The 72,089-nt window shown below is 34.9% G+C and overlaps 3 protein-coding genes and 1 pseudogene across 6 annotated transcripts; 1 reads left to right on the forward strand and 3 right to left on the reverse strand.

Annotated features, from left to right (window-relative positions):
• Positions 1 to 11,040: 11,040 nt before the first annotated feature.
• On the reverse strand, positions 11,041 to 12,285 carry LOC120178926 (S-adenosylmethionine decarboxylase proenzyme-like). Its single transcript, XM_039184687.1, has one exon. The coding sequence runs from the start codon at positions 12,188 to 12,190 to the stop codon at positions 11,129 to 11,131; it is 1,062 nt and encodes a 353-aa protein (XP_039040618.1). The 5' UTR covers positions 12,191 to 12,285; the 3' UTR covers positions 11,041 to 11,128.
• A 16,340-nt stretch (positions 12,286 to 28,625) lies between these two features.
• On the reverse strand, positions 28,626 to 35,235 carry LOC120178965 (annotated as a pseudogene).
• Positions 35,236 to 59,934: 24,699 nt separating this feature from the next.
• Positions 59,935 to 61,706, forward strand: LOC120178814. The gene is made up of 2 exons (XM_039184599.1): positions 59,935 to 60,131; positions 60,240 to 61,706. Exon 2 carries the CDS (start codon positions 60,260 to 60,262, stop codon positions 61,481 to 61,483), a length of 1,224 nt encoding a protein of 407 aa, XP_039040530.1. The 5' UTR covers positions 59,935 to 60,131; positions 60,240 to 60,259; the 3' UTR covers positions 61,484 to 61,706.
• Positions 61,691 to 66,024, reverse strand: LOC120178812 (probable beta-1,3-galactosyltransferase 2). 4 transcript variants are annotated; one of them, XM_039184595.1, is made up of 11 exons: positions 65,565 to 66,024; positions 64,620 to 64,722; positions 64,462 to 64,526; positions 64,163 to 64,374; positions 63,964 to 64,027; positions 63,575 to 63,647; positions 63,314 to 63,437; positions 62,979 to 63,066; positions 62,776 to 62,901; positions 62,542 to 62,651; positions 61,691 to 62,123 (listed from the first exon to the last, which is right to left on the reverse strand). In XM_039184595.1, exons 1-11 carry the CDS (start codon positions 65,672 to 65,674, stop codon positions 61,975 to 61,977), a joined length of 1,224 nt encoding a protein of 407 aa, XP_039040526.1. In that variant the 5' UTR covers positions 65,675 to 66,024; the 3' UTR covers positions 61,691 to 61,974. The 4 variants fall into 4 exon arrangements, with proteins under 4 accessions (XP_039040526.1, XP_039040527.1, XP_039040528.1 ...); XM_039184596.1 differs by having other exon boundaries at positions 61,692 to 62,123; positions 63,314 to 63,434; positions 65,565 to 66,022; XM_039184597.1 differs by having other exon boundaries at positions 61,692 to 62,123; positions 64,620 to 64,716; positions 65,565 to 66,021.
• Between the last annotated feature and the right edge of the window lie 6,065 nt (positions 66,025 to 72,089).

Raw genomic sequence — 72,089 nt, forward strand, 5'->3', positions numbered from 1 at the left:
CCCACCCAAAGAAGCCTTTGTTCTACCGGAATGACACCGTAAGTGATAAGATGTACAAACTACCAAAGCTTCCATCCGACAATCTTGGAAAGGAAAAAGCTTCTAACAAAACTGGTAATAGTAATGAGACAGTGAACCCTGCAGAGTAAAACCAACAAGGCCAGATCTGAACATTCGGGTACGATCGAACTCGAAGAGAGATTTCCCTTCAAAGCATTGCGCAGTCCAATCCCCAAGACAATAGATGACTCTGCTAATAACCATTTTTGGTAAAACATGATTTGTCTTCAAAGCTTCTTCATAAGCACTCCAGTTGTGTTGAGGTGCATATCTTAATATCTCATAAATAGTTCATCCTTGAGTCACTAGGTCTTTCCCCAGTGATTCTCTCTCGACCTGGCTCATCGCGACTCCTTCTTGCATGTCGGTAACGTCCTCGCTTTTAATTGGGATCACGTCGAGCTCCTCGGCTAATGAGTTCATCACCACCGAGTTGGCCATTTTGTTGCAGTTCCTTTTCTGTTTGGTTCCGAAGAAAATGAAACCATCGCACAGCTTTAAAGTGGTTAATGAGAAATATGAGACCTGCCTCGTGATGGGTTTTCGAGGTTTTAATAAAGAAAGGAGGCTTTGAGAAGATATCGCGGTGTGCAGCGACGCCATGGATAAGTTTCTAGGACGATTGAGTTGAGCTGAGCGGACCGAGGTATGTCCCGGTCACTTACAAAGACCTCCTCTTCTTCAATACCCCAGAACTCCATTTTAAATGGAAAAAAATGGGAACCGCTCTCCACTTTTTCAGCGTTTGTTTTTCATGGCTTTGCTGGTCGTACGTAGGTGGAATTGAGCCGTTTGGAACCTGGAAAACAAACCTACAAGGTGATGTGGCTGGATAGTTGGGGGTTGAATCATGGGGCCTACAAAGATAAAAAAATATATAATAATAATAATAATAATAAATAAATAAACAATAATATATTTTTTAAAACCCGGATAAAAACGGGTGTCTACAACTGCCCCTCTTTGCACATTTTTGTGTTAACAAGAATAGGGCAAAGATGAAAAAGACAACAAGTTTTTGTCCGGTTTTCTTTAATTTGATAGTGTTTGTTGTGACACTAAGCCGATCCATTGAGCACGATATCCTTCTTCGTGAATTTGAAATCGTAGGTGACTCATTTGTTGTGAAGTTGAGCTTGCGTTGTCTTGAGTCCAATATCCTTCGCTGTGAAGTTGAAATTGGCTCTGAAATTGAGAAGTTGTTTGTTGACAACCAGCGGTCCCTTCGTCGTGAAGTTGAACTTGCGTTGTCTAGAGTCCAATATCCTTCGCTGTGAAGTTGAAATTGGCTATGAAATTAGGAAATTGTTTGTTGACAACCAGCGGTCCCTTCGTCGTGAAGTTGAACTTGCGTTGTCGGGAGTCCAATATCCTTCGCTGTGAAGTTGAAATTGGCTCTGAAATTGGGAAGTTATTTTTTGACAACCAGCGGTCCCTTCGTCGTGAAGTTGAACTTGCGTTGTCTTGAGTCCAATATCCTTCGCTGTGAAGTTGAAATTGGCTCTAAAATTGAGAAGTTGTTTGTTGACAACCAGCGGTCCCTTCGTCGTGAAGTTGAACTTGCGTTGTCTAGAGTCCAATATCCTTCGCTGTGAAGTTGAAATTGGCTCTGAAATTGGGAAGTTATTTTTTTGACAACCAGCGGTCCCTTCGTCGTGAAGTTGAACTTGCGTTGTCTTGAGTCCAATATCTTTCGCTGTGAAGTTGAAATTGGCTCTGAAATTGAGAAGTTGTTTGTTGACAACCAGCGGTCCCTTCGTCGTGAAGTTGAACTTGCGTTGTCTGGAGTCCAATATCCTTCGCTGTGAAGTTGAAATTGGCTCTGAAATTGGGAAGTTATTTTTTGACAACCAGCGGTCCCTTCGTCGTGAAGTTGAACTTGCGTTGTCTTGAGTCCAATATCCTTCGCTGTGAAGTTAAAATTGGCTCTGAAATTGGGAAATTGTTAATTGACAACCAACGGTCCCTTCGTCGTGAAGTTGAACTTGCGTTGTCTGGAGTCCAATATCCTTCGTTGTGAAGTTGAAATTGGCTCTGAAATTGGGAAATTGTTTGTTGACAACCAGCGATCCCTTCTTCGTGAAGTTGAACTTGCGTTGTCTGGAGTCCAATAACCTTCGCTGTGAAGTTGAAATTGGCTCTAAAATTGGGAAGTTGTTTTTTGACAACCAACGGTCCCTTCGTCGTGAAGTTGAACTTGCGTTGTCTTGAGTCCAATATCCTTTGCTGTGAAGTTGAAATTGGCTCTGAAATTGGGAAATTGTTAATTGACAACCAGCGGTCCCTTCGTCGTGAAGTTGAACTTGCGTTGTCTGGAGTCCAATATCCTTCGTTGTGAAGTTGAAATTGGCTCTGAAATTGGGAAATTGTTTGTTGACAACCAGCGGTCCCTTCTTCGTGAAGTTGAACTTGCGTTGTCTGGAGTCCAATATCCTTCGTTGTGAAGTTAAAATTGGCTCCCGAGCAAAATGTGTTGTTTCGAGAGAAACTTTCAATCTGTCGAGTTGGTCGAAGTGTAGCTTCTTACTGCCGAGTTAATCAACCACCATCTTTCTTTAAAGGCGTTTGAGAATCGAGTATCCTTCATCCTGAAGTCAAAACTTGACTTTAAAAGCTGTAAAAACGTGTATGCTAAAATGATGAATGTGATGCACCTAAGATGCATGCAATATGAATGAATTATGTGTTATCTTCTGGATGGAGTCTCGTGCTTTGTCTGTCAATCAGGTCCTTGGAATGGATCGTGCCCCATTTGCTTCCCGAGCTTTGGCTTTACAGACCTTTCATATCTGAGACTGTTCTGCTTGAAAATGTTTTTCTCCTTTTTCTTGTTTTAGGAGAGAGACATGATAAAAATGTTGTAAAATATTGTTCGCAATTAAATCAAATTGTAAATGTGAGTTCAAAAAATATCAAAGGAATCAAGAGCTCTTTTAATGCTTTCAGAGTTACAAATCTTTGACAAATGTTCAAATGGATGAGTTGGCTTTAGGTTAGCCTCATTTCTAAGGTTTTGGTAACCCAAAATGTCATTTTTTTAAATATCAAAATATGCTTTGGCATTTCATTTGGGTGTGGACATAATGACGCAACTAGAATGACCAATTACTAGACATTTTATTTTGGTCTTCTGAAATCTTCTATTTGTTCAAGCTTTGTAGGTTCCTCCAACAAAGGCAATGCAAAAATATCAGTCTAAGAATGAAATTTTTGAGTGCTCGTGTGTAGTCGACTATAACAGGTGTTCCTTAACTCCCTTAGTCCATTTTACCGAAAATTTCTTACTTAGATAAATTTGATTTAACTTGTCATTATCTGGCTAGCTAAATCCATAAAGACGGGGCATTTAACCAATTGCTTTAGAGGGACAGGTTAATATTATAATCACTCTTATCAAGTTAACTGAAGGGTTCATCTCATCACAGAGTCTTCGGTCTGACAAGAGCAGTGGAGCAAACACCGAATCGCCAAGTGTCCGAGCAATGTCACGGTTTGAACGTAATCTACTCATAAGGCCAGGGCTTTCAAGTTTCATCTATAACCAATTGCCTTAGTGGAATAGCTCAGCTTTACAGATTTAATTTCTTAAGATTATCAAGAAGAACCTGTTATAGCCTAGGTGTTTGTTGAAAGTCAAAAATTTCATCTTTAGAGTTTAATTTTCAAGCAACTGACCTAAACTGGATTCACCTACTCGACTCTTTCATTTGTAAAGATCATCATCGTCATTGAACGTCTTAAATAAAAAAACATAGTAATTGTCATATGCAAATGATGCCCCGTGTTGTCCGCACCTTATGAAAAGAAAAGGTTGTATTGGTTAATTGTAAGAGCAGGGTACGGTGTTTGAGGGTATATTCTGGGTAAGGTCAAAGTCCTTGTTTTAAATCATGTTACTTTGTCAAAAGATCTGTAACTTTAAATCATTTACAGAGTTTCTTAATTCAAATGATATTCAAAGAACTGCAAGTTTGCAAATGTGATTCATTCAAAATTCCTTACAAAAATTTGAGAAGTAATGAAAAAACAGATTCAAACAGAATGCCTCAAATGATGAAATGATCTTCCTCACTTGAATGCCCCCAAGTTGTTGAAGTCAATCCGATTCTTGTTACGTATTTTCTGTATGATTCTCTTGATTGTGGAGTAATTCTCGATAGTGCGCCTTGGGACTCCGCTATGATTTTCGCAATGAGCGTTCTCATCATACTACCTGGGGTACGGGGCTTCATGGATTTCTCTGGATATTGTGACATCACGTGTGCATCAAACAATTGTTGGTAAAGCTCCTTATATGTCATAGGATCGAAATGTTCTCATCTTTTATGAGACATGTGAATGTAATGAAAAGGGAAAAATAATACGAATGTAAAGAAAAATAACAAAATGCACAATATGTCTGAATGCATGATGCATGAAATGTTCGAGGCATTGATCCAAAAAATGTACCTGTTATTATAAATAATCCTTATTGGGACAAAAGTGTTATGTCTTAAGAGACAAAAATATTTTAAAGGCATAGACCCCAAACAACTTCTGATAGGTTGATCAGTCTTCTACCTTCGTCTGTCACCGGTTGAATACCCTGTCAAACCGTTCCGGCTCCTTTGGCTAAAATGTGCAAATAATGAGATGTTTTCCCCAAAAAAGGTCTCGAAGGACTGCATCTCCGACTTTCACTCTCTACCGAGCTTGTTTCTAACGAAAGTGTCATTGGAGCCCTCCATCGAGAGAAACTATCCGAAGCTTGCTTCTTGAATTCGTCAGCAATGGCATCCAGCTCAGCTAGGGTTTCACCATCTTGTTCTTGTAGTTTTCGAAATGAGCGACCGGGTCAGTGACCTTTTCCTCGTATTGCCCCTGCAACTTTGCCTTTGAGTATTCTTTGACCACGGTTGGACTTCTGAGTTTTTTTATCTCTTTGTATTATAACCCCTTTGTCCGTTAATGCAGATTATTTACGTTTAACAAACACATTTTTGGTGGATCAACACCTCGTTTTAATGATGCGAATGATAAAAAAAATGCCAAAGGATAAAAATGAAAGGGAGCAAAAAAAGTTAGTGAGATAAGGATAATAATAAAAAAATGATAAAAATAAAAAGTCCTACCCCATATGATATCTACCCCACATGCTTATTATTCATACCCGGACATGATCTCTATCCCGCATGCTAATTTCAAACAAATCCTAACCGCATATTTGTCTAGTTCGCATCTTTTGAACAGAAAGTAAAGTAGGAAATAAAAACAGCCTAGGGTATGGAATGAGGTTTTGGGGTGGGCTCTAATTCTCTGTACTCTCCCTGTTTAGGTTCTATAAATGTACTCGAGTTCTCCTTGCCGGTGCCCCCTTGGGCTTGCCAGACCCTTAGTCCTAAGCCCATTACAAGCTTGTGTGGACTAAGTTAAACTCGAGAGGAAACATTCCCTTATGCCCGCACGGTGAATAAATTCACACGAAGACATAAGGTATATGAATCCCGAAGGCTACTTGCTAGGCCCGCACGGTGAATAAATTCACACGAAGGTGTCGCTTTCACCCCCACTTAAAAGGGTTCAGAGCTCGGGTATAGAGCCAGAGATGAAAACTTTTCAAAAATCTGAAATCATTGAAAAAAATGTTAGTACAACTATTTATTTCAAAAATAATCAAAGGTAAATAATTGGAATCGAATAAATAAATTTAAATTTAAATTTACTATTTTTGCATAAAAAGACAACTGAAAATTAATTCTGGTCTGACTCACTTACCTGTCCCCAGCGGAGTCGCCAAGCTGTCGTAACCGTCTTTCGATTGGGCCCCGTAATTAGGCTTCGACTTGGATTAAATGAATTGGAGTCGCCACCGACCATTTTAAAACGAATTTAGGTGGGTCGGACACCATCTTACTTGATCTGCGTTTTACCAGAAATGTGTCGGGTTCGGGAGTCGGTTACGGTCAAGGAAGGATTAGCACCCTTGAACCGCCCTTTCGGTACCAATTAATTTACCGGTTGTCTTAATTGCGAAAATTAAAATTTAAATTAAAACTTAAAATTCAATTTGAATTAATTACCTTTGATCGATTGAAAATATCCCTAAAAAGTCAAAAATATTAGATAAAGAATAATAAATATTAAATAAATAAAAGGAAGGAAAAATAATAATAAGAAGAAAATAAGAAAATAAAGAAAATAAAAAGCATTAAATAAATCAAAAGGGAACAAAATAAAATAACATAAAAAAAGTAATAAAATAAATGAAAAAAGGAACCTATAGATGAATTTACCCAATGTTCAAAACCATGGGGTTTATTTGATTTTCACGGCAGAAGCTTCCTGTAGTGAGTTCAGATGGCTCCTCTAGCAAAGAGATATCACTGTATTAGATGGAAATCCTCTTCTCTTTTGCAAACAGATGGTCGTGCTCCATTGGAAAACCAATGAGCCAAAACGGAGTGATCGTGCCGCCTCGGAGATCCTTGCTTCCGATCTTTCGTTTGAATAAGTTGAGAGAATCGTGACCCAAATAAGTTCTACGTAGCCCACCCAAAGAAGCCTTTGTTCTACCGGAATGACATCGTAAGTGATAAGATGTGCAAACGACCAAAGCTTCCATCCGACAATCTTGGAAAGGAAAAAGCTTCTCACAAAACTGGTAATAGTAATGAGACAGTGAACCCTGCAGAGTAAAACCAACAAGGCCAGATCTGAACATTCGGGTACGATCGAACTCGAAGAGAGATTTCCCTTCAAAGCATTGCGCAGTCCAATCCCCAAGAGAATAGATGACTCTACTAATAACCATTTTTGGTAAAACATGATTTGTCTTCAAAGCTTCTTCATAAGCACTCCAGTTGTGTTGAGGTGCATATCTTAATATCTCATAAATAGTTCATCCTTGAGTCACTAGGTCTTTCCCTAGTGATTCTCTCTCGACATGGCTCATCGCGACTCCTTCTTGCATGTCGGTAACATCCTCGCTTTGAATTGGGATCACGTCGAGCTCCTCGGCTAATGAGTTCATCACCACCGAGTTGGCCATTTTGTTGCAGTTCCTTTTCTGTTTGGTTCCGAAGAAAACGAAATCATCGGACAGCTTTGAAGTGGTTAATGAGGAAGATGAGAACTGCCTCGTGATGGGTTTTCGAGGTTTTAATAAAGAAAGGAGGCTTTGAGAAGATATCGCGGTGTGCAGCGACGCCATGGATAAGTTTCTAGGACGATTGAGTTGAGCTGAGCGGACCGAGGTATGTCCCGGTCACTCACAAAGACCTCCTCCTCTTCAATACCCCAGAACTCTATTTTAAATGGAAAAAAATGGGAACCGCTCTCCACTTTTTCAGCGTTTGTTTTTCATGGCTTTGCTGGTCGTACGTGGGTGGAGTTGAGCCGTTTGGAACGTGGAAAACAAACCTACAAGGTGATGTGGCTGGATAGTTGGGGGTTGAATCATGGGGCCTACAAAGATAAAAAATATATAATAATAATAATAATAATAAATAAATAAATAAACAATAATATATTTTTTTTAAACCCGGATAAAAACGGGTGTCTACACTTGACATGTGATTTCAGCTGAAGGAATCAAAGTAGATCCAAAGAAAGTACAAGCAAATGTAGAGTGGAAAACTTCAAAGAATGTTTTTGAGGTTCGAAGTTTCTTGGGATTAGCATGCTATTATCGGAGATTCGTGAAGAATTTCTTGATGATTGCTTCTCCACTTACCAAGTTGCTCAGAAAAGATGTACCATTTGTTTGGATTGAAAAGTGCCAAGAAAGCTTCGATACGCTTACGAAGATTCTGACAGAAGCTCCAATTTTAGTACAACCAGAATCAGACAAAGATTATGCGATTTACAGTGATGCGTCCCATAATGGTTTGGGATGTGTTTTGATGCAAGAAGATAAAGTAGTGGCTTATTCTTCGAGACAGTTAAAGACGCACGAACGAAATTATCCGACTCATGATTTGGAGTTAGCATCTGATGTGTTTGCTTTAAAGATTTGGTACTACTACTTATATGGTGAATGATGCTATATTTATACTGATTTGGTGTCGAACACCGTGGTTGGATGGAATATCTTTGTTCAGTTGTGCTAGACATTGTGGGTTGTCGTTTCTTGGCCATGGTTGTTGCTCGGTGGCTATCTCTTACAGTCATTGATCGCAGTAAATCGGCAGCCCATTAAACGAACGAAAACCCCACTGCGTGGTTCCGCGTTTCGAATCAGAAATTAATATAAATGTTGTTTAAGTTGTTCATTATTTGGAATTGATGAATTGGAGATTAATACAAATGATCGTCTTCTTGCAGGAGACTTTGACTTGGAAACAGAATTATCGTCCCTACAGCATTACCGGCTAATTTTTAACAGACTCAAATTGCGAGAATCAATTATGAGTATTAGTTAATAGTTTAGGTTTAGATTTGGTTTTATTGTTAAATTAGAATAGTAAATTATTGGGTAAATATTCTATAGGAGCTAATTCGGTTAGATCCATTGTTCGGACTGGCCGTGGAAAAAAGTATTATCGTCTTTAGCTAATGTCGAGGTGTGTCTCTGCACAGTGCTAAATTCTCCGTGATATTTTGATTGTTTGACTTAATTGTTTTTAACATGAGAGTATGACTGATTTGTATGGTTATTGATAATCGTTGATCTGTAAAATAATGTTTGTTTGGTATTTATTCAGAAATTGCTATGTGAAATATGTGGATATGTTGGACTCGAAATTTATGAGATGCATTCGAATTATTTGTATATGTGTAGTTATGACATTAAGAACATATCAGAATTTGGTTATGCGTTATTTGGATATATGCTATTCAGATCTATGTTATTCGGATATGTATTTCATTCTGCATTTCATTTTGGGACGAATTTTGATAAGGGAAATTCAGTGCATTCACTTGACGGGGTGAATGTCACTTCATATGACGTGGTTTGATTGTAGATATTATGGTTCTGGGAAACCCGCTCTTCAAATGGTGTGACAGGAGTACGGGTGGATACATGAACATTTACATAACATTTAAATATTTGATTATTACTGTTTGATTCGGAATATGATTAATATTATTTGATTCGAGTTGTGCTATGACTTGAGTTTATTTGCAATTTAGAGACACAATAAGCTTTATAGCTTATTCCCCCTTGGTTTATCTCTCTTTCAGATTTTTTGTCACTAGGAAAATCGTATTAGGATATTCTCAATCGACTTTTAGAATAAAACTTTATTCAATGTGAATTTTTATTGACATTTCTATATCGACTTTTAATTATAATATTTTGTGGAATTATTTTTCTTATTACTTGTATTTTGGGACATTGGACATAAATTCTATTTTGGGTTTTGAGGATTTAAACTCAGATTTTTTTTATAAGCATTTGATTTACGTTTTAATTATTGTTTTTGGTTTATTTGAGTGTTTTAATTCAACAAATTTGAAGGTAAATTTTAATGTATTTAAAATAACTTTTGGGTAAGTTTTTGGGATTTAGTTAATGGACCTTCTGGATCTTGTATGTTCCCTCTAGGTCAGTAAAGGGGTTTACAAGAAAGAAAAATAAGAAAGAAAATAAAGAAGAAATAGGAAGCGGCCGCGAGGAAAAAGAAGAGTTAGAATAGGATTTAGAGAATTTTTGGTATAATTTTAAGTTGATCCCTAAGCTTTGTAGGACTTTCGAATTTGACAACAAGTTTGTAGTATTTTCAAATTGGTCACCAAAATTAATTTAGGGATTTGAAAAAAAAAGCAAATGTTAGGATTTTTTAATTAGGGTGTTACACCAATTTTCTATGAAATATCGATTTTATTTATGATTTTTTACATCTATTTATAATTTTAAATTTTTTGTATATGTCGTACTCTTACCATTCTCGTATCCTATAATTTTAGAAATGGTTGTTTTCTATCCCAATTCCCGTCCCCGTATCTATAGCAGTGCAATATTAGACCTTTAATAAATATTTAAAAATTGAGCTCCTAATAATAATTATTGAAAATAAATAGACCTTTAATAAAAAGTTTAGAAAAAAATATTGGCAAAAAATTAGACACTTATACAAATATTAGAAAATAAATAAATTATAAGAGTTGACCCCTAATAATAAATATTAGAAAAAAATGAACTAATAATAATATATATTGAAGAAAATTAAACTTTTAATGACAAGTATTAAAAAAATAATTGGACCATGTAACTAATATAAAACCATTTTTCCCGCAAGTATAATATATATAACAACTGCCCAGGCCAGATACGCCCTGCTTAAGGATGCCATGTGAACAATTAGGCATTGCTGAGAGTGAGATCGTCCTATTTTTTGGGTGGGATATCAATTCCAATAATCTGGATGCAACTTATTGCTTCAGCAAAGAACTAGATCCTGGATAACGAATAACAATAATCTCCCAGTAAATGGCATTAAATGGTTGGTTCGAGTTTTACCACCTTTATTCCTTATGCACAGGTAGCAGTATACAGCCAAACCAAGTGAAATTGGGAGAAAGTATGCCCACTTGCTTCTTGCTGATCATATCTGGCCGACCCTGGAATACTATATAAGAACTTTGTTCTTTTCTTCTTGGTGGAACAAGAACTTAATGGTTAGTGCTCTAAAGAAAATGGCTAACCCACAGCTGCTGGCTCTTCTAACAATCATATTCGTTTAATCTTCAAATATGATTTTAGGATTATCCAATATAAATTATAAGCTACAAGAACTTGTTTAATTAATCCCGTCCGTTCATTTCGTTTCATATCCCACACGCGTCCGCATTGATATATTAATTCAAGCTCATAACCGGCCATTCTAAGAAACTTGACAGTAATGGTATTCCATTCAAGTCTGCAACGAAAATCACACTGCATAAAATCATGTTCCATGTCCAGTAATTGATTTTATAACGACACGAATCAAAAGATGCCATGCTCTCGAACCAGGCAATACCAGATTCATGAGCAATTAATTTGAAATACAAAAGAAATTACTGACTACGTGCCCTCACAAAGACAACGCAAGCGTGAGGAGCTATTTATTTAACTAGAAAACAACACGAGACATAATAAAAAGAACTAATCTTCCTCCTCTTCTTCATCTTTCCAGCAGCACTTCAGAGTTGATCTTGGGGATCCACAGCTCCCAGCACTGAACTTCTGATACAGAATGGATCCACCGGTTCCAAGCCATTCAATATTCATCTCTCCACAACGGTACCCTTCAACATCAAGGAGACAAATCTGCTCAAGTGACTGACCCGCAACATCAACGTGCACAGCAACAGAAAAATCCCTCGGCTTGAAACATGCCAACACACGTTCAACAAGCTGATTCAGATCCAGCTCTTTCAAGTCATATCCCATCGCTTCAAAGCTTGCATAACTAAAACCATCTTCAGGGGTAACATGAATAGTAGAGATTGCAGCACCTTCAATAGCATTCATAGAATAACCACATGGATCAAACTCAAAATCACATATGTCAGACTTAGGAAGTATCTTTCTTATGCCAGAATCAACAGTCATCATAGCTGCAGAGGATGTTATATCTCTGTAAAAAACAGAAGCTCTTTCGCTATCTAAGCCAGTCATACACATTTCCAAAGTGTAAACAGGATCGTTGATGAAAACTGATTCAGCAGTTGCAGAATAAACATGCCATTTCTGTTCATCCAATACGCCCATTACAACAGCTTTGCTACCACCACCAAGCTTTCCAAAGTGTTCATCAAGAATAGCAACTTCTTCAGAAAAGCTTCTATGAGGATATGACTGAGCACCAGGGAAGATAAAACTCCCACGGGTGTACCTAACAGATTTTACAGAAAGTGAAAGACTGTCGGCAAGCTTCAAAATAGCACGGATAGCAAGAAGCAACTTTGTGGTCCCACAGGTTTTGATAATGATCTTGTATGGATAGACAAAGAGACTAGACTCAGAAAGAACATAGGAATCCAAAAGCTTGTTTGACAAAGAAGAAACTATGGTGCACTCAGCTGGACCCAGAAACTCATCCAACTGGTCTTTGGAAAGTGCCCGAAGACCCTTCCCTTCAGGGTCAGTAAAGATGCCAGGCTCAAAAAAAACAATTTCAAGCCTCTTTTCATAACCCTCAAATCCTATCGCAGATAGGGCCATTATGATGTCAACAAAGATCACCAAGCTTTATCAGGTACACAGAAAGTATGCAGTTACCGAATGAGAACACAAATGCAACGAAACCAATTGCGGAGAGAAAGAGAAAGGAGGTGGAGGAGGAAGTCTGTAGAAGTAGTCTAAAACTAAACTAATAAAGAAAATAAAAGTTGATAACCACTACTAGTGGTCAGACGGAACACTTGTGAGTATATCAGGATGGCTTGCGAGCGCACTGCAAAACAAGAAAGAACAATTATTAGTATTGATACAAATAAAGGCAACAGCCTTCATGATCCGCAATATTCAGAAGAAGGCCACCACTTACGTTGGAGTAAGCAGCAGATCTGAACTTCTTGATTCCACCGTTTGGTCGAACGTCTTCAATGCTGTAACCGAGAGGAGCTTCGTAGAACAAAGATTTACTACTACTAGACTTCTTTTTCCCACCTTTAGACTCCATTAAAACATTCAACCTGCATAATCATTAAAAGCACCAACATAAGACATATGATACAACAGGTAAATATCAACAAATAATTCAATAACTAAAAAGAAATTTCAAATCTATGTTATATCGTACAACAGAAAATATCCAACCATAAAGAAACAATAAAACCAAATCTAAAACAAGCCTCCAAAATATTTATAAACAATGATAAGATTCAATGAACATAAATATAGGTTATAAACATACCGAATTTTCAATTTTATAAACTCAAAAATGCATTATCAAGAATAACATTAAAAGTATAGATAATTAAAAGAAAAAAAATCAACCTTCAATTCAAGTTGCATGCAAAACCGTATAAAATAACAATAATAATCATACAATCGAATCATCAATTAAAGGAAAAAGGGAAGAACCGGTACTTACAATTCAAAAATTTAAAAATCCTTGACCAATCAGTGACAAGAAATCCACTATTAAACTCCGTTCAGATCCTAAGAGAAAAAAATAACAAAATATCAGCCCATAAGTTTGAATCTAAGAACATTCAGATCTGAAAAACACCAAGATCAAAACAGAGAGAGAAGTAATTACAGAATAAAAGGGGAAATACCTTTCAGAGAGAAAACAATTATGATAATCGGCTTGGAAAATATGAACTAAGAGTTTTGAATCTGTAAGCCGCTCACGCAAACTCTGAATATGATGAATAAGGGATGGCGAGGGGGGCAATTTATATAAGGGAGGTAGGGCTTTTTCTCTAGTAAAAGCTGCTCGTTGACAAAATGTCATATTTGCCCCTGGTTCGTTTCAAGGAACGTTCCGGTAAATTTGTTTAGTTTTGTGCCTAATCTACCCCTAGGGAATGGCGTTGGTAACAGCTGGAACGTTAGAAACGTGCTTTCCACGGTCATGGATTCATGGACCTTATAGGGTTTTTTCTTATTTATTTTAATTCTTATAATTATAAAAATATTGGAATATTCTTTAAAGATATGTTCCGAAAATTAAAAGAAAAAGAAATATTCTTTCGAAATATTGGCAAAGCATAAACTTTTTCTTGGCTTAGAAAAAGCAACGTGTTGTAAAATTAATTAAATAGATATTTTTTAAAAAAATAAACATATTATTTTAATTTTGATACTAGTTTTATTTTCCTTTCTCTTTAAGAAAATACATGTTATTATTATAAAATTATTGAATACTTTTTATATACAAAATAAAAAGAGGTGGCTATCCAAATTCGACAAGCAAAGGCAAGCAAATTTCCACATGGCATACTCCACGCCATAAATGGACAGAAAGATGGAAGGATACTAGGGACATTTCACATGGGCAATATGAAACCTCCAAATTTTCTTTATTCATCCAATAAAAAATTGTTTAAAACAAAAAATTACAAGATAATAAAAGTAAATGTTTAATCAATCTGGAAAGTAAAAAAGAAAAAGTAGCTTATCATCAAATAGATGATAGTAGAAAGTAATTGAGGATAGATTCGGTCCCCAAAAGTTTTGTGGTGAGTGGGACTCTGACTTTACATTTAATTTGAATTGATTATGAGGATGAGATTCTCCTTGGCCCACTCTTCTGACACGTACGTGACTCTGGACCTGCAATTTTCTTCATCGTCGCTTTTTATTATTATTAAATTTATTCAAAAATGAATTTGATATATAATATTATTTATTTTAATTTTTTGGTTTAATATATTTTAGGTGTCTAATATTTTTTTATACTTTTACATATTTATCATTAAAAAATCGTTAAGCATTATGTGTCACATTTATATTTTAAAATTTTAAAAAATAAAAATATTTTTTAAAAATATTTTTTAAAATATGAACATTACATGTGTCATTTAACGTTATTTTTAATGGTATGCACCTAAAAGTTTAACGAAAAAAAAACACTTATTTTTTAATAAAAAATTCTTTAGGCGCTAAAAATACGTAAAACCAAAAAATTAAATTAAAATAATATCTATAAAGAATAATTTTTAGTCGTTAATAATACAAGTTACATATATAATTATTCGAAATCAAAATCTCTAAAAATGACAACATTCAAAATTTTAAAATCTAAATAAGATACATAACACTCAAATATATAAATTTTACATCTTTTAATAAAAAAATAATTTTATTCTAGGGTAATATCATATTCAATATTTATATTTTCAAAATACTAAATGTGATAGTTTTACGTAAATAAATCAGTTAGTTTTATTAAAAATGAGGTTGTGTGTGATTCTGGTAATCGGCCGTTCCGTTTTATCAATGCTTGGTAAACTCATCCTCAGTTTCGAGAGCGGTACATGGAATGGTAATAATTCACTAGAAGAGATGGTTGCGAAATTTCAAAATGAGGTTGGTAAATGGAATAAGGAGACTTTCGGCCAAATTTGTGCTCGTAAGAAAAATATCTAAGCCCGTTTGCGCGGAATTGATAGATCCCTTGCTCAGCGGCATTCTGACCGACTAATTTCCTTGGGCAAACATTTGCATAATGAGCTGGAGTTGGTTCTTGATCAAGAGGAGAGCCTCTAGCGCCAGAAAGCTCGGGTGGATTGGGTTTTACATGGAGATCGCAATACTCGGTATGTTCATGCTTCGGTGATGGCTAGGAGAAGGAAGAATCTTATCCCTGCTCTTCGGCGATCTGATGGTATCTGGTGTTCTGACAAAGATGAGCTTCATATGATTGCTATTAATTTTTATAAAGAGTTGTTTTCTGCTTCTGCCTCCAACAATCAGCCTTACTCAGTTAGGGGTGCTTTCCGTTGATTACTGTTAATGACAAATCTCGGCTTACTGCTTCAATAACTGTTGAAGAAAGTCGCCAAACGGTGTTTGATATGGGTTCTTCGAAGGCTCTTGGTTTGAATGCTGGATTTTATCAGAATAATTGCGATATTGTTGGGAACACCGTTTGTAAATTTATTAATTTGGTTTTCGGTACTGGGTGTATTCCAGCTTCCATCAACCGCACACTGCTGGTGCTTCTTCCTAAAGTTGTTAGTCAGGAATCGATGAGTCAATTTTGGCCTATAAGCCTGTGTACGGTAAATTATAAAATTATTGCGAAGCTCCTTGTTAATCGGCTGAAGCCTTTTCTCCCGGATTGGGTTTCTGAAAATCAAATTAGCTTTGTGCCAGGTTGTTCAATCATTGACAATATCATAATTACTCAGGAGTTTCAAATTAGCTTTGTGCCAGATTCTTTAAAGCCTTCTCAGGGTATTAGGCAAGGGACCCTTTGTCTCCTTATTTGTTCGTTCTCTGTATGGAAAGACTCTCTCAAGCCATTCAACTGGCTTCATTGGAACAAATGATGATTATTAAAGCAGTTCTTGAGGATTTTTGTGTGGTCTCTGGCCACAAAGTTGTGCAAAACCACCATTTACTATTACAAAAATGTTCCTAATTTACTGCGGCATTCTGTAAGTAATGATTTCGGGTTCATTGAAGTGGATGACTTGGGTAAATATCTAGGAGTGCCCCTTCTGCATAAGAGGGTTACGTCCGCTTCCTACAATTATCTGTTACAAATGGTTCAAAAGAAGCTAAGTGTTTGGAAGGCGAGATGCCTGTCCTTAGCAGGGCGTGTTACTTTGGCAAAAGTTATTCTAAGCGTGGACCATGACATTGTGGGGGTGGGGTCGCAACAATGATCGCTCTTTTTTCATTAAGTCGATATATATTGTTTGAAGTGGGGAAGCGAATGAAACTCCGAATAAAATTTGGAATATCATCCATAAATTCCAAGGCCTACCCCGGATCAAATTGTTTATGTGGCTTGTTTGTAAACGTAAGATTATGACGAATGATGAGTGTGTTCGTCGCCATTTTGCGGATGATCCGAACTGCTCAATATGTGGGGCTGCTTGTGAAGATATTGACCATGTTTTAAGGTAGTGCCCAACAACTTTTCAAATATAGAGCGAGTTGGTTGTTACTAACAAAATACATGAATTTTTATCCATGAATACGAAGTCGTGGATAGCCATGAATCTTCAAGACGGTTTAAAGTTTACTAAGAATCCAAATAATTAGTTGTTGCTCTTCTCGGTAGTTATTTGGAATATATGGCGAGCTCAGAATGCAAAAGTTTTTTAAACTCCTTTGGATGGGGACTGAACGATAATTGAACGGAGTAGTAGGCTTATTCAATTCACTCTTCAAGCTCAAGCCAGGGTGTCTCCATCTGCGAAAAATAATGTTGTTATATGTCGTTGTCCGGATAGATGGACGGTTCCTCCGACTCCGTGGATCAAAATCAACACATATGCTGCTTGTAGGGGGACGAATAATTATGCTCGGTGTGAGGGAGTTGCTTGAGACAGTTTAGGAAATTGGATTTTTGGGTTTTCAAAATTTATTGGTGTCTGTTCGGTGTTAGATGGGGAGCTTTGGGGTGCCTATAACGGTCTGAATCTCGCTTGGGATGCAGGTTTCAGGCAAGTTATTCTTGAACTTGATAGTATGGAAGCCTCAAAATATTGTTTGATCGGATTATGAAGGTGCCAACTCACTTGGATGGCATCTTAATGAGTTAAGAAGGCGAAATTGGAGTGTTCGTATTAACCATGTGCTTCGCAATGCAATAAAGTTGCAGATGCCTTGGCCAAGGGCGCTTCTTTTGACAACCTGGATCACATTGTTTTTGTTTGTCCCCTAATGTCGATCATGAATTTGTTACAGGAATACTTGATAGTGTCTAGCTAAGTTGTTAGCTTGTTTTTCGCCCTTGTTTTTCATGTTTCTTCGATGTAGTGGATTAACATATGTAATTTGTTCCTCCATTTGGGTTAATGAGGTTTTTAATGAGACGTATGTTAATCTTTCTCTTGTATGGTTTCCTCGTTAATGAAATCATACCTTTTACCCAAAAAAATTGTGATATTTCTTATAACATATAACACAAGAAACTAATTAGTTGAGATCATACATGGACATACAAGGAAAAGATTAAAATCTAATCTAAAAACTCAAACAAAATATAAATTTCTAATAGATCCGACAGTATTAATAAATAAATCATAATAATGGACCAAACTATTGAAAAACCACCGGAAATCACATATCAGAATTAAGCATCGTGAGAAAGCTATATTCTAATGTAAATCGTGTATTCAAACCTATTCTAAAGTCCAAAGTAGGACATATAAATAAGATAACAAATCAATTCCATTTTTGATCAATTGAAACAACCTCAAAGTTAACCATTAAAAATTAAATAATAATAATAACCAAACTACTAATAAAAAGGTCCCAAAACGTGCTATAATTTTTTTAAAATACTATTTTTAATTTAATTATGAAATAATCACTACACTATTTATTGTTGCTAACTACCATCAAATGATACATATCATATTAAATATAAATGAACCCAAAATTAAATTTATATTTTTAAAATTTTATAGCGTTTGTCGAATACCATAATATATCATTAAAATGATATACTATAATGTAACACGAGTAAATTTATCTTTATTATGCAAATTTTATAGCGTTTGTCGAATACCATAATATATCATTAAAATGATATACTATAATGTAACACGAGTAAATTTATCTTTATTATGCAAATATTAAAAAATATAAAGATTTATTTAAAATTAATCATTAATTAAAATTTGTTTTTATTTTTAATAAAATTTTAATTTAATTATAATTTTTTATTAAAAATAATGATTAATTTAAGCAACTTGATTTTTCTAGAATTAAGATTTTTTAAATTATTTAAGTTAAGAATGACCATGAGCAATAGTCACCATCGAATATCTTAACTCACAAGAAAATTCGTCAAAAATATTATATTATAAATTCAACGCTACCGTTTGCCGTCACCCGATTCACCATCTCCCAACAATCATCCGACAATCACCCAATCGGTCACCAGGATGAGCTCTGCAGGCGGCGTCCCCCCACCCCATGTTTCCATTGATTTGCATGAGCAAGGAAGCCGACTGCAGAGCTCATCTTGGTGACCGACTGGGTGATTGCCGGATGATTGTTGGGTGACGATGAACCGGGCCACGGCAAACGGTAGCGTTGAATTTATAATATAATATTTTTGACGAATTTTTTTGTGAGTTAAGATATTCGATGGTGACTATTGCTCATTGTCATTCTTAATTTAAATCATTTAAAAATCCTAATTCTAAATAAATCAAATCGTTTAAATTAATTATTATTTTTAATAAAAATTATAATTAAATTATAAAATCTTATACTTTTTAATATTTGCATAATAAGGATAAATTTACTCGTGACACGTTTCGATACATCGCTTTAGTAATACGTTACAGTATGCAATAAACGTTGTAGACTCTTTCACATCTTGAAACATTTTGGCTTAAGTTATACTATGGGTAAATCATATATGGATTTTTTTAATTAATTTTAATTATAATTCTAGTTATATTTATTATTAATTATTCTAATTGTAATGGTTACTTTAATTACAAATTTATAATTAAAAATTGATACATAACATTAAGTGTAATAATTATTTTAATTTTTAAAAATAAATATGAGATATGTTATTGTACAAAAATATCATGTGTCAAAAGACATTATAATATATTTAAATAAAAATATTAAATAAATAAAAAATATGAATTTCTATTGATTTTAGAGTATAGAAATTCAAAATAATTTTTTGAATATAAAGAGATTAAAAATTTTGATAAAAATAATTAATTTTATTTTTTTTACTAAAAAGTTTAGGTCAGGGGTGACTTCTCCGGACCAAGACGAATGTATATCTATGACTTAATTGGGATTTACATAGAATTTACAAATTGCTCACCTAAAGTGACGATGGTAGGATTCGAACTTGACCTTACAAGCTAATAATTAGTTTTATTAAAAAGATGAAATATTTATTTAAAATTATAAATTTAAACTAATCACATCTTTAAAACATTTTTTATTACCTATTAACATAAAAACTAACTTCTTAAAATCACATAATAACCATATAAGGAAAATGTTAAAAATTTAACTAATAAATTCAAACAAAGATAGATATGAATAGATCTAACCACATCAACAAACAAACCGTAAAAGAGGATAAAGCTTCTGAAAGATCACGAACAAACGAAAAATCAAAATTGGAATCGAGCAAAGTAAAGGTTCACGAATGTAAATCACATATCCAAATCCAATTCGAGGGTCCAAAGTAGAGAAGATCAACATGATAACAAATAAGTGTCATCTTGATCAATAGTGACAATGTCAAATTAAACTCTGATAAAAAAATAAACTAAAACAACGATCAAACAATCGAAAACTTACTGTAAAAGTAGAGGAAAATATGTCATAAAGATAAAATTATCAAAAACTAAAAAAAATGTGATATAAGAAATTAAAAAAATAGAAATATTGATGATGAAAACTAACACAAAAATTGATACCGTCAAGAATTAACCAATAATAAAAAAGAGAGATGATCTTAATTTTTTTGTGAAAAAATATCTAGGTTTTTTTTATCTTAATTTATTTTTTAAAAAGAAAATGTTTCATACATATATTTTTTTAAAATAAGTTATCTATGATCTTAAAGGGATTTATAAAAATTAAAATAAATATGAAAATATAAATATGAAAAAAATTATTTATTAAATTAATTATATTTTAAAATGCTTACTATTCAGAAAAAAATAATATATGAAAATACTTAAAATTACTTAAATGGAAAAATTAAACTTGTGAAAAGATAAAACTAATTATTTTTAAAACCAAGTTTTTTTTATTTTTAAAAGACTAATTTAAGATATTCTCTTGACAAAATGGCAACATGGTGTCATGCCACTTGTCAAACCTTTCTAAAAATTACTATTATTATTATTTATTTTGATACGTTATACGGTGCCATGTGGAATTGTGGCAGGAGAGATTGTCGTTAATGGTAAGTGTTAGATTCTAATAATTAACCATCTAATTGGATATTTATAAAGATCATATAAGATCTGCCATACTTCGAGGCACTTTCACGCTATTATCCCTTTAAAACTTTAAAGACAAAATAAGAGTCTAAGAACTTCTCTGCGCATGGCTGGTCCGGAGTTAATCTTAACTCTGATTCTATGCTCCAGACTATCGTTATTGTTATGCTGGATTGTGACGTCGGGTTACAATGCACACTTACACTGTAGATGTGTTATTTTTTTATTTTTCTGATTTTTTTTGTTTTGTATTTTCTTTTGTTATTTTCTTTTTTTTGTTAATTTGTAAAATGAATATTCTAATTTGGAGAATTAAAATATATAATTATGTAACTTATGTTTTTTCACATTATTATTATGAATCGTAATTTTTTTATTTATTTGTATTTTCGCAATGTTATTTGTGAATGTTTTATTTATGCTTTTTATCTTGATATTTATTAGAAATGTATATGTTTTATTTTATATTTAAAAAATCAATATTATAATAGTTAAATATTGTGAATAAAGTAGAGTTGGTGATAATGTAGAGATAATGCTGGAGATGAATTATTGTTTCATCTTTAGAGTAGAGATAAAAATACTGTAGAGTAGAGATAGTGCTCTCTGTTCTCCACGGCCACTCCAAGTCAAATGTTGCCAATTTTTGTCTGGTTCCGTCAACTTGAAATTGTAGCGGCTAAGCAGAATCTAGGGTTTTTTATGTAAGAATATGAATCCTACAATAGGGAAACATTTAATTTAAGATTAAAAAATTATGAAAATAAATACAATTGAAAATATAATTTAAAAAAAATGATATTTTAGGTTAATAACAACCTAAAATATTATATTCTTCATAATATTTTCGATTAAACATAAAATGTTACATTCTTCATAATATTTTCGACTGACAATTAAAAATATTTGTAAAATTTCCGGTTCAATAAAAATTCTATGAAAAATATAACATTTTAAGTTTTCTTTATCATATTTTCAATTGAGTCCATTTTCATCATTTTTAACCTTAAATTAGGCTTTCATACATTGTAACACCCCCCAACTCGTAACCGACCCAGATACGAGTCTGAGGTGTCACATTGACTTTTCAAACATTTTTCTTTGCAAAATGACTAAAATTTCAAATTCACAATTCACGAAACTGCTTACTTTTACTTCATTTAAAATCAATTGATTTACAAAACATATTAGAGCTTATACAATTTACATCTTTAGACTACATGCTAACTACACTCTAAATAACAAAATACATATACTCAACTATACTTCTGATCTGATCTGTGGAAAGGAGAATCTGACCTGTCTTGCTCCTCTTAGCTTCTCTTCTCGCTTTCCGGAACCTACGTGCGAAACACTCACATGCTAAGTCAATGACTTAGTGAGCCATTAAACTTATAAAGAAAACTCTAACTACTTAACCATGTAGAAACATATCATATCATGCTATCACACGAACCAATATAACAATCTATATAATCAAATGTACACATCACTCATCACTTTCATCATTAACCTTATCCCGCTATCAATATAATTTATCATTTATATCTTTTAATCATATCCTCTTGTACCTATCATTTTTAACCAAACAATACACACATCATCATATAAATCATATAATACAATTCATATCACAAAAACATGTATTTCACATATAATATGTTTATTGTTATCTCTTTGTTATCCCATGTACACATGTGAGAACTAAAGATATGCGAGTACATTGAGGTTGTGCACATATGTTGTCACCACAGCTCGTATAAAGGTCCATTGAGTGGCATGTGAAATCTGTGTCCCGAAGGACCTATCCATATGTTCCAAAGAACATAGGTAAATGTTCATATATCCCGAAGGACATAGGTAATCCTGTCCATATGCCCCGAAGGACATAGGTAATCATGTCCATATTCCCCGAAGGACATAGGTAAACTATCCATATGTCTCGAAAGACATAGGTAACCCTCGACTCTTGGCATGCCAACTATACCTCTAGCTCTCCTGACACTTAACATGGGCATTCTCTTTTATATGGTTTCACATATTCACATAGTCATATCTCATATGCTCATAGCTTTCATCATATCATTCACATCGCATAACTTATCTTTTGTGATCATGAAATCACATAACTTTGAATCATAGTTTTTTCATATAACTCATATCTTATTGTCACATATTGCATATCACATATACTATATTCACATACTTCAATATCATTGGACTTATTTCACTTTATTACATTAAAACATAGACATGTAGTCTTATGTGCCCTATCAATACTATTTATTTATATAATCTCCTTTTACCTTATAAGTAAATACTACTTATTTTATCTCACTTTTCCATTTATTCTCCTAATTATTTATATCAGTTCACATGGTTTATTACACAACTTATATCACCTTTTCATGTATTACACATATCTTGTCACATATCTTATAACATATCATCATATCATTACATACAAGAACATATCAACACATATAATCATGCATTCACACAAATCATATCATTCACATACTTATAATCATAATTCATGCATTCTAACATAGGAAATAGACTTATCGCAAGTCTTATTTCCATCTATCATCATATACTAACTAGTATGCACTCACCTTAGCCTCACTTAGTTTCCAAATCAACCTCTATGATTTTCTTCTTTGAATCGAATCCTAATTCGGTGATCGTTTCGAAACTTGCTTGATATCTACACAATCATATATACGTATCAACTTTCCAAATACTATAATTAAATCCTTAATTTCTTAAGCTATAAGAAAGAGTAAATCCCAATTTTCTCTCGCCAGGGTATCAGTACCTCTATAGGGTATCGGTACATCCCTTCACAGAGGTATTGGTACACTACCTAGGTATCGATACCCAAATTACATTCGATAATTTTTCATTTTAAGGGGGCATCGATTCCTTAAGGTATATGTACCCTTTGAATGTCTTCATGAATTTTTACTCTTGAGGTATCGGTACCTGATGAATGGGTATCGATACCTTGCCCATAATTCACTTTTAAGCTCGAAAATCACCCCAAATCCACTTAAATACTTCATGTTTCATCCCCTAGCATATTCTTAACTCACATACACATGCTTAACCCCATTAATACCCATTTATCACATCTTAAACCTCAAAATCCTATACAACACATGGAATTCAAGAATTAAACTCAATTTTCAACATGTTCTAAATTCAATTCTATCATTTTATATTCCTTAATTCTACTAATGACAAGTTAAATTTAATCTTGAAATCTAATTAATACCTTCCTATCAATATTTCACTTATTCCCCTTGTCGTAACCGTTTTTCTCCCGAAGGGAAAAGACCGATATCGACTTGGGGGGTTTCTCTTTGAAAATCGTTTCAAAAGGTGAGGAGTCGCCACCAATCATTTAAGGTGAGATTGGAACACCATAAAAACCGGGTGATTTTAATAAAATATTTTTATTTTAATAAAATACCGAGTTTTTGAGGTCTGCAAAATCCAGAAATCAGGTTCGGGAGTCGGTTACGCGTGGGGAAGGATTAGCACCCCCACAAGCGCCCAAAATTGGTACCTAATTGATTACCCTATATTTAAAATCAGAAATTTTGAATTCGATCTTTATTTAATTTAAAAATTATTAAGGATGCAAAGTTGAAAAGGATATTGTTTATCGAGACCAATAGCATTCACCCCCGAGCGTAAATGCGGGAGATCAACTATTTTGTCTAATAACCGAACATTGCCTCATTTTTAGAAAACATGATGTGGTTTTAAAAAAAAGATGTCGACTTATTTGGGAAATTACCAGTAGTCACCCCCTGAGCACGATCGCGGAGGATATACTATTAATTCCTTAATAAGTGAACAGTGCCTTAGATTTGTAAAAACAACGCAATCAAATAAAATTTTATTTGTCCTAATTAACTAAAAGTAAATCTAAGGCCTTTTTCTAACTTAAAATGTCAAATTATGAAAATTAAGGAACATAGGGGCTCAAATCTAAAATGTAAGTTCTAGTATTAATACTTAATGTTATATATTAAAATATATTAAATATTCACGTATTAGAAAGTTTCTCTTAATAATTTTAAAATGATCGAATATTACCCTTATTCAATTTATTTCAATTCGAGTCAAGCAATTCTTATGAGGATACCATGCGAGATTAATTAAGACTAAAATGAACTAAAATGCAAACAACATGCAAAAATTAAAATAGAACCTACACCGATGTGCACCCAAATTACATATTTACATACATAGCATGCATAAAAATAATAACATACAAAATATTTAATATAGTATATTACGCTTAGTAAGCAAGGATTAACAATATATCATATAGGTATAAATTGAAAATTCATAAATAGTAATATAAGAAACTTTCTATATTTTCATATCTATTTATAAATATATATTATCAACTTAGGATAAAAAAATAATTATATTACATCTAGAAAATTCAAAATACACATGCATATATGTGTATATATATATATATATTACAAGATATTTATTATATAATAAAATAACATATCAAAATAAGGTAAACTATACTACAATATATACATATAATATATAGCATATAAAATTTATGATATAAAAATTTTAAACATTTACGGCAGTAATGTAATCAAATTAAGAATCAAGTAATATGAACACAATAAAGAATATTCTCACCAAATGCTTAAATTCAAATAATTAAACACGGTAATGAAAGCTAATAAAAAGGAAAAGCCTTGGTCAAAAAGTGGTAAAACATTATCTATAACTAAAATTAAGGAAAATTAAAATGTTCATGAATATTATCAAATACAATAATTTACAAAAAATGCAAATAAACCAAAAAGGAAAGCAAGTAAAAAAAAACCATGCATTTAAACAAAATTAAAATCAACCGAAAATAAAAGGGCAAGTAAAAATATATTAAAGGAAATAACACGGAATTGAGATAAGATAATAAAAAATACGGGGACTAAAATGGAAGCATTCAGAATCACATGTCAAAATTGAAATAAACAAAAGTAAATGGCTCACGGTGACTATAACGAGCACGCGAAAAAATAGAGGACAAAAGTTAAAAGCATAACAGTTTTAATCAAGGACTAATATATAAAAACTCCAAGAACAAAGACTTTCTTGAGCTATTTACCCATACACCCATAAGGATGAAACACTAACTCCTAAAAACTACGTAGTTTTGGGGATCCCATATATCTATATATATACTATTATAACACTAAACCTAATTCCCCATTCTTTCTATAATATGCGGCAGCCTCTCCTTCTTCCCCATTTCAATTTTTTTTTTGTTTCTTTATTTCCATGTAAATCCAACCGGTGGCCATGAACAACCATGGCCACTACCCTATGCTGCCCCAACGAGGGTTCGTTCTCCTTCGAAACAATCGAAATATCGACCCTAAAACTTTATTTTCTCTAAATCAAACTTTTAAACCTTCCAAACCCCTCCAAACCGCAACCTAATAATAAAGAATGTATCTCGAACGCTCCGACGAAGCTTGGTCGTTAGTGAGAGCCTTAAATCCGAGATGAGTTTTTTTTCTTAATTTTTTCTATCGTTTTTTGAATATTTTTTTATTTATTTTCTTTAGAAATTTACAGTAAAAAATATAAACAAATAAAACTACAAAAATACCTTTAACTTTGATCTTTTATTGCTTTGTTTTCTCTTCTTAAAAATACAGAAAAACTGAACCCCGATTGCTTCTGTGTTGGTGATTTTTCCCCTGTTACATATATAAGCCTCTGAGAAAATGAAAATTCCCCCAAACTATTTTTCTTCTGACCAAGCCCCCTACTGTTCTTTCTATCGAAAAATCGAGAGCCCCCTTTCTGTTCGAATGGGTTCCATGCTTTTATGGTTACTGTGTAGTGTATTTTCCACTGATTGTCGAGTAATGGAGGATTAGGTTCTTTATTTTTTATTGTTTTAGTGGGTGGCTGAATTGGTGCTGATTTGGTGCTAATTTGCATATGAGTGGAGGTTGCATTAGCACATTGGTGGTATTTGGCGTGGAGAAAAGCATGGGTACATGGTGGGAATAATAAAAGATGATATTTAATTAGGGGTGGTGGAGATAATGCTTGTAGTGGAGCATGGTGGAAAAATGAGGTGTCTACAGTTGCCCCTCTTTGCTCATTCTTGTGTCGACAAGAATAGGGCAAAGACGAAGAGACAATGCATTTTTCGCCTGGTCAACTTCATGGTTTGAAATATGATAAGGAATATGTTCCGCTACCACTCAGGAAATATCAGATCTGGGGATGTCGATCCATTTCACTGTTCTTCAGGGAAGATTGAATCAGGGTAGACTTGTTCCGCTGTCACAGGGAATACCAAACCTTGGAAAAAAGAGATATGTTCCGCTTCTTCTGAAGGGAATATCAAATCATGGAAAAAGAGACCTGTTCCACTTACTCTGAAGGGAATGTCAGATCTGGTAGACTTGTTCCACTTACTCTGAAGGGAATATCAAATCTTGGAGAAGAGAGACCTGTTCCGCTTACTCTGAAGGAAATATCAGATCTTGGAGAAGATAGATTTGTTCCACTTACTCTGAAGGGAATATCAAATCTTTGAGAAGAGAGACCTGTTCCGCTTACTCTGAAGGAAATATCAGATCTTGGAGAAGATAGATTTGTTCCACTTACTCTGAAGGGAATATCAAATCTTTGAGAAGAGAGACCTGTTCCGCTTACTCTGAAGGGAATATCAGATCTGGCAGACTTATTCCACTTACTCTAAAGGGAATATCAAATCTTGGAGAAGAGAGACCTGTTCCACTTACTCTGAAGGGAATATCAGATCTGGGGGAGTTGATCCATTAAATCGGGATCGAACCTAAAAATTAAACATTAACCTTTGTTAATATGTGTTTGAGGATTCGAAAACATCATACCTGAAAATCTTGGGAAGATAAGTTTTGGAAGAAATTTCTCTTGCGGAAGCTTGTATTGCCACGACCAAACATGGAAATTCTAATTGGTTATTTCTTTGTTGGGTCTTTACATCTTTGCCATTTCTTTTAGGAGAATCTGCAAGCACTCATTATTATGCATTTTATGTCATGATCATGTTTATGCCTAAAATGTGTGCAATGATGCAATTATTTTGAGGGTATTTTCTTTTCAAACGAGAATTTTCTTTTGTTAATGGCTTTGTACTTCAGACTGATTTGGGCACGAAAAATCAACAGCAGTTTATCTCAATCGAAAACCCTGATTGGGCACTCTTTGGTTGAGCCTGACTCTGATTCTCTTTACTCTTTGAACCCATGTGCTTCTCATGACCCACTATTTAATTAGTGACAAAACCTCTTGGGTTATCCTCAATTGTTAAGCATTCGCGTATATCCCAAGGCTTTAACTTCTTATGGTCTAACATTGCATAAGCCTTATGCTAAAACCATTTTCGGCTTCAGAATATCTGTATTTTCCAAAACTTTTTGTACAATAATGCACAATGATCTCATGTTTCCCGAGCTAATCTATATGTTTTTATTTTTAATCAGGATGCTTGCAATGCGGTTAAAAACATATTTTTATTTATAAATAAAGAGTTTTTAGATAAATACATGACAAACTTTTAACTGGAATAATCAAAAGGAAACACAGTAGGCGTCATCAGACATTAATAGTATGAATGCTTTTGAAATGGCACGCCGTAAAAGGACCCGAGTGTAGCTTCTGTCAAGGAGATCTTGAGGATTATGGTAATGCGTAAGGGTGTGAAGTTCCCCCAATACTGCCAAATTCCCGACTGTTGAATGCCATAAGCCAGTGTTTGAATCTCATTTACTTTCTGGTTACCCAACTAATTCAGCTCCACCATGCACGAATTCTGAATTTACACAATTCTCAAGCCGCCCTTTACGGGTTTTCAACCTGAGACCTTTTCTGGTTACAAGACGTCCTTTACGGGTTTTCATCTTGAACCCTCCTTTTATTTTTTCTTTTCTTTTTTTTCTTTCTTTCATTTTTCATTTTTTGTCTTTTTCATTTTTTTTTCAAGCGAAATACTTCTTGACTACATCAGCATTCACAGGGTTAGGTAACTCTGGTCCATCCATCTCGGTGAGGATCAAAGCTCCTCCAGAAAAGGCCCTCTTTACGACATAAGGTCCTTCCCAATTTGGCATCCATTTCCTCGAAAGTCTTTCTGAATTGACAAAATCTTTTTTAGCACCAAGTCTCCTTCTTGAAACTCTCGTGGACGAACCTTTTTATTATGTGCCCTTATCATACGTTTCTGGTACATTTGCCCATAACAGATAGCTTTTAATCTTTTTCCTCAATCAGGTTCAACTGATCATACCTAGCTTGCACCCATTCTGCTTCATCTAACTTAACCTCTGACAGCACTCGTAGTGACGGAATCTCGACCTCAATGGGTAACACAGCCTCCATGCCATAAACTAAAGAAAATGGAGTTGCTCCAGTGGACGTCCTTACTGAAGTTCGATAAGCAAACAGAGCGAATGGTAGCTTCTCATGCCAGTCTCTATAAGTCTCAGTCATTTTCTGTATGAGCCTCTTGATGTTCTTATTAGCTGCCTCTACCGCTCCATTCATCTTTGGGCGATAAGTGGTGGAATTATGATGTTTAATCTGGAAATGTTTACATACTGACTCCATCATCTTATTGTTTAAATTCAAGGCATTATCGGTGATGATCCTTTCTGGTAGCCCATACCGACAAATAATTTCTCTCTTCAGGAACTTGCAAACTGTTGACTGAGTGACATTTGCATAGGAGGCCGCTTTTACCCACTTAGTGAAGTAGTCTATTGCCACGAATATAAAACGATGGCCATTAGAAGCTTTGGGTAAAATTTGCCCAATGACATCCATGCCCCACATAGAGAATGGCCATGGAGCAGTCATTACGTGCAATGGATGAGGAGGGGTGTGGAGTTTATCTCCATAAATCTGGCATTTGTGACATTTTCTGGAGAAATTGATACAATCAGTTTCCAGGGTTGACCAATAATATCCAAATCTCATTATTTGTTTAGCCATTGCGTGTCCATTAGCATGAGTACCACATACTCCTTCATGCACTTCTTCAATAATCGTTCTGGCTTCTTTGGCATCCACACATCGCAACAAGACCTGACTATGACTCTTCTTGTACAAGATATCACCATCAAGCACATACCCTACCGCCATTCTTCGAATAGTTCTTTTGTCATTCTCAGTGGCATGCTCAGGGTAGCTTTGATATTTAATATATTGCATGATGTCGTAATACCAAGGATTTACATCATTTTCATCTTCTATGCTATAGCAATGGGCTGGATACCCGTAGCTTGCATCGTAATAGGCATCATGCTTGAATATTCATTGACTTTGTAGGCTGCTGCCAAAGTGGCCAGAGCATCCGCCATTTGATTCTCTTCTCTGGGAAGGTAATGGAATGTCACTCTCTCGAATTCTTTAATGAGCTCTAGGACCAACTTACGGTATTCCACCAACTTCGTATCCTTTGTTTCCCATTCACCTCTGAGTTGATAAATTACCAGTGCTGAATCCCCGTATACTTTGAGTGTTTTCACTTTACGCTCAATGGCTGCTCTAAGACCCAGAATACATGCTTCATACTCGGCCATGTTATTTGTGCAATCAAAATTCAATCGGCTGGTGAAAGGATAGTGTTTTCCACCAGGTGAGACGAGAATTGCCCCAATCCCGTGCCCCAAGGCATTCGAGGCACCATCGAAATTCATCTTCCATTGTTCATTATTATAGGAAAATGCCTCCTCAGTTGAAATAACCATTAAATCTTCGTCTGGAAAATCAAAGTTCAGTGGTTCATACTCTTCAGAAGCCCTACTTGCAATGAAATCGGCCACAACACTTCCTTTAACTGCTTTTGACTTACATATTGGATATCAAATTCAGACAATAAGATTTGCCAACGAGCCAATCTTCCAGATAAAGCAGGTACACCCATTAGATATTTCAGAGGATCAAGTTTAGATATCAGCCAAGTAGTGTGATACAACATATACTGCCTGAGCCTTCGGGTAGTCCAAACTAAAGCACAACACAACTTTTCTATTGACGAGTACCTTACCTCACAATCAGTGAACTTTTTGCTAAGGTAATAGATTGCTCTTTCTCTTTTTTCAGTTTGATCATGTTGCCCTAATACACACCCCATTGAATTCTCAAAGATTGACAAGTAGAGGATTAATGGTTTGCCTGATATTGGTGGCATTAAGACTGGAGCATTCGATAAATATCTTTTTATTGCTTCAAAAGCTCCTTGGCAATCATCATTCCATACTCCTGGGTTATTTTTACAGAGAAGGCGAAAAATAGGGTCACACTTCTCGGTTAATTGCGAAATAAATCGGGCAATATAGTTTAATCTTCCCAGGAATCCTCGAACTTCTTTTTGTGTTTGTGGGGGTGGTAAATTCTGAATAGCTTTGACCTTGTCAGGATCCACTTCAATCCCTTTTTTGCTTACTACAAACCCCAAGAGTTTTCCCGATGTTACCCCGAAGGTACACTTGCTTGGATTGAGTTTTAACTGGCATTTCCTTAATCTTTGGAAGAGTTTCCTCAGATTCTCGATGTGTTCTTCCTCCGTTTTAGCTTTAACAATCATATCATCAACGTAGACCTCTATTTCCTTATGCATCATGTCATGGAATAGTGTTACCATGGCCCTTTGATAGGTTGCCCCTGCATTCTTCAGCCCAAACGGCATCACCTTGTAACAGAACGTGCCCCACATGGTGATAAATGTAGTCTTTTCCATATCATCTGGATGCATCTTTATTTGATTGTAACCTGAAAACCATCCATAAATGAAAATAGAAAATTTCCAGCCGTATTATCCACCAGGGTGTCTATGTGTGGCAAAGGGAAATTATCTTTCGGACTGGCTCGATTAAGATCTCTGTAGTCGACACACATACGAACTTTTCCATCTTTTTTGGTACTGGAACAACATTCGCTACCCATTCCGGATACTTGGCTACTTTTAGGAACCCAGCATCGAATTGCTTCTTTACTTCTTCTTTAATTTTAAGCAGCATTTCAGGTCGCATCCTTCTGAGCTTTTGTTGTACCGGTTTACATTCAGGCTTTATTGGCAATTTATGTACCACTAACTCAGTGTCTAAACCTGGCATGTCCTCATACGACCAAGCAAACACATCTTTGTAGTCTTGGAGCAGCATAATCAGACTTTTTCGTCCCTCAGTAGATATGATGGTGCCAATTTTATCTCCTTTTTATCTTCCTCTGATCCCAGATTCAAGATCTCAATGGGCTCTTCATGAGGCAGAATTTGTTTATCTTCTTTCTCTACCATTTTTAGTAGTTCAGAAGGTAAGTCACTTCCCTCATCACTATCATAACCTTCAACTTCCCCTTGACATATGGGCAGCTCGAAATCTATCTTCGGGTCAAAGTCATCAGCATTCATACTATTGATACCGGAGGTCCTGAAAGAATAACGAACGAGAGGATATATATACATATACAAATACGGGAGGATCTAACCCATATCAAAATAGAATGAAATAATAATATATAATAAAGAAATAAATAAAAAATGCAATAGATGATGTTTGCCATTTCGTGAATTAACAGGAATGCATCATTTATTAAAAAACAGATAGATTAACCCCTTACAGAAGATCATATATTGTCTCAAGGTTTAGACAATAGGGAAAGTTTTTGTGCATTACTCTGAAATAGTTTTGTAAACTACAGGTAATTCTTCTGCAGTCCAATTGTTTAGCACAAAGCCTGGTGGTGCAGGGTAAATGTCCATAGCCACTCCATCTTCGATTCCTTCCTCTGATATCACATTTATACCCAAATCCCTCAGGGCATTTTCAATAATAGGCTCTTTAGATGATCGGTCCCCCTGAAACATGTGGCCCCCTGATATGAAGGTGTCACGCAGCGATGGGAAAATCATAGGCTCCCACTTAATATCCTCTCTGGCTAACCTGGCTCTCCTCTTTTCCTGGCTCTTTTGAACATTTTCAATTTTTCCTTTAAGGTCGGGTGATATCCTAGACCAAAACGATCTAGCTTAAAACCGGGAAAAACTGGACTAATATTCCCCTGTAAGCGACTCCCTAGCCCTCTTCCAACCTTGGCTCCTCTTCCCAGGGTCATTTTCAGTCCCATTTTGGTACAGTTTGATAACCTAGGCTTTGGAATTTTCTTTCTTTCAGCAACAAATGTGGCATTAATAAATTCCAGGGCTCTGAAAGAGCACTCGACTGCATCTTCATCTACTTCAACATATGGAGCGGTAGTAGATATGGAAGCAATGATATCTTCCTCGGCATTAAGGCATACCAATCTCCCCTCAATTACAAATTTGAGTTTCTGATGCAGAGTAGATGGAACGACTCCTGCCTGGTGGATCCAAGGCCTTCCTAACAAGCAGTTATAGGAGGGCATTATATCCATTACAAGGAATTCAACCTCGTATGTTGATGGGCCTATGGTTAAAGGAATATCAATCTTCCCTAGCACCTCCTTCTTTGTTCCGTCGAAAGCTCGAACGATGCTTTGGCAATTTCTCATGTGTACTATCGACTGGTAATTTCTTCAAGGTTACTAATGGCATCACATTCAGGGCAGAGCCGTTGTCAATTAGTACTCGCGATAACACATGTCCCTTGCATTGGATGGTAATGTGCAGGGCTTTGGGATTGCCCATCATTCCGGACGGGATCTCGTCATCAGAGAAAGAGATGAAGTTATCCGCCTGAATATTTGCAACCAGTCGGTCTATTTTTTCCACTGGTACATCTTTCGGTACGAAGGTCTGATTCAAAATTTTCAACAAGGCGTTTCGATGTGCCTCAGAGCTTAATAGTAAAGCTAGGATTGAGATACGAGCTGGCAATTGTGTAATTGTTCAACAATGCTATATTCGCTATGTTTCAAGAATTTTAAAAACTCTACAGCATCATTCTCGGTTACAGGCTCATTAATTGTCGGCTCATCATTTTTCAATAATATCTCAACCCTTTTTCCTTTATCAACGGTCATCCTTTTCTCAGGTTCACTGGTCTGGTTGGAAGAATAACATCTCCCACTTCTGGTGAAATGACCTACCTCGTCCACCTCTTCCTTAGCAGCCTCTGAACTCTCAACATTCTTTAATTGGCATCCATACCTCCAAGGGACCTGCTTGTTGTCCTTATAAGGAAAGACGATGGAGGCGTGATCACTATTTTAGGGATTAACCTTTCCATAGTCTGGGCTTTCGGTGTGATGACTAAAGGGCAATTGGTATTGTAAACTCCCTTAGATGTGCCTTCGGAAGCGCAAATCTCAATCTCTTTCTCTTTCGTAGCTTCATGGTAAAATTCCATATCTTTACTATCCATCAGCCTTTGAACCAAAGCCTTAAACTCATCACAACTTTGAATGACATGATCCTCGCAACGGTGGTAGGGGCAAGCATGCTTATTTTCGTTAGCATTAAAGGTCAACCAGCCTATTTTGACCATTTGCCCCCATACCCAATGCATGGGTGACTTCACTTCTTTGACTTTGGTAATGATTTCGTTCCCTTTTTCTTCAATAACAGCATTAACTCCTGTTCCTGCATGGTTCGGCAGTGGGTTCTGAGCCACATTGGGCTGCTCGCTGTCACCAAAATTGATGACATTTCTTTGTCTTAATCTCTGCACCAACTTTTTAAAGGCCAGACAGTTTTCAATTGAATGCCCCGATGCCCCCGCATGATACTCACATTGAGCATTGATGTCAAACCATTTTGGGTAAGGAGGCTGTATTGGAGAAGTGTGGTAAGGTGACACCATGTTTGTCATACAGGATCTGGAATAGTTCTTTATAAGTCATGGGGATAGGGTCAAATTGAACCCTTTCCCTTTCCTGTCTTGGTTCTTTCGCCCCTTGCTGGACAGGATTTAGTGCTGACGATACAGTGGCTTGTGGTCGAGATACTGTAATGTTATTAGAATCATATTTCTTCACATTACTGACCTCATTATCCTTCCTTCTTGCTGGAGGCTTTCGGCTAGATTCTCCCCCGTCTAGCTTCCCGCTTTTGATCGCCATCTCAATCATTTCTCCTGCATTAACTATATCAGCAAAATTCTTGGACGAATTTCCAATAAGATGTCCAAAGAAAGGGGCCCTCAGAGTATTTACAAAGAACATATTAGTTTCTTCCTCCTCTAATGGTGGATAAACTTGCACAGCCACATCTCTCCACCTTTGGGCATACTGCCTGAAGCTCTCGTTGGATCTTTTTTCCATACTCTGTAACAGAATTCGGTTTGGCCTCACATCATTTACATGCTTATATTGCTCTAGAAAAGCCTTAGCCAAATCCTTCCAGGATTTAATATTAGCCCGACTTAGCTGATTGTACCAACGAATTGCTGATCCTGCCAGGCTTTCTTGAAAACAATGAATTAATAACTGATCGTTTCCCACATAGCCTGTCATTTTTCTGCAAAACATGGTAATATGTGCAGAAGGACAACTGGTGCCATCAAATTTCTCGAAATCTGGAACTTTGAACTTCGGCGGCAACACTAAATCAGGGACCAGACTTAGCTCTCTGGCGTCAATTCCATATAGGCTAGCATCTTCTTTCATAGCTCGGAATTCATGCTTCATTTGTTCCCATTCTTTCTTAATCTCCTTATCCTGTTCTTTTTTGTCTTCCTCATCCAGATCAGGGACATCTTCAATTGGTTGCGGGTTTGTAGAAGAGCCAGGTAGGTTTACTTGTATTTTTTTTGGTTGGATGGTTGTGGTTTGTTGTGCATGGAAATGCGGTGGTGTGAAACCAGGGGGATATAATGGTTCTTCGGCAGTATGACTGATAATTGGAGTCTCTTCTCGGATTATACTATTTCCTTGTAGCAAACTAATCAACTTTGCCATCATGTCGTCTTGAGCCTTCATCATCTGTTCGCGCATATCCTCTTGCGCTTTCTTTAAATTCTCTTGCATTTCAGCTTGAGTTTTTTCAATTTGTGCGATCTTGTCATCCATTTTCTTGGTTGATTGACGAGTACCGTATGGGTGTGAGGTGTATGCCAGAATAACTACAAATGATTGGAAATTGTATTTTATTATTTGGTGAATTTTAATGAATGAATTGTTATAATGTAATCATTAAGATTTAAAAATTTAGAAAAAAAAAACATATGAAAATGCTAATGCAAATGCAACCGATATTGATTCCAAAATAACTTAGTTTATATAAAAAGTACTCAACAACACACAACGTCTAAGCACTTAGGCAAAGAGATTATATCGACATGATTACTAAACATAGAATCTTGCCCTATTCCCTAATCTCTCGAGCTCTATCATCATCCGATGATGCGGCGTTCTTCCTCTGATTCTGGAATCACAAAAACTCTTAAAGCTGTCGCTTCTTCAGATAATTCATAAACTTGGCGAGCTACATCGCGAGCCTGATCCACTGCTCTCTCCATTGCTTCATGTTGCATTTGAATGGTGTCCTGAGCCTGTCGTAGAGCAATTCCAAGCTCTGGATTAGTTAATGGTCGGCTCTCTTCTAGCTGTTGGATTCGCTGATGAGATCTATGCACTATGACTTCTAACTCAGTAATCTTGGCTTTTAAGGCCTCGTTTTCTTGCATGGTTACCTCTTGTGCGGATGAGTGGATTAACCCTGCTCTTCTAACTCAACTATCTTCTTCTTTATCATCTCATTTTCTTTTGAAGACTGTTGTAAGGGTTCCGAAAAGTCTCATCGATGCTAAGCAGCTGTGCTTTGAGTTGTTCAATCTGTGCTCGCCTTTGTGCTAATTCTTTATTAGTCTCATCTCTTTGCTCTCTCAGTTTCCGAGCGTGTTGTATGGATCGTTTCTTTTCTTCTTGGCCTCTTCTTGCGCTTCTTTCTACCCTATCGAGTTTTATCTTTAGGGTCTTGGCAGTATGATGTAGATCTTGGGCTCTCATATTCCTCTCTAAGGCCCGAAAATCTTGGTTTAGCGCATCAAAATTCTCCTGGACCTTTTCTTTCTCTTTGGCCAATTGTTTTATCACTCCGTCCTTCTTAATCATTTCAAGTTCCCATATTGTTTTCTCCTCCGAAAAGCTTCTCTGTTCTTTTTCTCTCTTCAAATTCATCAGTCGCATTTCCTCTTTTAACAACTCTGTTTCTGTTGGGAGCCTCCTCAATCGCTCCTCCATAGTCAACTGGTCCTCTAAATTTGGCTTAGGTGTGTTGTTGTTAATTCTCTGCGACCTCCAAACCTCATAGGCCGGCGTGAATACAGGCTCTATCATCTTGAAGCTCATGCATTGAGGCTTCTGCCAAGCCGCGTAGATCTTTGAAATCCGCTCTCGGTAACCCGGAGTAGAGAAAGAAAACTCTGCCTCTTTCAGGCCATGGGTAGCTGGTACGAACTGTCGGGTACCAAACTGTCTGAGTACAATTAGCGGAGTATACCCGATAGCTCCCCATAATCCGTGTAGCATTATAAAACTATCATTACCGCACCTAAAAAGTATGTCCTCTTTGGGTAACCAATAAGCCTTCCATACTATCTCAGTATCTTTCATGTTACGGAGAGCTTCAACCCAGTCTTTCCTCTTGCGATGCTCTGGGATTTGGCATTTGTCGAGGAAATCCACTAGAGGTGAAAAATTTGATTGATGTCTCCGAGCCCAGCCTTTCTCGACTATCCAGGAGTGGCTCCACCACCAAACTAGTAATAGTGAAACACATCCGATGAATTGACCTCCCCTAATCGTCTACACTGGTTCAGTGACAAGAATGTTTCTGCAAGGATGGCTGGTGCAGGATTCTTTCTAGCGACAGCTTCGACGAAATCGATTAAGGTGATGTCGAAGTGATCCTCATTCCTGGGGAAAATTACCAAACCATATACTGCAAGTGCGAAGTGATCTCTTCTTCTTTTCGACGGAGTTTTCTCGTAAATTAAACTCTTCAGCTGAGCCCAGGAGATCCCTTCATCACGAATGTACTCTTCAACCCACTCCTTGGTCTTTCCCGTCAACGTGATCATCTTGGCTATGAACCCTTTAGGTCGAATTGCCTTGGTGTAAATGGAATGTCTTCTAATATTCGGAATGTTCAGCAAAGTCGTATACTCCTCTAAGGTAGGGGTCATGTCTATTTTACCGAAAGTAAAACATCTGTAAGCTGGATTCCAACATTCGGCAAGGGCTCGAATCACCACTGAATTTATTGGTACTCTCAGCAGCTCTACGATGTCGCCGTATATCCCTCTGAACAATGTCTTCTCATTATCATCCCAGGTGGACCAAATTCTTGATAACTCAACCCAATGTGCCTGCCTGACTCGAATGATTACCTTTTCTGGAAAAACTGTATCTTCGGTAGTGGCAAGGTTGTCCCCGAACCGTGTTTGTCTGTATTCAGACCAGGTCTGAACATTGATTGCATTCTCAATCCCATCGGAAGACATTGTTGCCTTAAGCTTTTTTATAATAACTAGGTAATCTGGGAATCAATATCGTTTATAAATGATGATATGATAATGATACATGCAATCAAGAAACAAAGCAATAAGTTAGTGATATTAGAATAATTAAAAAAATCAAAGAATAATTAGTAAAAATTTAAAGTATCGAATGCAAAATAATCAAAGAAAATAAAAAATCCTAACATCATGCGATCTAATTCTTCTAAGTTATCTGCATGGCTTTAACGAGGTAGGCTTACTAAATTCTTTATATGAGGTTGGGTTCTAACAAAAGGTTCCTAAGCCATCTTTACAACCTGCTAAGGTTGACCCCGATTCTGGCCCATTACAGACTTGCGAATCGGGTTCAGCTCAGGGGATCACACCACTAAAAGCGTACCTCGAACTGATATCCGGATAGGCAACTTAGGGTGCTTTCCAGAGATACTTTGTCAGACCCACACAAGAAAGCCCAATGCTCCTCATGAGGTGTGACGTTTCTCTCTACTTAAGTATACTAGGATTGAGCTCAGGTTTAGAGCTATGATATGCAACAATTCTAAATATTTCACAGAAATGTAAGCATTAATCAGAGAGAAAATCTTTTTTTTTTGTTTTTTTTGAAATAACATAATGAATCATAAATTAAACAAGATTGAACTCATAATTTCCAAATAATAAATATAGTGTAACCAACTCGTGGCTCGACTCTCAATTTGTTTAAAAAAACAAAATTCCCCAGCGGAGTCGCCAAGCTGTCGTAACCGTTTTTCTCCCGAAGGGAAAAGACCGATATCGACTTGGGGGGTTTCTCTTTGAAAATCGTTTCAAAAGGTGAGGAGTCGCCACCAATCATTTAAGGTGAGATTGGAACACCATAAAAACCGGGTGATTTTAATAAAATATTTTTATTTTAATAAAATACCGAGTTTTTGAGGTCTGCAAAATCCAGAAATCAGGTTCGGGAGTCGGTTACGCGTGGGGAAGGATTAGCACCCCCACAAGCGCCCAAAATTGGTACCTAATTGATTACCCTATATTTAAAATCAGAAATTTTGAATTCGATCTTTATTTAATTTAAAAATTATTAAGGATGCAAAGTTGAAAAGGATATTGTTTATCGAGACCAATAGCATTCACCCCCGAGCGTAAATGCGGGAGATCAACTATTTTGTCTAATAACCGAACATTGCCTCATTTTTAGAAAACATGATGTGGTTTTAAAAAAAAGATGTCGACTTATTTGGGAAATTACCAGTAGTCACCCCCTGAGCACGATCGCGGAGGATATACTATTAATTCCTTAATAAGTGAACAGTGCCTTAGATTTGTAAAAACAACGCAATCAAATAAAATTTTATTTGTCCTAATTAACTAAAAGTAAATCTAAGGCCTTTTTCTAACTTAAAATGTCAAATTATGAAAATTAAGGAACATAGGGGCTCAAATCTAAAATGTAAGTTCTAGTATTAATACTTAATGTTATATATTAAAATATATTAAATATTCACGTATTAGAAAGTTCTCTTAATAATTTTAAAATGATCGAATATTACCCTTATTCAATTTATTTCAATTCGAGTCAAGCAATTCTTATGAGGATACCATGCGAGATTAATTAAGACTAAAATGAACTAAAATGCAAACAACATGCAAAAATTAAAATAGAACCTACACCGATGTGCACCCAAATTACATATTTACATACATAGCATGCATAAAAATAATAACATACAAAATATTTAATATAGTATATTACGCTTAGTAAGCAAGGATAACAATATATCATATAGGTATAAATTGAAAATTCATAAATAGTAATATAAGAAACTTTCTATATTTTCATATCTATTTATAAATATATTATCACTTAGGATAAAAAATAATTATATACATCTAGAAAATTCAAATACACATGCATATATGTGTATATATATATATTACAAGATATTTATTATATAATAAATAACATATCAAAATAAGGTAACTATACTACAATATACATATAATATATAGCATATAAAATTTATGATAAAAAATTTTAAACATTTACGGCAGTAATGTAATCAAATTAAGAATCAAGTAATATGAACACAATAAAGAATATTCTCACCAAATGCTTAAATTCAAATAATTAAACACGGTAATGAAAGCTAATAAAAAGGAAAAGCCTGGTCAAAAAGTGGTAAAACATTATCTATAACTAAAATTAAGGAAAATTAAATGTTCATGAATATTATCAAATACAATAATTTACAAAAAATGCAAATAAACCAAAAAGGAAAGCAAGTAAAAAAAAACCATGCATTTAAACAAAATTAAAATCAACCGAAAATAAAAGGGCAAGTAAAAATATATTAAAGGAAATAACACGGAATTGAGATAAGATAATAAAAAATACGGGACTAAAATGGAAGCATTCAGAATCACATGTCAAATTGAAATAAACAAAAGTAAATGGCTCACGGTGACTATAACGAGCACGCGAAAAAATAGAGGACAAAAGTTAAAAGCATAACAGTTTTAATCAAGGACTAATATATAAAAACTCCAAGAACAAAGACTTTCTTGAGCTATTTACCCATACACCCATAAGGATGAAACACTAACTCCTAAAAACTACGTAGTTTTGGGGATCCATATATCTATATATACTATTATAACACTAAACCTAATTCCCCATTCTTTCTATAATATGCGGCAGCCTCTCCTTCTTCCCCATTTCAATTTTTTTTTTGTTTCTTTATTTCCATGTAAATCCAACCGGTGGCCATGAACAACCATGGCCACTACCCTATGCTGCCCCAACGAGGGTTCGTTCTCCTTCGAAACAATCGAAATATCGACCCTAAAACTTTATTTTCTCTAAATCAAACTTTTAAACCTTCCAAACCCCTCCAAACCGCAACCTAATAATAAAGAATGTATCTCGAACGCTCCGACGAAGCTTGGTCGTTAGTGAGAGCCTTAAATCCGAGATGAGTTTTTTTCTTAATTTTTTCTATCGTTTTTGAATATTTTTTATTTATTTCTTTAGAAATTTACAGTAAAAAATATAAACAAATAAAACTACAAAAATACCTTTAACTTTGATCTTTTATTGCTTTGTTTTCTCTTCTTAAAAATACAGAAAAACTGAACCCCGATTGCTTCTGTGTTGGTGATTTTTCCCCTGTTACATATATAAGCCTCTGAGAAAATGAAAATTCCCCCAAACTATTTTTCTTCTGACCAAGCCCCCTACTGTTCTTTCTATCGAAAAATCGAGAGCCCCCTTTCTGTTCGAATGGGTTCCATGCTTTTATGGTTACTGTGTAGTGTATTTTCCACTGATTGTCGAGTAATGGAGGATTAGGTTCTTTATTTTTTATTGTTTTAGTGGGTGGCTGAATTGGTGCTGATTTGGTGCTAATTTGCATATGAGTAGAGGTTGCATTAGCACATTGGTGGTATTTGGCGTGGAGAAAAGCATGGGTACATGGTGGGAATAATAAAAGATGATATTTAATTAGGGGTGGTGGAGATAATGCTTGTAGTGGAGCATGGTGGAAAAATGAGGTGTCTACACCCCTCTTTTATTTAATCCCACATAACTTTCTTACCTTTGACTTTTAAGGGAACTTAAGCTTTCCTTAAGCTTATATAACACCCAAAGAATAAAACCCAACTTAAAATCTAAGAATTAACCAACTAAAATTAAGCTCACCTTTAGCCATTAACCCACGGTGGAGAGAGAGAAGAAAGCTGAAGGAGAAGACTCCAGATACTTTCTCACATTTCCACGCTTTTATATTACTAAAAAAGGGAAGATAAAATCTTTCCTATGAAAAGATCATTTTACCCCTTTAATTCATCCATCCTTGCTACTTAATCCAACATTAAAATTCTCTACTTAACTCTCTGAACTTTTAACTTATTTCGAAATTGAGCACAAAGTTTTCAGAATTTGCATTTTAGTCACTAGCCCTATTTTGGGATCTTACATACATTGAACCCAAAGATCCAGTCAATAGTAGCAGTTTCTAGAATGTTCAGTCGACACTCTCTGGAAGGTGCACAAGTAGAGTTATCTTAGGAATAGTTATTTTTATGATTTTAGGTTTGAATTTTTAAGATAAATACTTTGGATAAATCTTTTGAATTATTATGATATTCTCTTTTATTTTATTTCATTTTGTTTAGGAAGTTTGTCTCTTCTATTTTTTAGACTATAAATATCTATTAGGGTGAAGCTTGAAAGATGTACTGAATTTGATTTTATTCTTTGGGGTTATTTTTATAAAAAAAATATTTTTCTTCCATCTATGTTTTTACTTTAGTTATTTTATTTTCTTTTAAAAATTACCAAGTATATTTAGTTAAAATTTTAATTAGCCAAAGACTTAGCGATGACTCAATTTTGATTGTGAAAATTGAAAAACACTTAATAATATTCAGATAACATTCTTGATTTGACAATCAACCTTCTATTTAAAATCTTTATATTTTCATTTCAAAAAGTTGATGTTGGTTTGAATGTTGTTCTGATTAAATGTTGGGAGGAAGAATCGATTGGTCGTAATTCGACTTCCTATGAACAAACTTAGCAGCGGTCCACTAAGGTGAATTAAGATCGGGTTCGATTCTCATTGAGACATCATAACCCGAGTCGAGCTTTTCCAATGCTTAAAGTTATATTAGTGTTAACGGTGATAACCGTGGTTAGTCTAGCAAGGACTGCATTCTGGATATAGACTTGGGAATATCGGTTTACTAGAGATAAAAATAAGTTACAAGGGTTGGGCCTTGTAGACTGTAACAGATATGTTTCATGAAGTAAAATATATTTCGATGATCAATTGGAATTGAGATAAAGCGAAACGTGAGGCTATATTCATTTATCTGATTTCTTTTCAAAGATTTATCTTATTTTATTTTTCTTTTAAATTTTGGCTTCTTTTCTTTTAATTTCATAATCCCTTTTCTTTTCTTTATTTTTCGCTTCAAACAAGATTAAAACAATTCAACATTGGAAGCTCCTCAGTCCATGCGGATCGATCATTCTTCTCTTTCCTACATTTATTTATTCTATTTGAGAATAAATAATACTTTATTTGGGAATTATGACGCTTGTCACACCCCTTCTTTTTAGTATCTGCTACAAATGGTTCAAAAGAGATTAAGTGGTTGGAAAGCGAAAACGCTTTCACGGGAGAATTACTATCGCCTAGGTTATTTTATTGGTAATTCCTACTTATATGATGCAAATGGCAGAGTTACGAAAAGAAATTGTGATGATTTGGAAAAACTCATTCGCCGATTCATATGGAGAATTTCGTCAGATAATAAGGGTGTCCACCTTGTTTGATGGGATGAGGTTTGTAAGTCGATCGCTCAAGGAGTTCTTGGATTACGTTCATTTATACTCAGAACGAAGCGTTTCTCATGAAGTTGGCATTTAACTTGGTTGCTAAGAAAGATGCTCTTTGGGTTCGTTTTCTTCGTACCAAATATAAGTGCGAGGAAGGCATCCCGTTATTTCTTCGGAATGGGCACTGCTTGAGACTCTGGAAAAGACTTGGTATAGTCTGGAGCGATGTGCGCAGTCACATGTGCTAGAGTACCGGCAATGGTTTGAAGGTGGACACTTGCTAGATGTCTGGGTCCCGAATATTGGTTCGTTAATCAATTATGTGCCGCGACATGTTATCTCGAGGCTTAGTGGAGTACGTGTGGCAAACCTGGTTGATCAAGAAGGTAATTGGTGCGAGGATTTATTTCAAGGGTTGCTTCCTTGGTCAATATTATTGCACATAGCTGCGATGATGGGGCCAAAAGCTTCACTTTTGGAAGACACGGTGGGTTGGTTGGGTAGTGAGAATTGAAACTGTCGAGACGTTTCTCTGCCCTGGCGACGGAGAGTGCAAATAGTACACCCCAGACGGTGTAACTAGTCTCGAAAAAAACAAGTGCTTATCCTCCAAAAATCAGATTAAACACCAAATTGTAGAGCCACCACCAATCTTTTAATTCGGTGAGATTGGTCACCAAAATATCATATTATTCTAATAAAATTCCTAAGAATAATAGTAAAATAATGCAACTTGGGTTTGCTTACCAGAAAAATGAGTTCGGGAATCGGTTACGTATGAGAAAGGATTAGCATTCCCACAACGCCCACAATTGGTATCGGTATTTATTAATTAAATATCTTTCCAGTAAGTAATGAACTTATATTTAATTTAATTTACAAATAAATTAATATAGATGACTACTAAATAATATTTAACATAAATATTACTAGTCTTATTACAATACAACATATTACAATTATATAAATTATATTAATTTAAAAATACTATAATTAATCCTATAATTAATAAATAGTAATTAAAAATATTAAAATTAATTACCCTGATTCAAAACTCTATTAGAATTATATATTAATTACGTAATTTACCCTAATTACTAATACAAGATTAAAATATAAACTGATTAATATTTAGGGACTAAATACATAATTAGCTTAAATATATATATATATATATATATATATATATAATGACTAAAATATAAATATTAAAAACATAAAAACAAAATTAAAATATACGAAAAACCTGATTTTGGAACCAAAATGGAAAGTTTACAAAGATGGAGGGATCGCGCGTATAGTTTACCCATTCAGAAATTACAAAGATACCCTCTTCCAAAATGACGTAGTTCGGGAAAGGGTTTATATAGCCCAAAATCGGTCCTTTAAGGACCATCTCTCCCATTTTCCTCTCTTCCTTCTCTCTCTAGACTGAGAGAACCCTCTCGGTTCTCTCTAAAATCCTCACCGGAGGTACTTCGGTCACCGGCCGATGGTCATATGCTGCAGTTATCCGCCACCGCCGGCCACCACCCACGGTGGCCGAAAAATGCCAAACTACACTAAATCGAAGCCCTCAACCTCCTAAATAAGATTCCAAGCTTCTTTTCTCCTAAAAACCTCTAAAAATCGGTAGATCTAAGTTTATACCTTCGACTTTTCAGCTTTCCAATGGTGCGTGAAGGCGCGTGGATGCTCCAACCCCAGTGGTAAGCCTCATCTTCCCTCTTTTCTTTCGTTATTTGCTATGTATATTCCCTCTGCCTCTTGCTTTTTGGTTGGTTGCTCTCTCGTTTTTGTTGTTTCTTGCTTATTGTTCTTCTCTTTTCTTGTTGTCCCTGTTTCCTTGCAGGATTAGGGCTATTTATAGCCCTCGTCGGACCACCATTGAGACTAGTTAAAGAAGAGTACCCCCGTGAGTCACCAAGGCTATGGCGGTGACTCACCTAGGGGTGGTGAGGTGTACGGCTCTCGTGAGGCTTCTGGAGTCTTCCGCCGAGTCGGTGGGGTGGCAGCCGTGGATTGAAGCATTTGAAGGCGGTGGCCGGAATAGACCCTAGGGTAACAATGAATACCCTAGGGTTTTGCTGGATGGACTGGTGACCGTTGGATCTGCCTTTGATCGTAAGGTTGAGTTACTGGCGGCGCTGGAATGGATGAACAGAAACCCTAAGGTTGCTCAGGCTTCTCTTGTGGGCTTGTTGGTTCTGGGCCTGAACTGGTTATTAGTCCTAGATGTAATATGGGCCTGTGAGCCTGCTTTGTAATCGGGCCTTCGGGCTTTATAAATAATAATATTTATAATATAATATTATTATTTAATAATGTATATATATAATCATCACTCAAACGAAAACTAGTGTCGACAGCTGCCCCTCTTTACTTATTTTTGTGTAAATAATAATAAAGTAAAGATAATAAGACAAGTTTTCGTCGAGTGAACCTCTTGCTTTGCTGGGAATTCGTTCCACTACTCTTACTTGGAGAGTGAATTTTGATCTAATCTTGCTCTTTCTTCACTACTCTTCTGTGAAGGCTAAGGATGACTTGCAAATGATTTGCTTCAATACTCTTCCGTAAAGGCTGAATTTGCATGACTTCATTACTCTTTCATGAAGGCTTTATACTTTGCTGAAAAATCTGTTCCACTACTCTTCCGTGAAGTTTAATATGGAATAACTTGAATAGAATTTGTTTCACTAATTGGATTACTTCACTACTCTTCCGTGAAGATTTCATACTTTGCTGAAAAATTTGTTCCACTACTCTTCCGTGAAGACGAATTTTGTTCTGGTTCTTGTTTTTGCTCCTGCTTCACTACTCTTCCATGAAGACTAAAATGATTGACTTTACAAGAATCTAATTTTACTACTCTTCCGAGGAGTTTAATTTGACTTGAAAAACACCATCTTGTTCAAAAGGCTAATAGATAACCCAAAGGATTTACAAATTACTCGAAGGCTTTTCAAATGACTCGAAGGCTTTACAAATGACCCGAATGCTTTACAAATGACCCAAAGGCTTTAAAAATTCATGATAAATAATTTACTGAGTAAGAGACTTCTTACTTTTCAAAAATTTGATTTTCTAGAACATTAAATGAGAAACTTTGAGAATCGCTATATCATTTTCATGCAAAAATCATATGTAAACATCCTACCCAAAGTTTTGACGGGCGGCCCTAAGGACTTATCATCTGGCTCAAAAGACTGACAGATGACCCGAATGATTTAAACATCATGCTCGAAAGACTAACAGATGACCCGAAGGATTTAAAAATTTGTGAGAAATGATTTACTGGGTAAGAAACTTTGGAAATCGTTTTCTTACTTTTTAATAATTTCATTTTTGGAAAAGATTGAATAAGAAACGTTGAAAATTACTTTCTCATTTTTTCTAAACAACTTGTTGGTTGGGCATGCCCCAAAATAATGCTTCCTCTACGGATTGTGTCCATCTATTCTTCAGATGTTTGCCTCTCCTAACGTTCTTCTGTATTTGTGATTTGGATGCTACCTTTTACTCGTAAGGTATCTTCATGTGAAAAATGTATTTATGTGAATGCAATGAAAATGTATCAATGAAATGCATGATCTTTCATGCAAATGATGTTTTTATGAATGTATGAATGTATCAATCTTCGTTTGACTCCAAAGTTTGGTCTTCTTTTTCAGGACTATCTTCAAACAGTATAGCAACTTATACTATCAAACTTGCATTTCTGAAGAACCATCTGGTCAACTTGTATCTTTGTTTTATCTTTATCTCAATTTTATCAGAAGAATTGTTTCATTTAGGGAACTCCTACCATACTCAGAATTATGACCTTGTTGCCCTATTTTTCTTGATAACACCAGCTGTCCTTATCTGAGCTATTGTAGAAATCTGGTAAAGCTTTCTGTCTTTGAAAAGAGAATCCATCATCCTTGAAGAATGTAGATATATATATATATATATATATATGTTAAACTCAACAGAGATTTAATCAAGATATCATCCACGTCTGTTCTTATTTGACTCTTGAAACACATCACAAGAAGAATTTATCATATTTCCTTTCATGTGTCCACATCTAATCAGATCTTGATCAATAAGGATTTTATCCTAATTCCTTTCATGTCTCTATATCTAATCAGATCTCGAACAAGGTTATTCAAACCATATCATGTCAAGATGTTTAACAACAATCCATTGTTCCATCTTAGTTGGCTCCCACTAGTTTCTTGTTGTTAAAGTTCCAACATTATTTCGTGGAAAGAAATCTTTATCATTTCTCATTTCTGATTCTTGGAGTGTGAAGACAAACTTTATCTTGTGTCAATAGATAAAATACCCCATGATCACAACATTGGTTCAGTATCATAATTACTGGTTCGTAAAACATTTGATAACACATTCATCCTTTCCTGTGGCTTCTGCCTGGATTTCTCAACCAGTGAGCTCTTTGCATGATTATGTCACAATGATATTTCAAGTGAGATGCTTCAACTTGTTAGAATCATATCAGGGAATATTTGACAACACATTCATCCTTTCCTGTAACTCTTATGGGGTAATGTAATCGTATAATGGATAAAATAGTGATATATGGTCAACTCTACTATCATTGTTTCACCATTTTCATTCTTCATATCTTTCTACCTTAAGGAAATATTTTTCCTAAAATGATAAGGGTCCAATATGCCCCAATATTTTCTTCTTGTTGATGTGAGCCTTAAAAAATACTCTAACATTGATGTGAATGTTCAAAATACTCGGTTGGATCATTTTTGTTTGAAATGGACCTTTAAAATGCCCCACATGGATTATTTCTGTCTGAAATGGGCCTTCAGCATGCCCCAACATTCCAAGTTGTAAGGTGCACTCTTAAAGTCCATTTGATTTGAATTTCATGATCCTTACATTATTCAACTTTGATACTACCCCATTGTGGGTACTTATGACTCTCTTAGTGCCAAATCTGTTGATTTTGAAGGCTTTCATCCTTTCTTGTGAATAAGGCGATCATATTTTCTTGACAGATTGTCACAAAGGAACATTATAAGTCCAATCCCTAGACTTTTGATTTCTCAGGCCACTTGCTTTCAAGAATGTGAAATGTTTCATCATTCTGGCCTTGCTAATTCTCCTTCTTAATAAGGGTAGAGTAGGCATCAACTTGCTTCAAGATCTTTTCTCATTTGAAACTATCCTATTTAAAAATGTTCATCCTCCTTTCTTATCAAAGAATGAAAGAATTTTGTAAAATATTGTCCCTTCAGGTTCACAATAGAATTAAATCATAAGCATGAATTCAAAGAATATCAAAAGAATCAATAACTTTCACTATTTTAGAGTTATAGTTCTTTGACAAGTATCAAGATTGAGAGGATAATTTCAGGTTGGCTTCCCTATTTTCTATGGTTACATCTTAGTGAAGATATCACTCCTCTCTCGCTCTTTGTGAACATTGTCACATGCCTGACATTCTTTGACTTGGAATCTTTAACCAGATGCGTACAAAATGACACAATTAGCATAATAATTACTAGACCTTCTAAATACCTCCATTTCAATTTTCTGAAATCTTTGATTCTACCCAAAGCAGTGTGAAAACATCGATCTAGCAATGAGATTTCTTTTTTCATATGTGTAAATTAGACTATAACAGGCATTTATTTCACTTTCTCTAACAATTTTTTTTCCATTTTGGCTTGTTGAATTCAGCTTTATTGACGTTAGCTATCATTGGGCTAATTGACAGTTATGACTCTTTTTACAGGGAACCTGCTACAGTCTATGTGTCAAGTGAAATTCAGAAAATCTCATTACCAAATTTCAATTCACCAGCAGTTGACTTTAGACTAGATTAGTCAAAGTTTCATCGTTGAATCTCATCAATAGAAAAGTAATCTAGTCAACTTTGTAATGTTACAAAAGATGCTCCACGTTGTATGCTTCTAAATATCAATACCAAGCCTTTTGTCTAATTCCTTACATTGGAGAAAGCTCTCTCATATCTGTGGAAAGGTAGTGTTTGGGATATATTTCTTCTGAGGTAAGGTAAGGGTCTTTTTTCTGGTTTTCAATCTTGATACTTTTGTTAAAGATGTATAACTCTAATTGTAAAAAGCTTTTAATTTAATGATATTCAAAGAACTTCAAGATTGCAAAATTGATTCAATGCTCATAACATTAAAAGCAATACATTTTATTTATTACAGAAGGTGGAGAAATGAACAAAAACATATTCAAACAAGATGTTACAAAATGAAAGGTACGATAGTGGTAGATAACAACTTCCACTAACTCATTATTCCTTGGATGTCGGGGGTATAATCAGACCATGATATTTATCAATATTTTCCCCCCATTTCTTGATCATTTCTTGGGTAGCTTCTTTGGATGAGCCTTTAGATACACAAATCTCAGCTTTCTCCTGAGCTATCTCTTTATTAAATCCTGTTATTATCTTTTCTTACTGGCAATTGGGCTCAGTTTTAATTTCAGGTACAATCTTTTTGGTGGCAACAATTGTATCTTGGTTCTGGATGTTTCTTACAGTAGTATTCACTAAATTGTCCACTGCGTCTCTTGATTTTAAAAGATATGATATGAGTGTCTCCAAAGTTGTATCTACCTTGCTTCTCTTTAAGCCTATAGGCCAGTCTTGGATTACCTTTCCTTTTATTTTTTTCATTTCTCATTCTTGCATCTTCGAGAGTTAAATCTGCCATATATATACTTTATCTTCCTTGGCTTTGCCTTGTCCTTCATTTGTTTTGACACTATCAACTTCATTTTTGGGGTTGAATTTCAAATGTTTGATCAAAATGGATTGACTGTTGGCATCCAATTCTATAATTCCATGAGTCAGAAGATATTGAACTCGTCGTTTGAAGTTTCCACAATTTTCAATAGAGTGTCCTTGGATTCTAGCATGATACTTACAAAAGACCCTTTTATTATACCATATTGGATAAAGAGGTACCAAAGGTTTAGCTAGACATGGGGAAATAAGCTAGGCTTCATGTAATTTGGCATATAACTTGTTATATGAGATTGAAGGAAAACAGGGTAGAGATTCCCTTGATATGACCGTTTCCTTATTATTGCCTTCTTGAAAATGTTTGCTTTGAATGTCTGACTCTTGACCATCATAATGACTTGAAAATTTCTCAACCATCTTTGAATCTCTGAAGTGCTTAGGTTTCCCATTTTCAAAACATAACAACCTTTCTGTCATAAAGTCTTGGACTTTTAATTTCAGCATTATGCAATTTTCTGTAGAATACCCAAAATCTCCAGAGTGATAATTGCATGGATTCTTGATATTTTTTCCAATTTGGATGCAAATAAGTACTAGGAGGGATGGGTGTTACAAGACCACTTTCAAAGAGAAAGGATAACAACTATGAATACGAAATTGGAATTGGAATGAGATGTGTCATTCTCTTTTCCTTCTTGCCCTTTTTATCCATTTTTAATGGGACTTGTTCTATGTTTCCCTTTTTTGTACCAGCTTCAATGTCCATGTTATTTATCATATTTCCTTATTCGGGAAGCTGATTTGGATTTCTATATTCCACAACAGGTTCTCGGCCATTTGTCATCATATCACTGAAATCCAGACTTTTCCCTGAGGCTTTCATCTTTTCATGTTTCATAGAATCTTCTGATATTTTCTCCCCATATAGAAGAGTAATCATCATACTCTTTATCTTGGTCGTTTGTTCGCTAGACTCAGTCTGAAACATTCTTGTTTCTTCAAGCATTTCTTGTTGGATTTCCATAAGTTGTTCTTGGATTCTTTCAATCCTTCCAACTTGAGCTAATATTTCATTCATTGCTTTTACTCCTTTCTAAGACCTGTCCTTGACTTTTAGAACTCCTGATTTCAAAATCTTTCACCGATTACTCTCATGTTTTCATGATTGATACATGTTATCATGCTATGCAGAACATGATTATGAATGTAAAATGTATGTGCAAATGCATGTATGAAAAGGTGTAATTCAAGAGTAATTATCTTAAAACAGCTTCCATTGAACACAAAAAGGGCTTTTCAATACATTCAAAAGATCATTACATATAAGGGATAGCTTTCCCTCCTAATTTCTTTATTTCCTTCCTTAAAAAGCCAAGTTAATTTTCATTTATGCTCCAGAATCAGATTGTCATCCTGCTTCAGTTCCCTTGTAAAACCAGCTAAGTCCACCAGCTTGTGAGCTACCTTGCTTGCAGCTTTTTCCATGTCATCTTCTTTTTCTTGAATCTTACCTACCATTTCCTGAATCTGTAGACAATGTTGGTTATTTTCTTTTATCAGATAACATTTATGCTCAAGATGTTCTTATACCAGATCTCCATAATCATCCACCATTTTCAGTAATGTGTGGTTCTGATTTCTAATGGATTTTAACTCAGCATTAATCTCACATTGATGAATCAGGTATGAAGTTTCCATGTTGGCTATATCCTTCTTCAATATTTGGTTTTCAGCTTGATATTTCTCCAAATTGGTGATGGATGCATTGTATATTTCTTCAGCAATTTGAAAGTCATTGGAGAATTTCTTTGCTTAATCTTCATGTATTTTTCTTCATTAGCCAGCATCACTTTTCAGTTCAATGATTCCTGTCATCCATTATTCAGGGGTATTTTCTAGTCCAACATTTTTGAAGGTTTGACTAACTTTTCGAAAATCATCAAGCATGGCTTCGACCTCTGTGCTTAATTTCTTGTTTTCATCTTTCTAAAACTGGCTTGAGCTTCATAAAATTTTCTCCCTTGTGGTTGCTTCTATTGATGCTCTTACCATAAAAAGCTTTTGGCACCAATCTAACAGGATTTTTATGTGCATACCCCTCCATTATTTTAAAAGCTTCTTCAAAATATCCTTTTTTGTCTGCTTCACAACTTACTTGATCATGAAACCCTTTGTCCATAATGAAAACCTTTGATAATCACTCTTGAATCATACCCTTGAGTATGTCATGATTATGCAGATACAAATAGAATAATTAATATGTGCATTTTCAGAATTTATACAAAAAAACTGGTTAGTAAGAAATAAATCATATCCTAACCTCATGCTTTCTAGTTTCATGCTTTGTTTGGAAAAATAACCTAATCGCATGATTTCTAGTTTTCATGCATTTATTCAAAAAAATAAAATAATACTAAATAAAATAAAAAACTCAACATACTTTTCCCTTGTGTACTTAATCTTACAAGACTCAATTGGGTTAGGCTTCACCTAGACTCCAGTTTTAGGTTTTATTATATGTTGGGTTTTGGCTCTATAGTAAGAAGGGTCAACGAATTGTCATTTTTTGGTATCCCTCTGGACTGTCAAGCCCTCAATCCTGGTCCATTACAGACTTTTGGATTAAGTTCAATTCGAAGGAACATACTTCCTTAAGTCCATACAGAGGTGAAAACCACACGAGAAACATAAGGTGAATGGTCCCCTATCCCATACGGAGGTGAAAACCACACGAGGAATAGTTTCCCATTCACTTAAATAGGATAAGAGTGGGGTTTTAGCTCATGTCATGAATGCAATGCACAATATGTGAGGAAAAGCAAAAAATAAAATAAAGATAATATACATCCTATTATTATATTTTAATGACCCAAAATTAAATATGTACACATAAAAAACAAAAGTTAGTAAAATAATAAAAATAATGAAAATAAAATTAAAACAAATTTATAATTTACTGGAAAGACAATTAATTAATAAATTAATAGTTGGACTCTTATTTTTTTTAAAAAAAAACTCCCCAGTGGAGTCGCCAAGCTGTCGAGATGTTTCTGTGCCCTGGCGATGGAGAGTGCAAATAATACACCCCAGACGATGTAACTAGTCTCGAAAAAAGTAAGTGTTTATCCTCCATGAATCAGATTAAACGCCAAATTGTAGAGTTGCCACAAATCTTTTAATTCGGTGAGATTGGTCACCAAAATGTCATATTATTCTAATAAAATTCCTAAGAATAATATTAAAATAATACAACTCGGGTCTGCTTACCAGAAAAATGAGTTCGGGAGTCAGTTACGTATGGGAAATGATTATCATTCCCACAACGCCCAAAATTGATACCGGTATTTATTAATTAAATGTCTTTTCAGTAAATGATAAACTTATATTTAATTTAATTTACAAATAAATTAATATAGATGACTACTAAATAATATTTAACATAAATATTACTAGTCTTATTACAATACAACATATTACAATTATATAAATTATATTAATTTAAAAAATACTATAATTAATAAAATACTAATTAAAAATATTAAAATTAATTACCTGATTCAAAATACTATTAGAATTATATATTAATTACTAATACAAGATAAAAATATAAACTGATTAATATTTAGGGACTAAATACATAATTAACTTAAATATATATATATATAATGACTAAAATATAAATATTAAAAACATAAAAACAAAATTAAAATATACAAAAAACCTGATTTCGGGACCAAAATGGAAAGTTTACAAAGCTAGAGGGATCGCGCGTATAGTTTACCCATTCAGAAATTACAAAGATACCCTCTCCCAAAATGATTTTGTTCGATAGAGGGTTTATATAGCCCAAAAATGATCCTTTAAGGACCATCTCTCCCATTTTCCTCTCTTCCTTCTCTCTCTAGACCGAGAGAACCCTCTCGGTTCTCTCTAAAATCCTCACCGGAGGTATTTCGGTCACCGGCCGGTTGCCGTGTGCCGCCGCTATCCGCCACCGCCGGCCACCACCCACGGTGGCCGAAAAATGCCAAACTACACTAAATCGAAGCCCTCAACCTCCTAAACAAGATTTCAAGCTTCTTTTCTCCTAAAAACCTCGAAAAATCGGTAGATCTAAGTTTATATCTTCGGCTTTTCAACTTTTCGATGGTGCGTGAAGGCGCGTGGATGCTCCAACCCCGGTGGTAAGCCTCCTCTTCCCTCTTTTCTTTCGTTATTTGTTGTGTATATTCCCTCTGCCTCTTGCTTTTTGGTTGCTTGCTCTCTCATTTTTGTGGTTTCTTGCTTGCTATTCTTCTCTTTTCTTGTTGTCCCTGTTTCCTTGCAAGACCCTATTTTCTTACAGGATCGTTGGAGCACCCTTCGGACTGGTTAAAGAGGAGTACCCCCGTGAGTCACCAAGGCTATGGCGGTGACTCACCTAGGGGTGGTGAGGTGTACGGCTCTCGTGAGGCTTCTGTAGTCTTCCGTCGAGTCGGTGGCGTCGTGGCAGCCGTAGATTGATGCATCTGAAGGCGGTGGCCGAAATAGGCCCTAGGGTAACAATGAATACCCTAGGGTTTTGCTGGATGGACTGGTGACCGTTAAATCTGCCTTTGATCGTGCGGTTGAGTTGCTGGTGGCGCTAGAATGGATGACCAGAAACCCTAGGGTTGCTCGGGCTTCTCTTGTGGGCTTGCTGGTTCTGGGCCTGAACTGGTTATTGATTCTGGACGTAATATGGGCCTGTGAGCCTGCTTTGTAACTGGGCCTTCGGGTTTTATAAATAATAATATTTATAATGTAATATTATTATTTAATAACGTATATATATAAACCGCATGAAACCAGAATTGTCGACAGATACTTTACGGTTCGCTCATCATATGAAACCAGAAGTGTTTTGTTGGAGTGCCCTGAGAATCTGCTCTGGAAGAAGAACCATCGTTTTCGAGGTCTTCAACGTATCAAGATTTTTATGCAGCTGGTTTGCCGCGGTAATTTGATGACCAATGTTGAGCATGTACAGACACACTTTACAATGAGTAGCCACTGTCCAATTTGTTCTGCGGGTGTGGAATATATAAACCGCATTCTTCGTTTATGCCCAATGTTTATTCTGTTTGGGGCAACCTGCCCCGGAGTTCGAAGAACTGCTGCAATCTGATTGTGGCAGATAAGATTTTGTAACGTTGGTTCCCCATTATTTTACCCAAAAAAAAAACTTATCATTGATGTATTAATTATTACTACAATTTGAATTTTTTATAAAATATTTTTAATTTTTAATTCTCAGGATTTTAGAAAATTAAGTCAAGATATTTTTCAGTGTAACTCCACTATCTATGTAATTTTAAAATTTAAAACATGATGATTTGCAAGGCCTTCAATGTACAAATTTGTTCACCTAACTGACCTCATCTCCATAGGGGTGAACAAGATTATGGTCCCAAGTGTTGGGTCTCAATTTTACAGCTTGAGCATCACGTGTCTACAAGTGTCGAATTATATCCAAAATAAATGGCCGTGGTAAGATCACGTTAAATTGCTTCTACTTGACCGTGTAAAATAAGTTAAATTGAACTGATTAAGTGATCTCGGTAGTAAGGCCAACATATTAAGAAATAAGTTAATTTGCAGGAACCAAGTAATCCTGATACTAAAAGAATTGTTGTTATTTTTTGAAGTCTCGAGTTCGAGCACAAAAAATATCAAGAGTGTGTACGTTAAATATCAAATGATGAAGAATTATCTATGAACACATATTACTTTATATTTACTCTAAATTAATATAAAAAAATAATGAATTGGCCAATTATACACAGTAGCCATAGAAAGAACAATACGAACAGTAGTAGTCTTGACCACGTCAAATTATAAAAGTTTATTTTTTTTTAAACGGTTGATGAAATGAAATTATTTATGATTACGATAGACAATTCATTTCTTTTAATTTAGATAAGAGTCGTATCGGTGAGAAATCGTCAATCAGTAAATAATATATGATTAGATAATTAGGGGTTTATTGGTTCTATTTGATATTCTATAAATATTTTCATCATCTCTGTTTATAGAATTATCATATATATTTATGGTCTGTATATTCTGTTGTTACGTTTTAATGTTCACCCGATATTTGCTTTGTTAAATTCTATTAGTATTTTGTACATATTTGTTATGTTAATTTTTCGCTGTTCCGCTCGAATCAAGTGGTAAAGGAATTATTGTTAGTCTTTGGTGACTTAGATTCGAGTATCATAGTCAGGGATGTGAACGTTCAATGTCAATAGTTTGAAGATTTATCTTTAAACATATATTATCTTATACCTACCTTATATTAATAAAAAAAATCATTGTTCTCGATTTGGTACTTGTTTTTTTCGAAGCTTCAAATCACACGGAGCTTGTTAGTTGTTTCTGATTTTTCTCGTATTTCTTTTATAGATAATTTAAGGTGTTAGGATCATATTAACATTTATTGATCAAAATTTCGTATATTAAATATATTTGCATAATAATTTTATTTTTCTCTCTTGTTTCATTTTCTTAAAGGATAAACTATGTTAATGATCACTAATGTTTGAGTAAATTTTTGTTTTCTCCACTAAAGTTTTAAACGTAACAAATTGGTCACTAATGTTATCGATTTATAACAAAACGATTACTCCCGGTTAACAACAGTTACTGTTGTAACGGAATCCTGACGTGGAGACGTTAAATCGATGATCTAGCTCTATTTCTTCATACATTTAACTTCTAAAGCTTTTGACCGGGTTTAAGAAAAAAAATTGAAAGAAAATAGTTTCTCATCTCCGTTCTTCTTTTCTCTCTCGTCTACAAACTTTCCAAAGCCATTCTAAAACTTCACATGCTTGAAATCGTAATGAAAGAAATAAGTCGAATACTTTACCCACTCATTCTCTGCTCTGTATTGGAAAAGAAAAGGAATGAGGAGCATCTTCATGAAATATTGAAATCTCCATCTCCTACGAGGACCACTCCTCCTGGTTCTCCACTTCACTATACTTTCACCGACTCACTCATGGAAGAAAACATCGAAGCTGTTGAAACTAGCATAAATAAATGAGACTCATTGTATGACAACAACAATGCTTCCTACTGTAACATTACTTCTCTTTTCTCTGAAACCAATCGGGAGGAAGCGAACAATATTTGAGTTCGGTTTGCAGAAAGTTATGCATTACTTGGCTTCACACCAATTCAGCTCCGATCAACTCGTTCGTGCTCAAATGCTTATGCAAATTGCCATGAAACGCCTCGAGAGGGAGTTTTACCAGATTTTGAAGAATTACCTTGACCCTGAATCTGTCTCCAATCACTCATCTTCTAGATCATCGCTTTTCAGGTCGAGCCTTTTAGATTTTGAAGAATATGAGTCTGAGAATGAGATTGAGTCGATGAGTTGACAGTCGACTGAAGCGTGCAAGATGTTCGATGAGTTGCTTGAGTCGGATGTTATTTCTTGGACTTCTATTATTTCGCTCTCATGAGGAATGATTTGTATGTAGAAGCACTGCGGTTCAGCTGACTCGGTGTGTTATTTTTAAGGAAAAGGAAAGTGAAAGGATCATTTTATAAAAAAATTCAAAAATAATCCAAACTCTAAAAAAGTAGCTCAAATTAATATAGTGTATAAAATTTTAAGGATTAAAATAATTATTATATTAAAGGAAAAAAGAAATTAGAGGTTCATATACTTTTAAAAGAATCAATGCTACCCTCATATTATTAGTTCTCTCAATGTGACCCTCCAACTCAGAAAATAAACTCAATATGACTCTTTAACTAACGTTTTTCATCTTTGACTATTAAAGTACTGTCGTGGCGGTCTACAATGTCAACATGGCAAACCAAGGTGATTAATGACGTGACAGATAAACTAAACTGGTAACTCAAACATGATAGATAGACTGCCTCGTCAACACCGTGAACTGTCACGTCAGCACTGTAACGGTCAATGACGGAAAATATTAGTAAGATGACCACATTGAATTTATTTTCTTAGTTGGATGGCCATATTGGTTTTTTTCAAAAGTACAGGGACCTCTGATGTCTTTTTGCCTATATTAAACCATATTATTATTTCCATTAAAAAGTAACGGAAACTTAACGTTAATGACCAGAAAAGTAAAATAAATGTATCATTAGTAATGAATTTTAAAAAAATAATGAAGTAACCAAAGTAGAAATATAATAATATCGGTGACTAAATAAGTAGTTTCTCCAATAATCAAATGAGTTTGAAATTGTTAAGGACCAACTCAACTGGGCTCATATATTAGGGCTTACATAAGAAAAACAATTCCTCTCTTAAACCCTGAATCAAATTTGGTTGTTTATAATTATACAATATTTTTTTATAAATATAAATACAGTTGTACAATACAATATTTGTTGGGTAATTTGAATTTATTAAAAAAGAAGAAGCTAAAACTATCATTTTTCATAAGAGCAGGGAGCACCTTAAAGGCTGGCTGGCTGGCTGGCTGGCTTCCACCAAAGCTAAAGGCAGGCATGGAAGTAAAAGGTAATATATAGACACCATGACAGCAATCATCTTTCTTTCTTTTTTTTTTTTTTTTTTTTTTGTAGTATATGGTGATTATAAGATATAAGGTAGTATATGTTTAAAATTTTCTTAATCGATCGATAATACACTCACGATATAAATGCAACTATTCGAATTTAAAGTCTCTAAAAATAATATTTGTATTTTATCACTGAAACCACTTAATGCCTTCAACAACTATCACCATTAATTGCTTGTTTAAGAATATGGTTAATTAAAAAAAAATCATTTTTATACATTAAATTGTATTGTATGTAATATTTGCAAAATTTATGGAGGCATTTCAAGGTGAGACCTTTATGAACTTTACAATCCCAAAAACCTTTTTTTACAAAGATTCCAAATTATTAGTGAAGAAAGGGCAATGGAACATCATGATTATCACCATCTCCAAATACGGTAGAATTAGTTGGACCAAAAACAATATTACTTCGTTTGTCTCAATGATGTATGTAGATCTAGCATGCTGCCTCCCCCATTATATCTCACCATGGACATGCCTCTGCCATTAAAAAACTTTATTATTTCTTCCAATTTTTCATCCCCCTTTTTCTCATGTTTTGTTGTCTGATGCATAGTCCATTACATCTCCCAATTCTACAACATCCCTTGATTGAATTAGGGTTTTATCAAATAGTTCCTAGACAAGATTAGCCATGTAAACGTAGCATACGTCAGGGCAGGAAATTTCCAAGAGAAAACTCAAGGAATAAAAAGCCATGGGGATCATGACAAAGGGATCTGTGGGTATAACACGTGCTCAAGATCTAGTATGAAAAAGAAGCGTGGGATTGGGAAACATTTGTAAAAGAGAAAGTGGACCAAGGCATTCTTAACTCGGCCTCTTTTTAGGGACTCATAGGTAGCTTTCATGGAACCAATAATACAAGGGCAAAGGATATGAAGATACAACTCTGGTTTGTGTCACTTAGCATGGGAGAGCAGAAAGAGAAGAAAATCCGGGCAAAAGTTGAAAGAACACATGACAGATTGTTGGATTTGGACCATATTGATTCAAAACACATTTCATAAGATGATGAACATGGTGTGAACGCTTGCATATATTATTTGATTATTCGAGTTTCTCTGCAACTTTACTTAATTTTGCTGTTGCATTCACTTATCATGTCCCTACATAATTATACATGTAGGAAATAGTGCTTTTTTTTTCTTTTTTCCTTTCTGCATCACTGTTTTTTCTTTGTCTAAAGAAAAAACGTAAAGTTAACGCCTTCTCTATGCTTTTTATTGTCATTCAGTTTAACTACGAGTGTTAAGCTACTTGCCTTGCAATACTTGAATGTCTTAGCCTTTAGCTTTCTTTCTTTCTTTTTTTCATATCCCCTATGTTTGATCCTTTGCTTCCTTGATCAACTTCGACATATGCCTATTAAAGCGAGCATTTTGATATTTATACCCTTTTTCGATTTATATGTTTTCTGTCTTGTCCCTGAAGTAATCTCTGCTAAGCTGGTCTCTTCACACTTTGGAGCTCCATTTTAGTTACACGATGAAGAGAAGCCATGAAAGAGAGAGGCAAAGCTGTGGAAGTATATAACAACAACATTGATTTCTTCCAAGACTACACTTCCTCGGATGTTGTTCCATGTAGGAAACATCCACAATGCTCTGCGACCGGTATATGTGCGTATTGTCTCAAGGATCGTTTGATCAACTTGGTTTGCTCAGACTGCGGCGAGCAGCGTCTCTCGTCTTGTTCTTGCTCCGAAATCGCCACCAACCCTCGGAATTCCTGCGCCGGTGGTGAAGTAGGCAGTGTTGGTCGTGTTTCATTCTTGACAGAGAATGAAAACAAGGATCAAGCTGTTCAAAACCCCAAGGCTAAAAGCAGCAGTAGTAGTAGGAATAATAATACGAAGCCAGACGATGTTTACTTGCTCAAGAGAAGCAATAGCAGCTGTGTTGAGATCAAGAAGAAGAACGGATTCTGGAGAATTGGGAGGTTTTTCAAGAAAAAGAGGGGCAAAGAGACTAACTGTGGGAAGAGTGTGTGTGGAGTTGATGAGAAAAGTGATTTGTGGGTGGTTGATTGCATGGGGGTGTCAAGGTCAAGGTCTCTTCGCAGTTTCAGAGGTGGTGGGTTCTTTGGATCAGAAGATGGAAGTGACTTGATGAACTGTTCGGGTGCTAGGAGCTCCATTTCGGCCGCTCGGAGTTCCGGTGTTAATGGTGGTCTGGTTTATGATCCTGAGAGGAAAAGTGGGTTCAGTGAAGCAGAACCAAGGAGAAGTGGTTTTGACAGTGAAAGAAGAGACAGTACTTTTATAGAGTCTGATATTGCAGACATTAGAGCCATTAGAAAAAGTGGCGCCGGCCTCGGCGTTGGGGGTGGTTTAATGGATGTTGATGGTGGTTTTAGTGGAGCAAACAGAAGGGTGTTTTCTTTGAAAGAGAATTATTTCAATGGTGGAGATGATTGGGGCTTCATTGACCTAAAATTTGATTTTCAAGCAGAATCTAAAGGTGATATTCCTCCTAGTATGAAGAAGAGTGTTTTGTCTGGTTTTGGCAGCATGAGAGAAGCTGGTGAATTTATGCCATATAAATCCAGTGGTTCCATTGAGAATGCACTGCCAATACCTGGAAATGGAGCCTTAAGCAATGGGAGTTCATATCAGATGGCAATGGATGAAAGTGGAATCAGAAAGAAGAATAGATATTTCAAAGGATGGAGGTGGATTTTCAAAGCTCCATCAAGATTGGACCAATCCAGGGAAGAAAAATGAAACATTGAAGCCCCCTCACAGTGTTTGGACTCTGTTTTTCTTTCTTCATTTACATATGTAATTTTCTTCACAATACTTTCCCATTTCTCAACCTTTTGTTTAAGCCTTTCAAGTTGATCAAATCTTTTAACATGATTTTCAGAAATGGATGATTAAAGAACCGAAAACAGAACCAAAAATGTTTTGTATTTATGATGAGATTTATGAAATTGCAACTTACAAATTGGCCAATCAAGCCTTAAAGAATAGGTGGGTAGTGGTGGCAGCCGGCAGCCACTTCCTTGTAGGGCTGCTATAGTGGCACTTCCCTCATACTAATATTGTAAAAGGTTACCCCATTTTCAATGGTTTCTCACCATCTCTAGTTTCATATAACGTTTCTATACTCATTAGACTACAGAAAAAAGATTTTGGATCGATCGCCATGCATGCTTATCACTCCCGCCTTATCATCCTCCTGAGATAGGAAGAAACCAAGATGCTTAATACCATTAGAAAGTAAAACCCAACAAAGCATTCTCTCCTTCCCCACACCGCCGGTGAACTTCTTTAATCCGATCAGCAGACTTGCAAATTCCACTGCAGGTCCAATCAAAGGAAGCAACACAGACATTGCCAGCTTGGGCCTTCCACTCGCAATCTGCATTTGGGGTCCATTTGTTAGACCAAAACGATATCATAATCTGTATCAGGCAACTTCACTTCTATACCAAGAATGGCTAAAGTATATATGATAGTGATCTATGAGAAATATGCCCCATTCAAATGAAACTATGAATACTCAGGTTTGGAAAAATCATGGCAATATCATGCCTAATATCTTTCAGCTACAAAGTTTTGAAGAAAGAAAAAATAACATTGTTCATACACAATTTAGCCGCTTCAGCCTTTCGGTGTTCACCATGCCATAGAATTGTGACGAAAATGACCTACAGCCAACTGGTCTATGACATGTGAACTAATATTCTTAACGAAGTAACTATACTTTCGAGTTACATTATACAACGTCTTCTCCTATGTAAACCAATCAAAATTCTAAAAGATTTGGGAGAATTTACCAGGTGGTGTGCCACAACATAATCTCCGATCATCAATATGCTCGACATCAAGTCCAATAAACCATGATCCCAGAGAAACATCCTCATTTGCATACTTGTGTAAAACATGCCTGACATAATCATGCATGTAATACAATCATAATTAGTACAGCAAACAATGGAAATACTCGAGAGGCGCCAGGCGCCTCACCATTTACACACAAGCTTCATTTAAACGCAAATCTTAGATCTTACTGATTAATCGATATATATGAGGCCAAATCTTTTGAAATGGCATACAACTGTCCAGTAGCATGACGAAAATATTTATTTCCTGCCTCACCAAATTTCCAGTGTTCAGGTTCATGGTATCTCACTCCCCTGTTCCATAACATAACAATTAAGAGAACCAGTATACTTTCTCAAGAAAAAACAATATATCGATAAATTTGGCTCACTTTTGAGAGAGGACGGGACCAGATTTCATGCACCCTATGTATACACGTGGATTCTTTTGGTGTCTAACTAGAGTTTCTCCGAGTGTCGCTGCATAAATTTAATGGGACATGAGGACTGAAAAAGCAAAGAACTAATAAAATTTTAACAAACACTTGATTACTGTTAACTACAATGAGTAGTATCATGATTCTCATTGAAAACACATAAGCATTGATCTTCAAGCACAAAGGCTTTTATGTAACTAATCCTTTATGTAAAGGGTAATTATAACAACTAATCCTTTTTTTGTCTGATAGTAAACTTTACTTCACAGTAAACAAATCTCAAAACTTACCTATATTTACATGGACATCATCATCTACTTTGACATAGAAATCTGCATCCCATAAAGCGACAGCAGTTGCAAAGTATATCTTAGTTTTTGCAGACAATTCAAGGTACCCTTCAACATGGTCCTGATGACATGTAGAACACGTTACTCAATTTACTTATTTAATCTTTTCACACTGTAAATTGCCATCTAGAGTGTTCTTAAAGAACATCATTATAGCAGAATAGTCTATATACAAGAGATTAAGAGACTAAAACGGCCTACCAGTCTCAAGAAGTCTCCATGCTTCTTATTCTCAGCTTCAATTGCTCGGTCCAAAATACCACCCGTCGTGGCACTGGAAAATAATAATAAGAAAAGGAAAATCATGTTGAAGCATAAAATATGTTCTTAAATTTGTAATTGGGGATTGTTATTGTAGTCATTTCCACTCTTGAATGGTCATTGTCAGGCATCATATATAAGATTTCTGAAACAATCTTGAAATTTTTCGTATAAAGAATCTATACTAGTGAATTTATATGCTTATAGCAGAATTCATTAGGACACTGTGGAAGTGAAATCCGACTCTCATGTGGTTTCCATATATTTAAGGAGCAGTGCACGTCAAAGTTCAGCAACCAAAAATTAAAAGAAAGTGAATTAAACCCTACCTATGACCAATAACAAAGCGAATGATAATGCCCTTTTCATCCTCCAATTTCTTCCGCTTTTCACCTATTTTCCAGTGGTTTTAGGAAGGAAAACCACAACAGATTTAACTCGGCAATTCCAATGGCATAATTTGGGGAGGGAACTAATGTGTGTTAAGCGAATAAAGAAAAGGAAGGGTACAAAAAAGAACAATCCAACCTTGTGGTATCCATGTAGCACGAACCGAGTCTCTTCTTTTCCGGCTGCTAAAAGCAGTATTAATTCCTATAACCATCAGATACTTTCTTTTCCTAGATGATTTGGCTTTATTCGCATCTGTGGATAACGGTGAGCCACCAAGTAAGGACTCTTGTGCTGCCCTTGCAGCAACTAACTCCATCTCTAAGTTGGAAATAGTCTTATCCAATTTCCTACATCAGAAACGACCCTGTAAGTTTGTTGATCGATCAGCCACTTTAAAATCAAATAAACCATAGTTATGAAAAAGAAATACTTACTGTATAGCATGGTGAGTCTTAAAAACCTCCCCAATGATATCTTTGGATACATGCTTTTCTTCTTTCTGAAACAAACAAAGGAAGCCAATCGACCTAAAAACCACAAAACTTTGGATGCCTAATAAAAAGGTTTAGTACAATGCGATTACAATGCTCACAGCTTTTAGATTACAATCCTCAGAAATTAGTTTTTGCTTTTCAGCTTCCATTGCAGTTGCCCTCATGATACCTTTAGATTGAGGAACAGTCTCCACCCTGTTACTGATTTTACACATTAATAAGCCATCATTTAAGACTCAACAAAATCAACAAGCATACCACCATTATAAACAAATGAATCCAACTTTTTAACTATAACACAAATATTGAACTGTAAAACAAAATTCATAGATGTGCCAAAAGAGGATCAAAATTTTCAATGAATTCAAAGGTGATCGGAATTGTTTAGTACTTCATATCAATGATCTTCAAAGATTAGCTAGAAGCATTAAAAACACTTATTGATGTTTATATGCATCCACAATCTCATTCAAGAGTCCAAATTACAACTGCCAGATATTATTAAACCAATGTTACAGTTATCTATAGCATGTGTCAGAGTTATTCTTGCCAGGGAAATGTTTAAAAATGGCATGGATGGTAATTATGGAAGCAGATTTCATTGATCATTGAATGATAAGACAACAACCCTTTTTTTCCTTCAAATTTTATATAAAAATAGCAACCCTAAAAGGCTGGACCATAACAATGACTTGACAATTGAAACACCTTCACCAGAAACAAGAACATGTTGAAATCTCATAAACTTAAAACCAGAAGCTTGAATACAACTGCTAACAACAAAATCAAAATAAACCACATTTAGAAAATAAGCAAAGTCTAATATGAAAACAAGTTGGCATAGTTTCACCACTGAAATGAAGCATAATTTAGCTAAACAAAGATCTTAAAGCAAGGCTAAAAACAATCAAAATTTCAGAATTGAAGAAATGAAGAAATGAAGAAATGAAGAAATGAAGAAATGAAAAGGCAGAAGCTTTAAACTTTGAGAATCCAAGGAAACTGAAAATACCAAAAAATAAGGATAGTTATAAAATGGGTACCTGTTGGTGAAGAGCATTCCAGCACAGAAGCAGCCCAAACAAAGAAGAAAAGTCCATTTCTTTGATACAAAACTTCTAGAAGACTGCTCTCCTTTGCTTTTAAAAGACATTTTCGTAACCTTCAATCTAAATTATCTCGTGTTAATCAACCACTGGCCATCAAAAGAGAGAAAATCCCATATGTAAAAGTGGAAGCCCGAGGCAAATCAAAGTGACCCAATTGCAGAAAAATGACTCCCAGAGAGCTCCTGTTTTGAGGAGAAGAAGAGAGAGAGAGAGAGAATTAGAAACAGAGTGCTCAGTTTTTGGGGTTGATATTTTGTTCCTTGGTTTTTTTTTTTTAAATGGATTGCTTGAGCTCTTCTATCTATAGATTCTCTCTCAAATTCTCAATTGTGCAGGCATGGGACGTTGAATGAATACAAGAACGACACCATCTTTTTTCTTATACCGAATTTACAAAATTATCCTATTGGTTTTGTTGAAGGTGTCTTAACTAAAAGGTTAGTATAAAAATAAATGCACAAAATAATTTACTTCAATAATTAAAAGAATTATTGTTAATTTTAGATGTTATGGGTTCAAGCATCAACTATTACAATAAGATGATTGAGCATTATAACGTTACTATTTTTAAGTAATCGGTCGTAACTGTTGTTAAAAAAATTCTGACATATTTCACATTTTGATAATTTTAAAAAAATATTTAATTTTTTATCCCTAACTTTTTTCTCCCTTGCTACCAACAGCCACCGACATCGGCATCGCCATTGTCATCTCCCTTCTTGATCGTTGTCTTTCTTTTTGTCAATCGTACTGTCGGGCCCCTTATATTCGCGTAAAAGTCGTGTTTTTTTTTCTTGTCGTTGTTAGTTTAAAATCGCGATTAGAGGTTTATTGGTGGTTGTTCGTTAGGTAGTTGGTCGTCGAGTGGAGGCAAGGTTGGATTGGGTTTGGTCGATGGCAACGGTGAAGACAAATAGAAACGATTGACGTGGGTATAGATATTAAAATTAGTGTTTTCAAAGTTTTGGGGTTTTTTTCTAAGATTTGAGAAAACTTTACTTTTAAAAATATATTTTATGTTTTTATTTTAAATAAAAATTCTCAAAATCATCAAAACACGACATATGTCACTTATCAAATTTTTTTTAATGACGATTATGACTTGAACACCTAAAATGATAGCGTTTGTGATGTTAGGCATTTGGATTGACCGAAAAAATTTAAACACCTATTTAGAAACAAATGATATAATTTAGACACTTATTTTTATATTAAATCTATTACTTATAATAGTAATTAACAAATATATGTACCAATAAGACTTTAGTGAATGGAAATTTGAAATTTTGAGATAAACAATATTATCTAGAATAATAGTTATGGATTTTATATATAATTTATAAAATAAATAGTAAAGAAAATAAAATAATTTTATGTTTCATTTTTAATATTTTGATAGTAATTGATTACATCTTTTTGGCTAATTTGAAATTTAGTCGATTTTAATCAGATACAAATTTTAAAGCTTTTGATTATATCCAGATTTGGTTGTGTTATTTGTATCATTTTCGGATTGGATGATTTTAATTTAAATTGTAAATTTGGATTAAATAAATTTAAATTATTAATATTTTATTTCGGATTGGATTAGACTTTAAATGAGTGGTTTGTAGTTCGTTTATAACATAAAGTAACATTGGTTAGCATAGGGGTGTAAACGAGCCGAGTCGAGCTCGAGCTCGAGTATTGCTGAGCTCGACTCGACTCTAAAACTCTGAAATGGAATTAGACTCGAAAACTCGCGAGCTTAAAATTTTCAAGCTCGACTCGAACTCGAAATTCTAAACTGAAGCTCGTGAGCAGCTTGAAAAGGCACGAAATGAAAAAAAAAGTTCTTAAACTTAACTCGATTGAAGCCTCAAACTCGAACTCGAACCTGGACCTTAAATACATGAAAATCTTATTGTTTGTTTTTTTTTTAAATCAATACATAAATATTAATATTATTAATAATTTATTTTTAAAAAAATAAAACTTTAATATATTATATTTTCGAGCTGCTCACGAGCTTTTCGAGTCAAATATCAAGTAGCTCGTTTCGGCTAGTTAAGAACTCGATTCGAGCTCGAGCTTGAGTAGAGTCAATTAGATCTGAATATTTATCGAGCTTTGATCGAGTCGATCTCGAGTAGCTCGCAATCTGTCTCGTCCCATTTAACTCCCTAGTTAGCATACGATTATTTTATTAGGGGCTAATAATGAATTAAATTTATCAACTGAATTGATAATTTTTTTTAAAATGTTGTTAAAATTATCATACTTTAATTGCTATTTATTGATGTATTTTAATTATAAACATTTATATGATTGTAACTTAAACGAACACATGTGCAATTACATTTTATAAATGGGTAAAGTAAACAAAGGTCCCCCAACTATATATCATTGTTTTGTTGAGTCTTTTGACTATTGAAAGTTACAAAATAATTCTCCGACTACAGGGCATTACTTTGTTGAGTCTCCAACTATTAAAATTTACAAAATAGTCATCTAACTATTCATATATTTCAAATTCGTCAATTTCATTAAAAAATTAGTGATCGTCTGAATTAGACGTTAACATGCTCACTGGAATATGATAAAATATGATCATAAAATTATTTGAATTATATTTTGTGTATCGATTCTCTGTTTATATTATATCGTTGAACCAATGCTTGAAACATTATGTCATCGAGTCAGTGCTTAAAAGTAACAACAATGCCAGTAGTCATCATTAAAATATGATTTTATCATATCTTAGCTAATAGATTAATGTCCGGCTCAAATGATTGTCAATTTTTTAACGAAAATGGATGAGTTTGGAATATATGAATTGTCGTATGATCATTTTGTAACTTTTAATAGTCATGGGACTCAATAAAATAATATTCTATAGTTAAGAGACTATTTTATAATTTTTAATAGTTGATAGACTCAAAAAGTAATACTATGTAGTTGGGGGACACAAATGTTTACTTTACCCTTTATAAATATGGACAGAAAGCCAAACGCAAGAAGCTAGAACGGCTAGAACGGCATGTGATAATTGGCATAACAATCGAGCAGAAGACGTGGCCGAATGCAATTGGATAAAGGGCCTCACTAGATCTTGCGTCTTGTCTAGTAATCATGTGATAGTCACTGTTTTAGGTCACGTGGATGCTGCAAAAGAAAGAGGGTAACCGACGAGGGTATGGGTCCCATATCACGAGGTATCCTGACACGTGTCATGATGCGAGCGTTATTTTTCAGCTTTTACTTATTACCGTCCACTGAACAAAGGCGTAAACAGGGATATATGGAGGGGACGGGTAAGAATAATCGTTTTTTTTAATTTTAATTTTAAATTATTATATATTTTAATTTTTTTATATATGTTTTATTAAAATTTTGTTTTTATATTTTTTAAGTTTTGTATTTAAAAAAAAAATTTATTTTTAACTTAAAATTTATTTTATTAATTATTCGTAATTTATTTTATTAATTGATTTATTGAAATATATATTTTATTTAGTTATTTATAACTAAAAATAATTTTTATATTGTTTTTTATTTTTTCATTTTTTCTATTTTAAAGAGTTATAAAGATTTTTTTTGGACTTGTTATAAGTTTTAGAACTATTTTTAATTAAAAATAAACTTCTAAATTCTTATTATTTTAGATTTATTATTTTTTAAGATTTTAATATTTTTTTCAAAAATAAATTTTATGTAATTAGGTGCTATCATATAAACATTTTCAATGGTCAATAAAAAAACTATCACATCAACACTACAAATATTGCCATATATAATTAATGCCTTTCTAATTTTGAAACCTATTTGATTCTTGGGTAAAGTATACAAATGATAACTTTTAATAATCAGAACTCAATAAATCAATACTCTATAATCGAAAAATCAATTGTTTATTTTATTAATTATGTTTATGTGGACAATAAACCAAATTTCACTAAAAAAACAAAATTATTTACCGACTTCAACACTAATCAGATTGAATATTATATATGAGATTAATATTTAAAGTATCATAAAGAAACTTATCTGATTCACAAAATTATATTTCATGGATGGATCAAATGTCATACATTCTTCTTTCTATCTCTAAGCAAATGAGAGAATTAAGTGTTGAAATTCAACTTGGCAATGAAGAAGATTGATGAATATAAAGAAACTTTAGTCGCATGTTGGGAATGAGAATAAAAAAAGCTGGAAAAAAGGGGGTTGGGGGGGGATAGGTGCTTTGTTTGCTGTAGCTATACAACACTGATTTGTTCAAAGTTTAACTGCTTAAGCAAAACCCAGGCTGCACCACCTGTTGAGTGGTGCAGTCAGCAGCACATTGCTTTATCCATTTATCTTCCTTCTCACTCTCTTTGTTTAGATACCTCATTCAGATGGATTGTTGGTTGCTTTTGAATATTTCAGAAAAGAAAGAAAATGTTGCAGCAAAAAGAAGGAATAATTCCTATACAAGGCTCAGTACAAAACAAAAAGGTAAAAAGTAATAGTTGTATTGTCTCAAGTGAATAAAATAAGATTAACATGGACATTATAAAGCAAAGATATTGCCTCAAATCCATTAGCTGGTGATGAAAGGAGAAAAGCACTGTAGATATAAAATTTGGACTATTCCGTACTTGTCTCAACCAAACCCTCTATATCTACATTGTTTGTGTCCCATGATCACATGAAATCTCCAATATTTGTTCACAAATGGACCCTTTTTAAGCAACTTACTGGTTCAAAACAAACTATCGGGGAAGATTGTTGGGAAATAAACGAGAACAAGTAATTTCCCTATAACCAAATTAGTAAGAATGCGAAATAAAAGTGGAAAAATAATACCCGAAAATTGATAACGGAGTTCAGCTAATTGTGCTTACGTCTCCGGACTGCTGCAGATCTTTTACTAAGAGAGAAAATTTACAGGTGTTTACAAAACACTTACTACTCACAAGAAACTCTCTAGTATTGGGAGAAAGAAATGATTTGGGATTTGAGATGATTTTGAAGCTAAATGAGCTAGGGTATTTATAGTTGAAACTTAGGGACTAATCTTTGAAAATACCCTAAAGTGCAATGACTAAAGTGAATTTACCCATTCTTATTTTCAACAAACATCTACCAAACTTTACCAAACTTTAAAAAACATTTTTCAAAGAAACATTTACCAAACTTTGAAAAACATTTTTCAAAGTTGGTTGCCAAACTTTGAACTAACTTTTAACAATCTCCCACTTGAAGACTGATTTTAATCTGTCTTCACACCTCGATCAATGCAACAGTATTTCTGGTCTTGTTATTCTAGCATGCCAACTGAAGCTGAACACAACTTCAGTTTGTCCGTAGTCACCGTCTTGGTCAACATGTCTGCCAGATTTTGAGCTCCACTAATCTTTTCAAGTTTCAAGATCCCATCTTCTAGAAGAGATCGGATAAAATGATATCTCAATTGTATGTGCTTCGTCCTGGAATGAAAAGACGGATTCTTTGCTAGATGGATAGCACTTTGACTATCGTAATACAAGATATTATTTTATTGTTTCTTGCCTAACTCTTCCAAGAAACTTTGGAGCCAAACCATCTCCTTGCTAGCTTACGTAACAGCGACATATTCTGCTTCAGTTGTGGAGAGAGCAACTATCATCTGTAGTTGAGAAACCCAACTCACTGCAGTTCCTCCTAGAGTATAGACATACCCTGTAGTGCTCCTTCTGATGTCAATATTTCCGGCTAAGTCAGCATCTACATAGCCTGTCAGTATCGTATCTCCACCTTTGAAACAAAGTGCTTTGTTTGTAGTACCCCGCAGATATCTGAGGATCCATTTGACTGCTTCCCAGTGTACCTTGCCCGGATTATTCATGTACCTGCTAAGAACTCCCACTGCTTGAGCAATATCTGGTCTGGTACAAACCATGGCATACATTAGACTTCCAATTGCTGAGGCATATGGCACCTTCACCATGTGTGCATGTTCTTTCTCCATCTTTGGTGACTGTTCTTTGGAGAGTCTAAAATGAACACCTAAAGGTGTACTTACTGGTTTAGCATCTTGCATGTTGAACCTGGAGAGTACTTTGTTGATGTACTCAGCATGTGATAACATCAAAGTCCCCGACTTTGTGTCTCTCTTGATCCTCATCCCAAGAATCTGCTTTGTAGCACCCAGATCCTTTATAGCAAACTGCTTCGACAATTTTTGCTTCAAGTGTATAATCTCTTGCATGTTTGAGCCTGCAACGAGCATGTCATCAACGTACAACAATAAAATAATGAAGCTATTGTCGAACCTCTTGATGTAGCAACACTGATCTGATTGGCATCTGGTAAAACCACTGCTACCCATGAAGCTATCGAACTTCTTGTACCACTGTCTAAGAGCTTGTTTTAAACCATACAAGCTCTTCTTCAACCTGCATACCAGGTTTTTCTTGCCTGCCTCTATGAAGCCTTCTAGCTGCCTCATATAGA

The sequence above is a fragment of the Hibiscus syriacus genome, unplaced genomic scaffold (genome assembly GCF_006381635.1).
Source record: "Hibiscus syriacus cultivar Baekdansim isolate YM2019G1 unplaced genomic scaffold, ASM638163v2 tig00112383_pilon, whole genome shotgun sequence".
Taxonomy (NCBI): domain Eukaryota; kingdom Viridiplantae; phylum Streptophyta; class Magnoliopsida; order Malvales; family Malvaceae; genus Hibiscus; species Hibiscus syriacus.

Coding starts and splice junctions, on each gene's coding strand:
- LOC120178812 (XM_039184595.1), bottom strand. CDS start 65,674: ATGTCTTTTAAAAGCAAAGGAGAGCAGTCTTCTAGAAGTTTTGTATCA. Junction 64,028..64,162: donor TGCTACATGGATACCACAAG/GTTGGATTGTTC, acceptor ACTGGAAAATAG/GTGAAAAGCGGAAGAAATTG. Junction 63,067..63,313: donor TGATGTCCATGTAAATATAG/GTAAGTTTTGAG, acceptor AAATTTATGCAG/CGACACTCGGAGAAACTCTA.
- LOC120178926 (XM_039184687.1), bottom strand. CDS start 12,190: ATGGCCCTATCTGCGATAGGATTTGAGGGTTATGAAAAGAGGCTTGAA.
- LOC120178814 (XM_039184599.1), top strand. CDS start 60,260: ATGAAAGAGAGAGGCAAAGCTGTGGAAGTATATAACAACAACATTGAT.